We start from the raw sequence: 72,089 nt of genomic DNA on the forward strand, positions 1-72,089 counted from the left end.
GCGAACCGTTAAATTTTGCTTCTTTAATTAAATAGGAAAATACCCATTTAAAAAATAAACTTTAGTTAAATTATAAAATAGAGCCTGTTCTTTTTAAACAATCAATGATCTTTTTAACTCTTTTATTTTGAAATCGTATCCTTCGACGCACCGGGCGCAGCCGTTAATATATAACCAGCGCTCTTTGGCAACTGCATCCTTAGCGACGTCCTGATTGGACCGCCAGACTCAAATTCTATCCAATGAGAGCGAAGCGCAGCAGATTTGATCCTCTGCTGAACCACTTTTGTTTGAGCTCTCGTCTTAGTCACAACACAGTTGAATCGGATTATTAACCCAAACTATATGCATTTTTTCTTCTCTAAAACAAGTCACCGGACTCAAGAAGAAAGTTTTATACCATAAGGTAGGATAAACAAATTTATCTGCGCCCTTTTGGCGTTTTAAAATTTTAGTACACAACCGATTCACCTGAGAAACTCCGCCCTCTTAGCGTAAAGCTTTAATACCAGGGTTTCTGCATGTGATGTTTAGCCATATACGTTATCCCAAAACTATTTTAAATCTGTTTGTTTTTCTTTTACTGCTTCCTTTTAATCATCCCGCTATTTTTGCGTGCTTTTCTTTGCTGTAGCAGAACACGGAGCAGCGGCTGCAGAGCTTTGGTTTTAGGAAGATACCGTCAGGGAGTGAGCCATGCCTTTTCCAAGGGGAAGGAAACCCACAGCGGCCGCTGGCAGCAAAATACCCAAACTGAATGCAACAGCGTCCGAGAACCAGGTAAAATGCACGTGCATTCATGTGTCTTCTGGTGGCTCGCTCTGACGTAAACACAGCAGGTAGTGCTGCACCTGAAGGCTGCATGGGAAGGATGGAGATGATGATGATGATGATGCTTGCTTTGCAATGCAACGCAACGCAACAAGGCTTCTTTTGCACATGCACTGTGCAAAACTTTATATATGTGGTGTGTTTTCTGTTTGTGCATACAGGAGGAAGCCACACAGGCTAAGAGGTCTTCCTCCCCTCCTCGTGGAGCTCCCAAGAAGAGGACTGCTTTCATCGATATCACCAATGTAAGTACTTCTTTCTTATTTTTTTTTAAGGTTGTGACTTGGGCTTTAACAGCAGGATCAGAGCTTCAATAAGCACACAAAGAGACATATTTATCACAAAGGCAGTTCATCAAGAGTCGGGATTGAACTTCCTGACAGTTGATGTCACCTTTTGTAGGATTTCATGGGCTCCTAGTTTGGGTGTTTTTTTTGTATGTGAAAGGTTAAAGTTGTCAACATTTAACCATTTGATTGTGTTGACATATAAGAAAGTTATAAATCCTGCTTCAGTGGGACTGTTTGTTTGTTTTCAGTTTTCACGCTAACGTCAAATATAAAATGATCCTTGACTTCTTTTCCTCTCGACACAAATGTGTGGTATGGCACAACCATTGTGATCAGCTTGTTCAGCATTGATTCCTCCTGTTTCAGTTCTGCCACAGTTTTTGAATTTATCAGTGAGAGAAAAACAGTTTCTCAGTACAAGGAATAATAATCACAGCATCCATATAAAGAGTCACAAATGTCAAACTCACGGAGAGGGAGAGAGACTGAGAAAATTTATTGAGAGTGATGTGAGTGTATGTACAAGAAGATGGAGGGGGAAAAAAACTTGAGGGACAAATATATTACAACCCAAAACATCAGATCACAACGAGCGAGGACTCAGAAGAGGGATGAAACTCCTGGCTAGGGATGGCTACCGGTATCCGGTGCCATTATAGCACCGGTTCTGACATAAACGGTAGTAACCAGACCGAAACGCAGCGCACATTTTGGTGCGATTTCCTGAGATGTGATACACTTCAGATTCTCAGCTGCCTGCAACAAGTGCTTTAAGGTGATACTGTGCAAAGGAGGTGACACCACCTCGAATCTGATGAAACACCTGGCAACGTAGCGTTTTTTTAAACCCGAGAAATGCACCGTACCTACTACGGGCGTGGTGCTTGTTATCGGTCCCGGAGTTAGCAACATCCCCCAAGAACCCGAAGAGGAGAGTCCTGGCCCCTAGCCCTGCCAGTGTAGCAGAAAGGATGACGGATGATGATGGCAGCAACAGCCGTTCTTCTCTGGGCGAGTAGCTTAATGTTGTTCGTGTGAAATTTATGTTGAGTAAGCTAACCACGTTATTACATTAATGCATGTAAGGTGAACTAGCAAACACCGTTGTAGTTACATGAGGCTGTCTTCTTGTTTGATGGCAGATACCCCCTTCACCCTGGCCAAAAAGGCTAAAATGACCAAAGAAAAAGTGGAAAACAGTTAAACATGAGAGGTTTTTAGACAAAATTTGTGTTTTTTCCATTGTTTAAGCACTGCTTCCAACCAAGAGTGATACCATATATCCTCTATAGCTGCAGAAAAGGCTAACATTGTTATCTTTTTACAAAAAACAGCTGAACATGAGAGGTTTTTGGACCAATTTTGTGTTCTCCATTCTTTAAGCACCAGTTCGAGCACCGTTTAAGCACCAGCACCGTTTCAAAAGTACCGGTTTGGCACCGGTATCGGATAAAACCTAAACGATACCCATCCCTACTCCTGGCATTTCCCGCCGTTGGCTGGCACTGCATATAAAACACCATGACAACCATATGGTAACAAACATGTAATGCACCATCGCGAGCATAAATGCAAGCTACGACGTCGACCTCTTAACATTTAAATCGGACTTTATTCTGCTTTTGATGTAAGGCTGACATTACTGCTGCCATCAAAACTTACAGCTGCATCATACGGTCTGCACAAGGTACAGTCGTCAGATACGGATTCCATCAAAGTGTGGTCTGAGCACAGTTAGCACACAGGAGTAGGAGAGGTGGTGTCACTAATTCAAATACTCCATTTCCAGCCTGGCTCGAGTGTTCAGTCTTTGCTTGCTGTATTCTACAGACAGCTACTAGCTCTGTTCTCATGTATGAGGACTTTTTGAATTTATTTTTCTCCACTTATTTAATTCAGGACTTTGGGGGACTGTAGCCTATCCCAGCTTTCACAGGGCGTATTGATACAGTTCCATTTAAAGTTTACGATCACTTGAAAAATGGCAAAAAAAAATCATATTTTGCATCTTATATTTTGGATCTTAATAAGGTTTCAAGTAGAGCTTCAACATGCAACAAGAAGAAATAGGAGTGAGAAAAAACTTTTTTTTGAGCATGCAATTTATTGAAAACGACACTTAAACTGAAACATGCGTAGTTTCTTAAAAATAAAAATTCTTATAAAAAGAAATGGCACACTCTTAAATGAGAAAGTGTGTCACTTAACAAAATATGTTTTAATATAGCTGGCCAATTTGAAGTTTCAAACAAAATCCACTTTAAACATTTTCACCGATCCCACCTCCGTCAGGGTGGTGTCTGAAGCCTGTGCGACACTCTAATCCTACATTTTAGTGCGTCAGTGTGTGATGGATCTGCACTGTGGTGTGAATGTGTCCTCGGCTGCCTGGCGGGGGTGTGAAACAAACATTTTGCTTGTTTTTTCACCTCACAATCACCTGAACGCTTGCTGTCAAATCAGCGGTGTGTCAGAGAACGATTGTGTGGAATATTTGTCTGGACTTGAGTCACATTTTGAAATTGTTTCATGCATAAAAGGACAAATTGTAAGAGTCTGAAGTAAAATGTATCACAAACTGGATCCATGTTTAAAACTAATTCTCATCATGTTCCCAGGCTCATAAGGTACAGATCAGCTTTCCTGGGAAGAAGAAGGAACCAGGGAAGAAGACTGCAAAGAAAACCAGCTCCACCTCAGTGTCTGCAAGCAACCGAGCTAACCTAAAAAAGTAGGTCCATTTAACTGTTCTAATAACCCTCAGGTTAAATTTCTTGTTCCCCTTTCATGCCTTGCTCCAGTCGGTGGCAGACTTCTTTAATTCCCCTCTTCTCTCCCTCCGTGCAGGTCGTCATCTGTGAGCTCAGAGGGAACGATATCCGAGCGAGAGAGGACCGATACGGAGGAGGAGGAGAAGGAAGGGGACACGTCAGCCGATGTGGCAGCTCCTGTAGAAGAGCAGGCTGCTGCTACATCTCCTGCTGCCCGTGAAGTGCCGGCACACCTTCGGAGACAAGAAGTAAGGGAAATTATAGATTTATAAAAAAGCTAGAGACATGTGGAAAGCTTTGACTGAATTGTGTTTCCTTTTCTTTTCACCCATCCATGCAGATCCCAAAGGAGTTTGACATTGACTCTGAGAACTCTGAGGACTGCTACATGTGTCCAGAGTATGCAAAGGATATTTTTGACTACCTTAAAAACAGAGAGGTGAGACAAATTGTAAAGCCTTTATTGCACTGGACTTTTTTTCTTTTCTTTTTTTCTGAGTTAAATAAATTTAAGTGTACACAGGTTTTGTTTACATTTCCTTTCTCTTTAATTTTATCGTCCGCAGGAGAAGTTTGTCCTCTGTAACTACATGCCCACGCAGCCCAGCCTCAACTCAGAGATGAGGGCCATCCTGATTGACTGGCTGGTCGAAGTACAGGTGAGGCGTTAATTAAACGTCGCATTTCTGCTGTGTTAGAAACACTTGCTCTATTTGCTTGCTCTGAGTGACACTTTGTTTCTCCCTTTATTTAGGAGAATTTCGAGCTGTACCATGAGACCCTCTACCTGGCGGTAAAGATGACGGACCACTACTTGGCTAAAACCCCGGTCCACAGGGAGATGCTGCAGCTCGTTGGCTCTACCGCCATGCTCATAGCCTCCAAATTTGAGGTGAGAACCCAACTGTGGCACATGGGAGTCTGAAATTTCTCATAGGATGTCTCACAAGCTATGGTAAGTAATGGTAAAGAAAGGTATTAAACTAGTAAACAAGTCTATTAATGGGAACAGAGCGTAATCATTTGCTTGTAAGGTGAATGTGTTTCTGAAATTTTTTTATTTTTATTTTTTTTAATGGTGAAAAAGTAAAAAAAACAAGGCTGTGAGGATAAAAAGCACACGTGAACGGAAATATTCAGCTCTTAAGTGCTTCTGGGAGGCAAGTCACGGAGTCTCAATCCCAGGTTGATTAACTGCACCTGTCAGGGCTCCTCGAAGTAGCAGAAACACACACTCAGTGCACACTTCTTTACAGCGTGGCTGCAGGTTTTCTAATTCCACTCTGATCCTCGGCTTTGACTCTCAGCAAATCGTCTTGACCATATTTACATGCCATCAGCCATTTACAAAGTTGAGTGCTTTTAAAAAAAAAAACATAAAATGCCATCTAATCAAAAAACATGAGACGGTGATGGATTTCCTTGAAAATGTTATTAAAAAAAAAAGATGCAAACTTCAACGTAGAGCTGGGCGATATAAGATTTTTTTCATATCACGATATGTTTTTTTTTTCATTTCAGGCGATAACGATATATATCACGATATAAGCCAAATAACTATATTTGTAAGATTTAAATGTGCCGTTGCTCACAAGTAAAATGTGAAATAATCAGCAGCTTGTTTTGATTTAAATATTTATTTCTCATAATAAGTTCAACAGGGTAGATGTACTTAAGGAACATGAGACTTTTTCAGATAAATAAAGGCAAATATTCTAAACTACACAAAAGGCAGCCGCTAAAGCGTTTAAGTTTCAAAATAGAACAAAAAACACAGACTACTAAATTGTCAATTCCACTTAGAAACAAAATATTAATTTTAAAAATAAATCTTAGTTTGTTTTACAGAAGAACAGACAAAATTGACTAACTTTTGTCAATATCAAATAAACTGAGAACTAAAAGGAAATTCTCAATCTCTCCTTGTTGTATAGTTTAGCTTTTCAAACAGTTTTAACAGTTACTTTAGTCTGACAAAAGCCGAATGACGAATTTGCGCTTCCAGTCAGAGATTGAGCATGCACCGGTTTATTGTATTTCCAGACTTGCTTTCGGCACAATTTACAGTGCGCGCTACTCTGTTTGACTTGAAATAGCGGAAATACCTTCACACTACGGAACTTCTGTGGCTCTTCCGTTTGACAATCTCTCCGGCATTGGAACCATCATCGGTTTTCTCTTCGGTAACCTTCGGTCACGCTCTCAGTTGATTTTTCTCTAGTCGGCACACTCATTTCCTCCATTACCTGGGCGGCACGGCAGCTGGCTGCTTCCCAAACAAATACACATGTGCGGTAGAGGTGGGAATCACCATACATCCCACGATACGATATTATCACAATACTTAACGCACGATATGATATTATTGCAATTTTTAAAAATATTTTGCGATATTCAGATTCTGTACATAAAGGTAAACTTTATCAATATTCATTTTCTCTAATATCAAAGTCTCACACTCAGTCTTTCTCTCATTTCAGTTTTATTGTTGACAAACTGAACGGTTTGTAATACAGTCTAGTCCAATCATCTGGTACAATTATAGCTATTCTGAACTATGCAGTTTATGAAAACTATGCAGCCCATTCAGCAACTGAAGAATTTGAAAGTAAATTAAAACAAAATATAATTTTACATTAAATAAAAAAGTTTTAAACTTGATTAAAATAAAACATGTCTTAAATTAAAATAAGTAAACTGTCATGTTTATTGCTGCCAAAAAAAAGTTAAACACATTTGGACAGTGAAGGAATGTCAGGATTCTTGCTCAGAAAAAGGATCAACATGCTCTGAAGTCAGAGCATGTTCCAGTCCACAAAAACGTTTTTTGTAACAAGTCACGTGACATGACGCTGCAGCTGTTACCGCTGCTACTTAATTTGGATTGGCTGTTCTTCTTTTTTTTTCTTTTTTTTAAAGAGGACAAGAGAGATGAGGCCTATCGCAATAGTTTAACCTTTCTATCGAGAAAAAGTTATTTTGCAATACATATCGTTATCATTCTATCGCCCAGCTCTACTTCAACGCAAGGGAAGTAAGTTTAGGTCATAATAATGAGTTATCTCTCAAACTAACTATTACCAGTTTAAGTTCCCTTTTTACATAAGAAAATACATCTGTAAAACTATGTAACTGTACACAGTTTTTAATTAATTTTAAACTGCGGCCCCTCTGCAGTATCTTTGCGGCCCACCAGGGGCCCCCCAAGCCCACACTTTAGATATTTGCATTAACAAACAGTTGAACAGGTGCATCTAATGAAGTGGCCAGAGTGTACATATAGAAGACCCAGCCAGAGAAGGAAGGTTGTCAGAGGACGTACTGAATTTAAGGAAAAACATAAACTTTGGACATTCTGTGCTTTCAAGCTCTGTACGTCTTTAGAAATGGGTGAAAAGTGTTATTTATTCTGTCGTAACCGCGGCCAGAGTAAAAAGTTCATCCTCCTCTGATGTCGGGCATAGTTGGCATGAGCTTTTCCAGCTTTAGATCAAGCATGTTAAAGTTCTTACAGCCTAGGGCCTTTATTTTGAAGTGCACGGAGAGAAAACTGAAGGGGAGCATCTATCAAGAGGCTCAAAACATGAAACAGAAATGAGATCAAACGGACTGTGAGACCTGACCTTGTACACGGTGAAATTACTGCAGGACTCGAAAATGTATTAAAGGGGACGGTTGAATTGCACTCAAATCAGGTTTCAACTTCACGCCTAACGCTTATTCGTGTTTTTTAACCATCCCGCAGGAGCACAGCCCGCCTTGCGTCGACGACTTCTTGTACATTTGTGACGACGCATACAAAAGGGAGGAGCTCATCTCCATGGAGGCCAGCATCCTGCAGACGCTGTCTTTTGACATCAACATCCCCATCCCGTATCGGTTCCTCAGACGCTATGCCAAGGTGTGCATGACCAGGAGAGGTTACTGCACCACTGACTGCAGCTCTCTGTTTGTTTTTGTGTGACTCGACCTGCGTTCACATCTCACGAGAATGTTTGTTGTGGCTGTGTCTGCAGTGCGTGAGCGCCAGCATGGACACGCTGACTCTGGCTCGCTACTACTGCGAGATGAGTCTCATGGAGATGGACCTTGTTCCAGAGAGAGGCTCGTTGGTGGCCTCGGCCTGCCTGCTGATGGCGCTGGTCACCAAAGACCTGGGAGGATGGGTAGGTTACCTCCATTTTGTTCCTTGTCTTGCTTGCATTAGACTAACGGACCAGTCTAAAATACTTCCCTAAAATCTGACGCTGATCTTTAGTGTTTTCGCTCTCCCAAGTTGATTTTTGGCAAGTTAGGTTTTCTTTTTTTTCGAGTTTTTATTAAGGCCATTTCTCAATACCCAGATTCTCAAGTTATAAATAGAAGACCACAATCCATAGTTTTCATATGATGTCAGAGCTACTGGGATATACCCACACAGCGCCCTCCAGCCCAGCCCTTGGAAGTCTTTGAGTTTAACTTGGCCAAAGCTTGCTGGACTATCAGATTTCTTTACAGAAATGAGTACAGCACCAACATCTGAACACACCTGTCCTATTCCTGCCTTTCAAGCCAAATTGCACCAATCCCTGCTGTCCACAGCGACTAAGGCTGTCAGTGGCAGCTCATTTACACTGTAAACACTATTTACCCAACATTGGAAAAATTCTGTCAGCTTTACTGTTATGACACCACATTAATGTGACAAATTAATAGTCCCATACTTGCACTACACTGGAAATGTCCAAGTTAACAAAGCGTAGTTGTTGATTTAGACATTAGTTATTAATCTCTGGCTCTCTTCCACGGCCTGTCTCTTGTGCTTTCGTCTTCCCCTCACCCCCACCCACAGATGGCTGCCCGTCCCTGAGGTTGCTTCCTGTTAAAAGGGACTTTTTCTTCTATCACCTTTTGATTGTTCTTAAGGGGTCATTTTGGGGGTGTTTTCTGTTTACTCTGTATTACTGTAGGGTCTTTTTCCTATAATATCAAGCAGCTTGAGGAAACATTTGTTGTGATTTGGTACTAGATTATTAAAATGGAATTGAATAGTTTTTTTTTTTTTAAGCTAGCTATGTAGCGTTTGCCTTTTGTGTAACAATGAAGAATTTCTTGTTCTTCACCTCTCACGTGCCGGCATTATTAACCCATCCAGATCGAAAGCACATACTTTCATCCTGGCAGCAAGGTAAGGTGAGGGAATCTCTAGAAGATGCATGTAGACGTCACTCAACCACTTTCAGGGATTTAAATATAAAAATGGATCCCAAGTCCCCGAAAACCCATAGTTTCACTTCATATATTTGTTTTCCTCCATGGATGGATGATCCAAGTAGTCTTGGCTCCAGACAGGTGGAAAAATAAGCTGAATGCTTTTGTCCTGCAGTACTACAGACTGTCCACTATTGCCCATCATTATGGAGGGAAGTTTTGCCCGTCAGGGCAGTGAGTCGGTCACATGACTGGAAAATATGGATGAAATCTGACATCTGAGCATGTTTTGTCTGCATGTTCTTGGTCACCCAGGTAAAGGTAACTTAAGGCATTTGAAATAAAGACAACTGGACTGCTTTTTTTTGTCAAAGTTTTGAGCAATACAAACAACTTGCATTATTATAGCTGACTATGAAGCAGGGGAAGGGTGTGGTTGTTGGCAACTTTTAACCTTTTTTCTCAGAATGATTTATACAAAGCACTCTCTTTTCTACAATAAACACCATCTAATGACGTTACTTTATCTGTTCTAACATCTGTAATGTTTGCAGCACTGAAGAAGCTTCTCTTCCTCGTGTTATTTCCATCCTTTCCATTAAATGTAGACTTTGTTAAATCTGATGCAGTGTCGGTTCGTGCGACATTACCAACCTCTCATTTGCAGCTCTGTCTCCTGAACAGTCCTCCCAATTTAAATATAAATTGTTTTTTGTATGTAAAATTGAGCCCTCATTGCTTCCATTTTGCTGTTAGGGGTGGTGGGTAATTTCATTTCTTGCCTGCGCCGACTTCCAGAATCATCTACTGTAAGCTTTTGGCAATTTAGAAGTAATATTATCTTTGCGTAATGTTGTATTGGATTTTAATAAATTTAAAGGGGTTCAACATGGCTGGCTTTTCTTTTTTTTAAATGAGTGCTGCTCTTTTTGCCCTGCAGTCTTCCATCCTGCAGTTTCACTCGGGCTATCAGGCGTCAGATTTGGCGCCCGTTGTCAGGAAAATCTACTCGATGCTTTCAGCACCTCCTGATGATAAACTGAGAGCCATCAAGAACAAATACTCACATAAGTAAGTCTCCATGAAAGATTAAAGGTGCTAGAATAATTTGAAAATATGGTTTTTGGGTAACGATCGGTTCTTTTAATGTTTTCAGGGTGTTTTTTGAAGTTGCGTCTCTGCCATTGGTCAGTATCGACATTTTGGAGAAAGCCTTGAGCTCTTAGTGACGTGTCTGGTTCAGAAGTTGGGAAAATGAAGCTTAAGATGAGTGAAAGTATTTGTCAAATTTCCCTCAAGAGAAAACATGTATATAAAATGTGAATATGTTTAATATTTATGTGTTGTGTAGTCTGTCCTTTATACCATAATACTATAATAATTATAATAAGACTATAATTCCCATTTGATGTAAAGGCGTTTTTAATGTGGGCGTTTGTTTGCAAGACGTTAATTACCTTTGAGAAAACTCTAGCATGTATTTTATACATTTTTAAAGATTAGGGGAAAAAACATCCTGATTATTAATTTGTCAACGTGTGCGTGTGCGTGTGCGTGTGTGTGTGTGTGTGTGTGTGTGTGTGTGTGTGTGTGTGTGTGTGTGTGTGTTACTGGATTTAAAATGTGTTTGTAAATCTTACTTTCCAAGACGTATTATGCACAGGCCCACAAGTTCTGTATGTTACCATGTTCTTCAAGTTAAAGTATGCGTGTGTTTGCGTCTTCATGCATTGTACAGTGTTCATCATGTTACTATTGCTATGCAAATTATTTGTATAAAAGATGACCAGACGATGCCGTACTACTTTTAAGTGGCTGTCATGCGTACTCTTAAAATAAAGAAGTGTTTCTGTTTTGCTTTTATGTTTAATAAAAACGCTCTTTACTATATGCAGCTTGTTTCTTCCTTAAACGAAGTGCGACTGTGGGAAAGAAAAACTCCATTTTGACAGGAAGAAACCTCTTTTTACTGATGCTCGTCCGGGACACAAATGTTTGAGGCACTACTGAAAAAGCAATAGGAAGTCAATCAACCAGTCAATTTTGAGGATAGCCAGGGAAGTGACTACCAATGGGAGTGTTACCAAGGCGAAAGAGACTGGAATGTGTGATAGTGATTAACTGTCACAATGCACAATGAGCAAACTGCTGACGCCTTAAAGACACAATCTAATATCCCCGTGTTGAAAGTTAGTGTTGGTCCAGGTTCAGCACCTCAAGTGACTAATCACATTCTGATGTCATCACCTAACCAAAAGTCCCAACCACCCCTGTTTTTGGATTTTTTTTTTTTTTTTTCCCTGAGTGGACATTGGAATTTGTTTTCCACATCAAAAAAAAAATTATGACATCACAATAATTTGATTGGTCACATGCAATATTGAACGTGGGCTGACATTAATTATGGGGATCCAGGAAAAAGAGCAACCCACATTATCACATCCTCTTAAGACCGGAAGGGCCTTCATACAATTATTTCAGTTCTTTGTATAAATAAATAAAAGGATAATTATTAAAAAACCTATAAACACTGAAAATCTTTATGGATCATTTAAAGTACATACTCATACTCCACATGAGTGCATCTATCTGGAAAAAAAGTATAAGTCTCGACAAATTATTCAGCTCATAAACTTCATGTGGAGGTAGAGTTCAGTGTAGATCTGCTCTGATCTGTAATGCTCACAAAATGAGACACACTGTTGAAATTGGGCTTATTTTTATATATCAAATGTTATTTTCCAGCCCACTTGAGATCAAACAGTTTCAAATTCTTGCTGTAAGAGCATCAATGTGCAGGATGTGATTTTGTGTTACTGCCACTAGAGGCCAGTAGTGCACCATGAGGGACCCCACTCTTCCTTCAGGGATGATGCTTCAGACTGTTTATAAATTAAAATAAGAGTTGCTGGGTTTGTGTTCATGAAACAAACATTTGATTTATTGCAAATGTTTCTTTTAGTCCACTGCAACCCTGTTTTGCCCGTGGGCCAAACAGTGACTTTTGGTTGATGCTGTAGTTGTAATATAAACAAATATAATTCATAATTCATCCACTCTAATCTCTAGTGTGATTTAATTCAGCAGACCTTGAGTTAAGGATTAATGTTCAGAAACGGAGAGCAGCAGATGTTTAAAGTCTAGACAGGATGCGTCCAGGCTGACCACAGGGCGCTTTGGTAGCATTTAGAAAAAAAAGTGAAGATTTAGATCGGTAGTTCTCAAAGTTTGGAGTACCGAATGAGAATTTAGGGAGGAGATGGTGGTGGTGTCATAGTCTGAGCCAATATTTATGGACTGATTATATTTAGTGTTTGCATTCTGTCTAGTCAGCCTGTTTCAGAGTGTTTAACGCTGATGGCTGTCATTTTTATGCTTCTTTATAGTTTTGTGAAGTATCTATTGCATGTAATATTGAGAACAGTCGGAACTGAACACAAATACGCCCTTAGTCTGGCTCGGTGCTCCTTTGTCATACATTATGACATCAACTGGAAGAAAATTAAACTAAAGTAGCACATTTTTTCCTTGTTACCACCAGAAGCACTCCAGTCCTTTAGACGCGTGGCTCTGTTTCGGGACCTCCCCATCTAAAGCAACAACAAAAACAGTCTGGGCAGGCATTGAAGATGAGACACGCATGAAAGGAAAAGCTGAAGTGGCCGTGGCGTCAAAGCGGCTGTGAAGCAATCTTTTGAGCAAGTTATCACTTGACGTTGAGATCATCGGAGGAAATTAGGCTTTGTGGTCTGCCTGAACCAGTACTGTGGTCAATTTGTCTTGGTTAGATACACCGTCTTTAGGAACAGCTGGTAAATGTTCAGCTCTGTGTTCGTGCTGATTTGAGCTGAAAGGTCTGCAGACTGAGTATTTCGAACAGAGGTGGGCAATCACCTCATTTTGTTTTCAAGCAAAACTGAATTTGACAATCTGGGGTACTTTTCAAAGATTTTCAAAAATTCTATTCTTAGAAGCATAATCAGTAATTTTTTAAATGTGTCTGTTTCACATCAGAACACTTTTTAAAAAAAATCTTTTATTAGAAATGAACCAGTTGATCTGCAGGGACTGAATTTCTGGTGTTCTTGGACTGCTATAAGCAGCCACTTGTTTGTGTGTTGTTGTGGCTTTGATGAACAAGATGAAAATGTAGCAAAAAACCTGATCATAGGTTCAAACCATCCTTATCCAGCTGAACATAGACAGTTTAAAGAAGCTAACATAAGGACTGTGGCTAAAGCTAAAGCTATCCAAAGTTCGGAGATAACTGCAAGCCGGCAGCCTCGGGATGAGCAAAGCTTTGAAGCAGCTAAAACTCCAACCAGTAAATCTCTGCATAAATATTATTTTATATTATGGGTTTTATATTTTAATAACTTCTAGTTATTTTTGCTTAGGTTCTGGTCAGAAATCAAGCACAACTTTAAATGTGCAAGAGCTACAAAAAACTGAAATAAGAACATAAAAAAAACAATAAAACATGACAGTAAAATATCATCATCTTCTTTTTCCAGCTGCTGCCTTTAGGAGTCACCACTGTGGATCATCTTCCTCTGTATCACCCTCATGCCACAGCAAACCTCTGCATTTTTTACCTTAAGTTTTATTGCATCTGCCTTTTTTATTAAAGGATTTTTATTGAATTAATTGCTAAAACATCAAAACACTACACAATAAAAGAAAAGACAAGAAAAACATTTTGACTAAACATCCATTCGACGCTATCGGACTTACGTCAAATTAAGCTTTTGCTTCGTCTTTAGATAAGACCTCACAGAATCTGTCCCACTGCTCTTCCACCATCTCATGTTTATTATTAAGCCTCTCCAACATCTTCTCACTATCAACAGTGTCCATCAGTTGTTCAGTCCACATTGTCACAGGTCAGAGTTTGAGATTACTTCCAAAACCTAAGGATCTGTGGCCGAAGTCACTAGACCCCGCCATTGTTACTCTTATTACAGACTTCTTCCACTGTGGTAAGGCACTCCTGTCCCTGAGGAGACACATCCTTTGTGACCCGAGCAAAGCACACTTCAGTCATTACCTATGCAATCTCTCTCTCTCCCCCCCCCCCCCAAAAAAAAGTAGTGAGTAAGCGATCGGTGTGAGTAACAGACAGAATAATTGCATTGTCTACCACCAGAGACACAACTACCTGCTCTAATTAAATGGGTTGCCAACTGCCAGTAAAAGAGAAGAAGACAAAAAAGAAATTACATAATAGTCAAGCTGCGAGAAAACGCAGCGTGTAATAGCAATAGATAAATATGGTCCTGGAGAAAATTCTGACCCAGATGAAGGCCCTAGCATGAGTATTGGTCAGAGGAAAGCAAAAAAGATATACTGGGACAAACTGAACCAATTCTGTTATGCCTGGTGCGCAGGGAAAAATGATCAATATGCTTTTTGTGACATTTTTGTTTGGTAGTGTGCCGTGTGATTTTTCTAATGTGAAATATGTGGCTCCAAAAGGTTGGGAAACTCTGCCATAGAGCACACATGGATGGATGGATGGAAATTAGCCTCTGGCTTCCATGTCAAATTTCCCATTTCTGGAAATAAGGGTCACTCCGTGCCACATAATCAAACACACAGCCAGGTTCTCCTTAGGCTTTTGTTTTCCTGTTTATCCAGGTGTACCTTCCGTTCCACAAGCTTGCTTTAGGGAACATTATTGGAAGTTGTAAATAACATAGTGTGGAGTTAGTGCCTCGATTATTGCATCAAACGTGTCATTTCTTGACAGCTTGTTAGCACTGGTTCAATAACATCAGTGTCATCGCCTCACTGTTACAGTTTTCATTAAGAGAAAGTTGGTTGTCACTACTTGGTGGAATTTGTCGATTCTCTCTCTGTCTTGAAGGTCGAGATAAGAAGACTTAGTGTGTTTCAAAATTCTCTTTCTCCACAGAGCGAAACCTTTTTGCACAGTTTGAAAAGTCAAACAGCCTCCTGGAGTTTAAGGGGTTAATTACATATGAATGAGATGCGAGGCACTGGTGAAGAATGCAGCATCTTAACCTTAATTTGAAGTTTGTGTCCCTGACTTCTACTCCCAGAAGCCTCTTGCGGCTTTTCTCCCCTAAAATCCTCAGATGGCGGTCATCAGTGTAGCAGTTGAGCTCTGGAGATTTGTCCAGATCAATAAGTTCAATGCTCTGCTTCTAAAAAAGAAAAATCCTCCTGCTCGGTTTCGTCCTACAGACACCGTCAGTGGCCGAGTGACAGCCTGCAACAGGGGGCAGAGGTGTGGAAATTGATTTTGTGTCTTCAGATGGAGCTGGGACAGACTGAGTGCCACTTTTGACCGTAGCAAAGTGTACTTTTTCATTTTTCTGTTCTCCTGAGAGCAAACATGCTACATGCCTTCATTCTATTTACAGCAGCTCACATGTTGCAGGTTGGCTCTCGAGCTACAGCTCTCCACTTTCAACCATCTGGGCATGTCCTCATTATTCCCTCAACCTGCCTCCTCCTGCTTTACTTCAATTAAGTCTTAACATTTCCCCAAACAACTTTTTAACCACAAGAGTGGGACTCGAGTAGTGCTGCATTCAGATATGGATTTTATGTCTAAGTGGCCACAGTGGAGCGCGTCTACATCATCGCTCAATGACAACAACCCAATGTTGCATTGAATCGCAGTCCCTTAAGGCTGGTGCCACATGCGAAATCGGCAGATCCGCCTCTGAATGGTAAATGGTAAATGGACTGATTCTTATATAGCGCTTTTCTACTCTCTCGGAGCACTCAAAGCGCTCTATACAACATGCCACATTCACCCAATCACACACATTCTCACAAGCACTTTATCTATACTTAGTGCTATATTTAACTACATTCACACACATTCATACTCCGATGGACGCATCGGAGAGCAACTTGGGGTTAGTATCTTGCCCAAGGATACTTGACATGCAGACTGGAGGAGCCAAGGATCGAACCACCAACCTTCCGATCAGTAGGTGACCTGCTCTACCTCCTGAGCTACAGCCAACCCGAATGATGGATTCCTCACTTCATTACTGTCTCTGAAGCACCACTTCCTCAAAATGCATTTGTAGTTCTCCTGGAAATGCAGGTTATTTAAGGTGGAAATGTAAATGCAAGCAGCAAATGGGCCTCATCTGTCTAGATTTGCAGGTAATTTGACTTTTTTTAAGCATGAACACCTGATTGTGGCGATTTAAAAAAAAATGGTAGTTAAGCCTTCTTGTACATCTACACAGATTTGCATCAAACCTGCCACCATCTGGACCACCGAGCACGTGTCTACACCTTAGTTTACTTTCTGTCTACAAGTTAAACTCAGAAACAGATTGATGAGTAAAGAAAAGGGGATAATTACAGGTGGGCTGTGAGTTTTAAGTAACCATGCCCTGAGAATACACATGCTCAGTCATAAGCTTATCCTTTTAGTCTATTATGTACACTGTCACACAGACATACTGTATACAGATCCCTGCCAATTTAATTTCATACAGACACAGAGTCCACTGGAAAACACTGGCATGTGTTTCCAGAATCTTTTTCCTTTGTTATTCACCTGATCAATTGATTGTGTATGTGTTGTGTGTGTGTGGGTAAGTGTGTGCATCCCACAGTTCTATTCACAGTCACAGACCCCAATAACTGAGCCTGATTAAATTGTGCTGGTGCAGATAGTGCCCATTGGGCCGGGTGATATGCAGCTAAACTGGCACTGCCAAACCGTATATGAGCTATTGATCAGTGGAGGGCTGGGAAACAGACTTTCAGTCTGTTGGCTTTGCACAATCAGAGGGAGTTGACTGAGAGCTGGCAGCTTTGCAGTCTTTGGGGCTCACCTCGGAGTTGCAGCTGCAGCACGATTTCTTCAAATGAGAGGAGGAGAGTAAAAAGATAGCTTGGCTTTAATGGGATTTCCCATTTTTCTTTCTCAGCCACAGTCACATTAAATCATTGAAGCACATGAATTTCTCATATTTTCAGTATTGCTGTTAAAGAATGTGAGCAAATATACTTGACTAACTCTGTTCTGGCTGAATTAGTCAATGCTGGCTTCCTACTGAAATGGAAAAACTGGTTAGAAATTTAGTTAGAAACAAATTCAGGTAAAGTGTTTATGCACCCAGACTGGCTGCTTTTGTGATGTGACTTGATTAAAATCATTTTAATATGAGCTTGATGATCTTTATATTGCTGTGATATTTAATGTTAAACCACTAATGTAGCAGATATCTGCATTAAACATTCAATAGAAAATACTAGTTATCACTTTCCCTTATTTAGTTTGAGGCTAGTCACGGTAGGCCTGTAGCATTGTCATGAAAAGTTTAGAAGACACGGGCAGACGTAGACCGGTCACGCATAACATTATGAACACTGACAGATAAAGTGAATAACACTGATTATCTCTCTTTATCATAGCAATTATTAGTGGTTGGGATATATTAGGGAGCAAGTGAACATTTTGTCTTTAAGGTTGATGTGTTAAAAACAGGACAAATGGGCTAACGTAACGATTTGAGCGAATTTGACAAGGGCTGAATTGCAGCTCTTGTTCCCGGTCTGTCAGTGTCTGTCAAGAGTGGTCCAAGGATTGAGTGGTGAACCAGTGACAGGGTGGGGAGCAATGGCCCTTGTTGTTCCATCCAACAGATGAGCTACTGTGGCTCAAATTGACGAAAAAGTTTCGACAACAAAAAGGGGAACAACACCATGATCTATAAATAACGACTCAACTGTAGAGAAACTGAACAAAATCTATTATAAAAGCAGAATCCAGGCTCAATGAGTGACATGTTGCTAAAACATCTGCTTTTACAAATATGAAAAGTAAAATAGCACTACATGAACATAAGGCACTGATTAGTATGGAAATTTGTTTCTGCCACTGAACAAACGAAACAAAATTAAATTAAAAAAACAAAACAAACACTTTTTTTTTGCTTTGTTGATTTGACAAAGACAAGGAAACTCCATGAGTACTAGAATAACAATCAAGCATATGTTTTTTGTACGCCCACTGTTAATTAAAATTTGCAATATGTCTAAGACAACTGATGAATAAAACACGTGCACTTAAACGTATAAGTGTATATGTAAGAATGTGTGAGCTGTGTGCTGTTCAAGCATTTTGAAGAATGTCTCAGACAGATGACTACAGCAAAAATAATTAAACCCCTGAGGCAGCACCCTAGGTTGAGTGATGTGATTCAGTGTTGCAGCAAGATACTCCCACACTCATACTTCCTCTAACTCTGTGTAACTGTACCTGGCCTCAGTAGTTTCCTGGTGGACAGGGATATTAATCTAAACAATAACGAGAGGTTGTGGGATTGTGATTGTGCCAGTTGTTGCTGAAAAGTGAAAATCACTGACATACTTCAAAGGAACATGCCAAATAAATTCGGTTAATTTGCATAGATGTTTGTCTTTCATTCAACATTTGTGTAGTCTTGGTGTTGTCACATCTTGGGTTCCCTGGCAACCACTATGGAAACCTTTGCTCAGCAGCAGAGCCTCTCGTCCACACGAATAACTCTTGTGTTGACACTTCTCACATAGATTTTGGTGTATGATGCTTTTGTTTGTCTGTTATGAACTGGCATGGATTACCTGCCTTTTTTAAGAATTTGACTGGGCAATTCACATCATTCACATATAGTCACAGCACAGGCACTCTTGTCTTGAAGAACAGTCATCTCTTGTTAGCTAGCTCTTGACTCAGGATGGCAACTTTGAGTGCTGTTGAAACAATAAAGTTTAAAGTTACATTCAGTTGTTTATTTACAGCAACATTTACGTTTACATTGGTCGAAGAAAAAGAGAGAATTAAAAAGCATGGACCCAACTGTCAAGAATGAAGCATTCAGCAGCGGTCAATGGATTTTGGTGGAACATATAGATGGACCTTCTCAGTCAAGCTGTATGAAAAACACGGTTGACTAACTGAATGCGGGGTGTGCAATGTCTTTTTTGCTTTCCATGTCTGCCTCAAAGTCCTGGTATCAAAGCGTTGTGGACCACAGTGAATTCCCAAACTGAAAATACTTAACAGAAAAGTAGCCACTTGGAGAATAGCAACCTTATTGACAGGCTTAGCATTGTAGAGCAGCTGGATGAAGGCTATCGAGTTGGCAGAAGAAAGCTTCACATCAATTGTGGATTGTTGACAGCAAAATGTAAAGAACCTGGACTAACCTGGAAGGGAAATGTACCTACAAAAGCAATAGCAAGGACGTAACCCAGAAAGACATCAAAGCACACACAAGTCTTGATTTTGATTGGTGTGTATAGATTTAGAAATGAATCTACCGACAGTTTATGGGATGCAGAATTTAGATGGACAATTATTTGGTCCACAATGTCAGTGCAGAAGTTTTACATGTTGTTATGGCTGATTTGCTTTGACAGCCGTGATACAAGACTAGGTTGTCATCCACAAGACAAGCTGGCATAGATCAGAGAGGTTTGGGACAAGTGTGTGGAGTGCCAGCTACTCATCTATAACCCATGTTCAAACATCACAGTTGATGAGCATCTGATTGGTTTTAGGGGATACTTCCTTTCTGAACAGTATATGCCAAGCAAACAAGCAGTCTAAATTAGAGATGGACCGGTCCGATATTACGTATCGGTCCAATACCGACATAAATTACTGTATCGGATATCGGTCGAGAAATATCCGATATATATATATATATATATATATATATATATATATATATATATATATATATATATATATATATATATATATATATATATATTCTCAGGCAGAAACCAGCCAGCTGTTCACACATCATGCTTAAAGACAAGAGGCAAGCTAGTTTTTGCTGTTAGGGCCTGCCTGAGTAACACCAGCTTGGTTTGTCTCCGTGTGCTTTGAATTCACTGCCAAAGATTTATTTACATACATCAGGGTTTTTTATACATCTTAGCAGTTTTTTTTAAATGTTTTAACATTCTCAGCTTAATACCATGTCATTTTTTAGCTTTTAGAATTTTATTTTTAATTATTTGTAACCATGGATTCTCAGTGTATCTTATTTTTTTTTATCCCTATTCTGATGTTGCACTTGAGTTTTGCATGGGCTATTTAAATTAATATATGATCTATTTTTATCATTTCCTTTTAGTTTGTTTTATAGCTTTGTAACACTTGTTTTGATGATTGCTATATTTGAACTTTTTTCTTTCAGATTAGATTTTAAGATAATTAAGAATATAAGATAATATTTTATGATAATGAAAACATGATTTATTGTCTGCTGCTTAACACAGAGAATACCAACTACTTTTGCAACTTATTATAATCTAAAAGTTAATTTTTTCCCCCAACATTAAAACTGTGAAAAACAGCATTTTGTGGGTTCAAGGGAAGGTGATCAAAGACTCACCCCAGAGCCCTTTAGATCTGCTATTACTCGGTGGGGGATCCCTCTCTCGCTTGGCCTTTAGTGATTTTTTTAGATCACCATAAAGACCACTGAGATGCATTTGTTATAAATCATTAATCGGCTAAGTTTAACAATTATGGGAACACCTAGGGAGATTTTCTGTGCAGTTGAGTTGCTCAGCTGAACATGCTTGTATTTTACCCAGGTTAGTTTTCAACTAATACCCTTAAAAGTGGAGGTTATTAGAAATTAACCCAAAATGCTGACTTTAATTAATTACATGTACATCTTTTCATGTAATTTACTTACATAGTGTAAAATATTACATTTAATGGAATCTGGTCAAATGGAATTTACTTGATTGGTGCACAGTCAGTTTACAGTGTACTGATTTGAGGGAGGCTGTGGAGCTACATGTGCAGCATATGGTGTTGCATGTTCTGTCATGAGCTAACCTGTACAAATCAAATTTGCATTCATTGTGCATGCAGTTAGCACTAGCAAAGTCTATCTGTTTCTTCACATTTCTGTCATTGTGTCTCTACCTCTCGCTTCTATTTTACTGTCCTGGACTGAAGTTCAGAATTGCAGAAACAAAAGCTAGACACTACCAATTGTTTCCTTTTATACATGGGCTTCAGCCTGCAAGTGTGTATTTCCTGTTGTCCATTGAAGCACAACATGTTTGAGTTTTGCTTACGCCATAGTATGTGTGTGTGTTTAGTGGTTAATTTTCTTGGCCTCGTTGCATTGCCATTAGCATTCCCCAGCTGGACAAAAAGGAAAGGGCAACCTCATCCTGTCTGAGAAAAGAGGGATAGAGGGTGGCAAGACAGAGCAGGAGGCGGGAAAATGAATGAGCCAAAACAATGGCACCTTCTTGGTTTAGGCTGTTTTTGAGCCCAGCGATTGTGTTCGTGTGTGTGAGTAAGTGCCAGATGATTGAGAACCGAAACAAGCTGCATGAATATGGATGCAGCGGTCGGAGCTGCAAGGCCAACGGATCTATCATCAGAGACACGACTGATCGAGTGAGTTTAAAAATTCAACAATATCTTTAAAGGTCACTTTAACACTTCTTAGCGGGGAAAACAAAGACTGCAGGGAGGCGAAAGGTGACAGTGAAGGGAATAATAATTTTCTGACTTTTGGAACTCTGATCTTTAGCTTGTAATGAAAACAGTCTGTAAAAAAAAGTCCCCGTGTCAAGATATTAAGTCTTCATATCTTGCCTTGTTATGTTTCGGTTAATTTTAGAGGTTCTATGTTTTGCAAGTGCCTTGTTTAGCATAGGCTCATGATGTACTATGGTATTCTAGCATTTCATAGTTGATTGTCTAATGTTTCATAGAGTGTATAGTTTGTACAATCAAATTAAAAGACTCTCTCTCTCTCTCTCTCTCTCTCTCTCTCTCTCTCTCACACACACACAGAACACTAAACTACAGACTGTCTTAAAGAATTAAAGCATTTTTCGTAAAAACATTTGGTCAGACCTCTGCTCACACATTACGAGGTGCTTTACTATTTGCTGTTCTCCTGCTAAACTCTTTATAGTTCCATGAACACACCAGCCTAAATATGCAGCTCGCTTCTTGATTGTATCCTGCCTCTCTCTGTCTTTGCATTTGGGTCCTCACTCCAACATGGCACGGTTGACAAATTGACAGTTCAAACTAGCATACAACTTCTTATACCATCTTCTCAACTTGGTGACATACACAGAGGAGGCTAACTGAATACATGTTTCAACACTAATACACAAAAGTAACACAAAAGCACATCACAGATGCACAAGTACAAATGGACTTTTTATAATGGCAGAAGCTCTCAAAGAAGGAGCTGTATGAGGGGATGATCCTGAAGAGATCAGTTATTTTTTCATGGGAAGACCTTCATCATATTAGCTTGCAGCATTTTGTTTGCTAATACTTCATATGACCTATCAGGTACACTTCACCTCCATTCCTTTTTTAAAATTTGTAGCTAAAAAAAACTTCTTCTGCTTAAGCACACATTTTACACTTAATGGACTCATGTGTTTAAACTGCTTTTACTGTGCTAATTTCATTCATTGTTCCTGGACTTCTTCAGATCTTGAATCGACCATTACTGTAGAAGGCAAAGATTGTAATTGATCCATATTTCAGCTTTTTAGTCCTTTGACTTCTATTGATTTTTTAAACTTTTTTTTTTCAGAAATTGAATTAATTTTGGAGTACTAACTTGAAATATTTCTTCCATGCAAATCCAAATTTACCAGTCCTGATGATAGAAAATGCAATTTTTCAGGTTATAAACAAAAGGCCATTTGAAGTTGGGTCTATCAGAGAAACAAATACAGAGCAGATTAATATGCAGATTTTAAACATAAGGGCATCAGAAATCTATTCCCCATGTCAACAAATGTTTTTTTGGATGGCATGAAATTAATTTGGGGTTTTTAGCCCTTCATTAGTTTCCCTTAGTCTCATGTTGACAGTCAACAGTTTGTTCCTGTTGAAATAATTAGCATATGTACACTTGGAGATCAGCCACTCCCAAATCATTTGCCTTCCAACTGCATCACCACTGAATAAGAATATTTTAACGGAGGGACCTGATGGGACTCATTAATCAGAGTGCAAAACACTTCTCATTACTGACCTGTCTTTTCTTTTGTTGTTTTCTGCACCAGTTCTATCTGGTCATTTTATAATCTCACCAACTTACATTTTAGTGAAAATGATTAAACGTATGCACATCATCCTGGGAGCGAGGTAATTCATTCTGAGCTCAACATTAATCAAGTCATCTGTTCTTGTCATTCATCTTTACCAAACAGAGTGCTTTGTCTCACTTCTCGCCTCTGTGACTACATCTGCAAGATCATTTTTGCTGTGTACCCAGACATATTCGTTTTACTGCCATTTCTTAGCTTTCTTTGTTAGATGCTACGCTTTCCTCTTCAGTCTTCGTTAAAGTTTTGAACAGACCTGACCCTCTTCATTTTATCGCTGTTCTTATTTACTTAACTCTACGATGTTACATTAGGAAAAATGAAAGTGAAACAGAGGCAGAAGGAGCGAAACCATCACTGCTGGAATGAAAGACTGGATGAAGAAACGGCATTTTTGGAGGACCATGTTTGTCAACACCATTCGGCAAGGGACTTAAGAAGAAGAAGAAGAAGTGCCTCACAGCAGGCATTATTATCTTTGAGATGATTTCATTTAAAATCATCCAAACAAAGAACAAACCTTTATGTGTCACACAATCATACAGAGTACAACATGTAGTAAGATGCTTGAGTCCAAGCGGTGGACGTAGCCGCGCCATTCCAGGGCTTGGTTTTAGCATGGGGGTTCTAACCAGGACCTTTACTGTATACTGGGTGGGAATCAAACTTACAACTCCCTTTCTAAAGGTGTGTAGTCTTACCACTACATTGTCCAACTGCCAACTTTTTGATTTCATTCAAAATCTCTAAATGACACCAATAACAAAGCTCCAAATCAATGCCTTGTCAGCAAGGGATGCTGAGTGCATTTCAGCATCAAAGAGTGGGTTTTATTCAGGCTCAGGTGGGTTAGCTTTCAGGCTTTAAAAAGGTCTGTATGAAACTCTTACTTGCAATCATTAGCAACATCTTTGCAAATAAACTTTATGAGGCAATAATGTGAATTTAATAGTCTTCCACTCTGCCTGCGTTCACGTCATACTCACACATTAATGTGTTTTACATCACATTGGAGCTTTGTCGGTTCCTCAGTTATTCACTGGTGGTTTTGAACTTCAGTGACACTGACCTGTGCGAAGTTCACTGTGTGTGTGTTAATATATCAGTGTGTATGCTGTGCAAATGTGGGATTGTTTTTTTCACTTTAATACCCAGAGGCTATTCTTTTTGTTACTTTATCTTTTACTCTGACACCCACACATACACCTACTGTGTTATAATGAAAATGTTCTCTTTTTCAAACAAAAAGCTTCTCATGCAGATCAATTGATTTTTGTTGCATATCTTTTGTCAGATATTTCAATATGGCACTGTTCACTTCCTCCAAAAGAAAGCTGCTGCTTCTGGTTTTCCTGCGTGGATGTTCACAAATCATTTGGTGAATGAGCATCAAAACCAGAAAGATTAGCCAGAAAACTTGGTGAAGGCTTTAGGAATGTGACACAGAAACAACAACTATAATAATATAATAAAAGAGACTATAAGTCAGTGTAATGTCCTCCACATTGTGCGTGTCAAAGATTATAGGTTGCCTTTTCAAGAAAAACATCTAATTACTATTCCTGTACAGAATAATTTATAATACTTGAATGTATTTGAATAGAGAGTGAACAAAGAGACTCAGAGCAGATCTCTTTTTAGGGGACTTCTTTATAGGGCTGGGTATCGTCACTGATTTCTAGAATCGATTTGATCCACGATTCGATTCAATTCAATTTGATTCGAATCAATTCGATTTGAATCTGGGAAATTTTGCCTCAGACAGTCAGAAATATTATAATTCAGATCAGTACATTTACATATTTTTGTATCTATAAAAAGGAAGCTGACACTTTCCAGACTTTATCAAAGGTGTGAGCATCACAGCAGATGCCTCTGTGTCAAAGTAGCTGAAGATAAAACACAGAAAAACATGAAGGTGATTTTCCTGGCCTGGGATTTTATACAAATATTCTGCAGTAGCTCACAAACGAAAGAAAACCATTAATCAACTTATGAACATTACCTCTGAAGTTACAGCGGTTTTATTAGAGACACGGCTAAGCGTTTTGCATTTTGCATAATTTTAAAAAGTTTAAGTTTGTTCAGTATTGAACGGCAGAAATTAGGTTTTCTTTTCGAAAGTAAGTAAAGGGGGAAAAAACAGCAGCCGACAGCGCTGTAAACAACAGTAGTCTTGTGCATAACAAGCAAGCGAATAATGCAGAAAACAGATTTTTAGATGGGAAACTGTTCTTGAAGTATACAGAGAGAGCAAGAGAGAGAGAGAGAGACAGCGAGCTGTGCATGAAGTGTGATTTTTATCGTGGTGGAAGCAAAACAGCAAAAGTCAGAGGGAATTCATGACGATGTTTATGTGAAGCGTAGTTTGGATCTTCGTTTGCTGCTGGTTCGTCAATATTGTTTGGAGAGAGATCAAACTAACAGCTTTAGAATCAGCGCAAAAAGGGCGTAAACACAAAGCGTGGACCCGCCGAAACATCAGAATCAGCGAGCTGTCGGCTTTCAGCCCCGACCGTGTCCGTGCCGTCGGGTGAGAAAGGCGACATCCCACTGATTCTGATCCGTCGGCGGGTCCGCGCTTTGTGTTTACGTCTTTGTGCAGAATCCGTGTACCTGCTCTCATTTACTGTTTTAAATGTTTGGTGGTTGTCGAAATCTTTGTGAGGTTTCACCAGAGATTCTGGCATTTCGGGCAAAATAAATTTATATTTAAAAATCGATTCAGGATTTTAATGAATCGATATCACATTATCCAAGCCACAATAGATTTTAATCGATAAATCGATTATCAAAACCCACCCCTACTTCTTTATAATTCTTGTCGACAGTCACCGACAGAAAAATGAGATTGCCGATACAAGAATGAGCTGAAATCTGGCTTCTCTGGGTGTCTGGCCTTTTTCTTCATGGGGTGAAGAGCTCACTAATTCCAGATGACCTCTGCTGTCCCTGCACATCAAGTGAGATGGGTCCCAGCTTTCAGGTAATGGTGATGGAAAGTTGGACAAGTGAAAAAAAATCTGAGTGTGTCTGGGAGTGCGATTCCCAGAGAGAGGAGGAAAGACAGGCCTTATGGTTAATAAAAAAATGCCTCAGTCGAAAGAATATGAATCTAAACCGTGATATCTTCTTAACCCAAGGATTTTTTCTGCTTTTTCAAGCAGGCCTAGTTGAGGTTCAGCTTGACACGGGTGCAGCACAAGTGCAGTGGGACAATCATGCCTGGTCACGCTACAAGGCAACTGCATCGAACACTGCTGGTTTTCTTAATGGGAACAAATCCCTGATGATGGTTTAAATTGTGAATGTGCATATATGTAAACTACAGAAGCAGTTTATGTGTGTGCGTGCTATTTATCCCTTTTTTCTTCACTACCTTTGGTCCAGTCTCAGCTTTCTTTCAAAATCTTGCCATCCTGTCCCCATCGCTCGATGCATCATCTCCTGAAGTTTCCATCACCAGCTGTCAGGCCTGCCCAGATTTTGACATAAAAGCCAAAGCATCAAACAGTTTGAGCTCAAGCTTCTTGACTGATGTGGCAGTATGTCATCAAACCTTCAGGGCTCAGTGAGAGACAACGGCTTTAAATCTGACCTACAAAACATTTTTCTCATAAACAATAACAATGTGTACTTTTAGTTGTCATAGATATGCTTTTTTAATTCCTAACTAGACAAGAAATGTCAGGATGAAAAGTGATCATTTGTGCATTTAACAAAACAGACACACAGCAACTGTAGGAATGCAACGCAAACCATTAAAAATTTAATTTCCTGCTAGTATTTTATTTTTTCTCTGACAGTGTCAAAGTGTCTTTGTTCTAACTCTTTTGACTTTGTCTCCTAAGCAAGTCTCACAAGTACAGAGTATCAGCACCAGACTTTTATAAGTCAGAGGTTGTCTCAACCAGCAGGACTTTGACACAGATTTTTTTTTAATATTTCTGAATGCACACAAAATGATATGAATCTGTGGCTCGAAACTGAAAATGAACAGAAAATCGTGAAGATATTCTTAAAGAAAATTATATTTTGATTAGAGTAACTTATCTTAACTGCTACAAATTCATAAATGACCACGAGTCCATATCACTCTGATGCAGTCGGTGACATCCTGCCAGACAAATAATGCAAGAAATGACTGTTTAAGGAAAACTGCTTACATACATTAGTTGACATTACAAGTGCTCGCCTTTGTCTAATGAGCCTCAAACAAAAACAGGAACATGTTGCTATTAGATAAAGCTGAGCATCTGAGAAAATGTGCTTGTGCACAATCTGAAAGTGATAAATGAGTGTGCTGTGTGCACTTTTCTGCTCTCTTATATGCTTCACCCTATGTTTTTCCTTTTTCTTAAAGTACGTGTTCACCACAACCATTTCCATCCTTGTTGCAAAATCCACCACCATCTGTCCTTCTACATTCCTCTCTCTAACACCAGATCTACTCAACTCCTCCTCGTCACCTCTGTTCCCTTCACCTACATGTCCATTGAAATCAGCTCCAATCACCATTCCCTCCTGACATCCAACCTGTGGGGCATGCACAGGGACAGCATTCAACAACACACCTTTTATTTCTAGCTTCAAACTCATGATCCCGTCTCACACTCTTCACACACTTCAAGATTACCTCTACTCAATTTTTCTTCATATCCTACACCATGGTAGAAAAGCTTAAATCTGCCTCAAATGCTTCTGCACACACAATATAGCTACCGTCCTTATTGTTTTCATATTGGCTAAATCTCTCCCTTTACCAATTAGAGTCCCAATTGTCACCTCCTGATCTGGTACAGAAATGTTTCCTAATGATCCGCACATTTGGTTGCCCTTCCTGACACACCCCTCCCCATGTATCTGGAATTGGGACTACACTGAATTTGCTGTGCTGTGATTTTATTTGCTTTTATTAGATATTGGCTTTTCATTTTCATTTTTACACAGGTTGAAATCATCCAAGACATCTGGTCTAAGAAGAGATCAGTGGGGTGACTAATTGGGATGAAATTAAGATTGTGGATGTTCTTCCAAGTGAAATATACACATCGCAGTGTGAAATATGTCAAATATTCATGATTCTATAACATATAGAAGAAAGCATGACAGCATTTACTTTATGACGATCTGTATATATATATATATATATATTCTGTGCTCCAGTTTGAACAGACAAGCGATTCCTTCATTTTAGGTTGTAAGAAGCAGCCTAGGAGCAGGATGGTTTCAGCTGTCTGGGCTTTAAAAGGAGGGAACAAAAGATTACAGGATGAAGATGAGGGATGAATGAGGAGGAAGAAAGGCCTAAATCCTTAATCCAGAATTTAATTTCCCACTTTAGCCGATATTTAAAGAGATACATTCACACATATCATCCGTTTACTGTGAATCTAAGCGGATGTGTCAGGCCTTTGTACTGTGGGATGATGTAAGCAGCCTGTAATGACAGGAAAATCTGCACCAAAGAAGGAATCGAAGAGTGCTCAGGGTAGAAAGTCCTGAAGTAACTGAGAGTCACTGGTTCACAAAAGAAAAGTTAGGGAAAGAAAGGTTTGAGTTAAAGTGTGAAGTTTTGAGTATAAATACAATTAACAGATATTTGAGAGATTACTATATATAATATTTCTATTTTAACAACAGTTCAAGCAACTATGTTGGTCTCCACTTCCTGCTCATCCAGCCTCTTCCTCCTCCTTATTCTTCCTGTCACGGTCAAGGCAGTCCTGTGGGTTTTCCTGCCTCTATTTTACCCAAGCTTCAGCTGTCACACCCTCTCAAGTGCAATGATTGCACATTCTGAATACTCCAGCAGTAGAGCAGTATTTAAAGACTGGCTTGTGTATCCATCCTCTGTAAGACTGTGGTAAATTGGCTTCTGCATGTTAAAAACAAAGCTTTGCTCTGTGCTCCAGGTATCCTTGCTCTCTTGTCTGCTTCCAGTAATTCCTGAAGTTTCCCTTGGTTTGAGACTGAGGCTGAACCTGCTGTAATGCCAACCAGTAGTCACTAACCGGCTAGCTCTTAACCCACTTTCAATTACTCTTTTTTTCTGGTGCAGGAGAGTAATAATGTCTAATATTAGTGTTTTGTCTATGTTTAATGTTTCAGTTTATCCCATGGTCAGCCCCATGGGGGTAGATGAAAAATGGGAAAAATGTGTATTTCCTGACTAGTTTCAAGTGGTTGTTGGCAGTTGTTGTGAAATTTATTGCTAAAGCCTCATTCATAGAGATCTAGAGATTGGTCAGCAACCCTCTGAGCTCCATCAGTCCTTTATGAAAAATAAACCTTAGGGACCGATGTTACTAACCAATAAGGTTATAAAACGTTTAAAATAATATTGAATTCAGCTTATCGGCACGGGTAGTACCAGCTTCTTATGTGGACCCTTGGGAAAACCGATTCCTCGTCAACTTTGTCTCTGTTCAACTGCAAGTTGTTAACCTTACCAAAGGTAAGGCTCAGGTATGTACCAGCTCACTCCCGGTGGCTACTTGGCGGGGCCTGGCTCCTGTTGCTCGGTCAGGCCTCTTCCGGGGCACGGGGGGCCCTCGGGCCTCCGGCCTCTGTGCCTGCGGCTCGGTTCACTCTGGCACAGCTGGCTGCCGGCAGAGCCGGCAGGCACGCCGGTGCAGCCCCCTCTAGCTTCTGCCCGGTGGCTACTGGGTGACCCCTGGGGATCCTCAGCCCTTCCCATGAAGGTGGCACGGATGCCCCTCCGGTGGTCCTCCTTGGGCTCTTGCACTCTGGGGCCTCTGGATGTCTGGGGCCTGGATCTCCTCCATGCCTGCTTCATGCCCTGGGGGACAGGGCTATGGCTCTCTACATCCTCTTGCAGACCACGTTCACGTTCGTACAATATAAATATTATATTGTACGAACGTGATAATTATGTATATTGTAATAACGTGATATTATGTTGTTCAAACGTGAAAGGTATATTGTACAAACATGATAGTATATTGTACAAACGGAAAAAGTATCTTGTTAGAACAATAAACCTTTCACGTTATAACGTGATACACTTGTATTTTTCTTTTGCCTGGGTGGCAGCTCTACGCTTCCGTAGGCAGGGGATTTTCTGAGAAATCAGAAAATCAAGGGCCAAACAGCCCTTTTCTGAAATCTTTTCTACAAAACGGCAGCTGAGGAATGTCAGACATCAAGCAAAATGATGGTGCTGAGCATCTCACTTTACGGCAAAACCAAGGAGGCATTCATCACAGCAGGAGGGTACAAGCGCGAAGGCTCACGGCATCATGTTCACCGTCATTAGGATCCTCATATGGGTTTTGAACACAGGGCATGCCTCCAATGAACATGCCATCAAAGCATAACGGAAATAGTTCTTGCATATCTAAAGGTTTACCGTTGGTGTGCTGACTTACACCAAAATAATACATCATTAGGTTGAAAAATGAAAAAAAGTTCCACAAACAGCACACTAGTTTTGCATTAACAGGAGAAGAGCAGAATATATATACCACAGAAAATAGCTATGGTGCAGATTTATGAAGATTTATTGAAAGATGTGCTTTAGCTGCCACCTGTCTAGGCTGAAACCCATGAGAGGGTGAAATGCATAAAGATCCTTCTAGTGCTCAACTGGTCGGCACACAGTCAATGTTATACACCAGAGTTCCCTCATGGCTCTCCTGACTTTGCCAGCGCAATGTTTGTCAGAGGCTGTTACTCACCAGATGGTGACTTCATTGTACGGGATGTAGAAACTGTCCCCAGTCTCATTTCATCAGTCCCTGTTGTGCAGTGTGTGTTTCAGTGCTATGTGCACTGGGAAAATGTTGGACTTACTTCTTTAACCCCGACTAAACAGGACATCATATTTCATTTTTAAATTCTTGGAAGTCATGGAAAAAGCAAACAATCTGCTTATTTTTCCCATGTAGATGCTTTATTTCTTTTTCACTGTCCCTTTTGAGGGAGGCCAATGTGGACTTGAGCTTTTTTGGACGTGTATTGCGTTGGTTGGGAGACTATGGAAAGCATGGATTCCTTATCACCGTCTACGCCAGGCTGGAGGTGCATTTTTGAAAGCTCTTTATACCAAGAGGATGGGGCTTTAGCTGCAGTCTGTCATTATGCTTTCCAACCACATTCAGGTATTTTCCATTTCCTCAACACTGCTTGTGCCTGTTGTGGGGACTGCTAATATCAACATACATACTGAAAACCTTGATGTTACAGCAACTCTAAATGTTACAGTCTGCTACAGACATTACTTATAACTTGTTGCTTCAAATAATAAATCGTTAATAAAATGTGTAGATAACTAATTAATTCTATATAGGAGGTTTCAGTGGTATGTCTGCTATGCCACTTCTATGTCAAGCCTAACAACCTGAACAGAGTCTGTTTCACTAATTAGTTGGATATTTTAAAATTTCCTCCATCTGGCAAATCTGAGATTTGTATTATTTATTTATTTATTTATTTATTTATTTTTAATTTCAAACTGTTGTTTCATTTTTATCTTGTTAAGGGTTCAATATTGAGGAGAGGTGCAGGAGGTAATCCAGGAATAACAACACTGGTCCAGCCAGGTGCCATCAAACGATGATTTTAATGAAGTACACACGTGGGAAGATCTGTTTTCTCGAGCTTCCCACAGGTTTAACAGATAAATTGCCGCCCACGAAGGCGACCATACCATCCTGTGGCTGTTTTGACTAACTTCAAGCAGGCCTTGAAATAAAAGAAGGCAACGGGTTAAACAGACTTCAAATTCGGATTCCTCTACTACTGCACCCACTGAGAAATTATATACTGTCTCCTCGGTCTCCCCATGACCGACACAATTCACCTGCACTAAATCCCCTACATTTGACACTTCAATCTGACAAGACGCAGAGACAAGCATTTCCTTATTTTATGTGTTGCTATACGTAACCTAAATTTCTCACTTTTCTCCAATAACAGTCTCTTTAAAATCTATTATTATTATTTTATTTATTTCTTTATTTTTTGCTTCCAATTAGACTTACTTTTAATATTAATTGTGTTAAACTGCTCCTAACAAGTCCACTTTATTGCGTGCTTATTGAGTCACTCCTATCAAACTTTTGGACAGGTTTATTTTACACCTGCTCCTTTCTGTCACACTTATTAGTGGCTCATAGTTGTTTAAAGCCTATGTCTGACTTGACCACAGAGTTAGAGCATCATTCAATCCTCACAGGATGACCACTCCAGTTTCTCTGTTTTAAGCCAGCTCATATCTTTTTAACAGTAACTTACTAATAGTCTCCTATTTTGTGCTCTCCTTTGGTAACATACAGTATGTTACAATTCAAACAACTCAAAAGGCTTAAGTAAATTTGAAAACTATTATTTTTTATATTCACAAAGTCCTACACCACCTTAAATTGTCTTAGATAGCCTGCTGGTTTCAGACGTAAAAGTTGTTATACTCTACTTCAGAACGCCATCAGCAATCATCTATTCATCTGCCTTAATCAAAAAATGTATTTACAGCGTTATTCGTGTCAAAACCAACAGCTTAATCACAGACATTTAACCACATATGCAAACAATAGTTATAAAGCTGAACAGCACACGAAACCGAAAGCACAATCCTCTCATGCACTCCGCAGCAGCCGCCTTATTTGCATGTACACACACACAGTCTAAAAATAGCTCCAGCACTGACTCAGACTCCTTTCACACAGAGATCTCCCCTTCTATATTACAAAGACGTCTTATATTTACAAGCACTCTCCGGCCTGACAGATTTAGCACCTAAACAATTTCGACAAATTTAAGTTAACGGTCCAACCGATAAAGTCCAACTTTTTTGTGATCAATTAACCAGTATCTGTCCAACAGTTTCTGGCCTCATCTCTAAAGTCCCTAACTCAATTTAAAAATGTCCAACACCCAAGGTCCAACCTTTGCTGCCCAAAAAAGCGCAGATACCGTTCCAAACGGTCAGGAGACTCAAACTCCTAGCTATTTTGGAGGTTCCCAAGTTCTCCCCGGTTGCCAACCGTACTATCCCTATTCGCCGATAGGTCAAGGCCGAGCGTCCCTGGCCAGGAGGGAGCATCACCTCCGAGAACTGCGCCTCCTAGTGGTCCAACCACCGTCCTCAAACAATTTATAATACTTTGGAACAACAGTAAAACACCCAAAAAAGTGTAAGACTGAAGCAGGTCCAACCTTATAACCAATAAGGGTTTTAACCCACAAATGACCAAATTCCCTACTAAACTAAATTCACTCAGCAGTCCAACTGCTTTAAATCCTTTAGCGGTCCAACCGCATTAAATTCTCATGAAATTTTCACCAAAATCAAAACAGACATTCACCAGTAATTTCAATGAGCAGACTTTTAATTTTCACTGTCCAATTTAGCACATTTTGGAAATATAATTCAACAGGTAGTGTATTACCTCTTTAGATGTGATGCGCCGGCGTACGCCCACTCACTTTCGACCACTGGTTAGGTCTGCCCGTCTGATCACCTTGGACCCCCGGATTTCTCCATCTCCAAACCTCACTCTCCCTCCTCAATAACCGGACGAGCCTCCCAAATTTTAAGGGTTCAATATTGAGGAGAGGTGTAGGAGGTAATCCAGGAATTACAACACTGGTCCAGCCAGGTGCAATCAAACGATGATTTTAATGAAGTACACGCGTGGGAAGATCACCACCATACACAGACAGCAACTGATCTTCAACTTACAGAGCATAAGCAGGTGTTTTATACCTTTGAGGGCTTAAATTTAATGACGCCCCAAAAACGTCACAGACATACAGTTTATACATAGATAGAATTCATAATCACAATGACTTTTAACACAATTAAAGATAACACTGTCTCCATCTCCACGACAGATGTTTCCTGTCAGCGGTCTGACTTTCACTTCTCGTCTGGCAAACTGTTCTTCTATTTGCAGAGACAGCAAGAAACCATTCCTCTTTTACAGAGACAATTTTAGAGTTACAGGCAAACATGATTAACCTCTCACCTATAAATGACTCTATCTACTGTGTGTTCGCGTGTGTGTGTGTCAGCCTGAGATGCACTCAATTTCACCTTTCACCTCACGCACTAACACTCACAGTCAAACAGAGGCCACTCTCTAATGTGTTAACAGTTTACTAAAACTATATGTGTACTATGTTGAGTAAATGTCTTAATCAAATGATACTACTTAAAACCTCATAAAAGAATATGAACCAATAAAGATAATAAAGAATAACCAGATATATGTGTTTTGTAAGCATGCGCCCCCTTTCTGCTCCAAGTCTCCCCCAATATATCAACTGAGACGTCGCGCTCGATGAAGCTTATAACCCTCAATAGACTGAGCCACAACTCTTAATAAGCACAAAATGCAATGTGTAAAAATAGTTAGAACTGTACCTGGAATACAAGGTTAGTAGGATAATCATATGCATAAACATTTTAAGGCCATCTTAAAGCTATCTGTTACATTGTTAAGGCAATGATTATACTGCCGATTATATTGTGCTGGTAAAATACTTTTGTTCAACCCCACAATCTCAAATATGAAAAAAAGTTTATGATAGGTTTGTAGCTTAAACCTATCCGCTGGAACGTTCAAGATAATTTAATTACACAGCAAAGCAAGACACGAGTAGGCAAAGTTCGTTATGTTTCTCGTGCACGGGAGAGAACTGGACAAATGCCGTTCCTTTGCTCGACTCCAGTTGCTCTCGTCCGCTCCCCCGTAACACTGCTCTTTTATTGAGGTTACATGAATATACATGGGTTCATTAACATATGACGTCTAAATACAAACAAAGAGTACCTTGCCTGTGCGTTGTGTAAGTATGTGTGTGTGTGTGTGTGTGTAAGTGTGTGTGTGTGTGGTCAGAGTGTGACCCCATAAACGACTTCCCTAACCCTGCTGGTTTGGAAGTCCAACAGTTTGCAGTTTTCCCTTTGCAGACTGCTAAAGATCACACATCCTATCACTACACAATCTATCTATACTTGATAAAAAGCTATGTATTGTAAGTGTATATGGTCCAAATGTTGATGATCCCTCATTCTTTCACGTTTTTTTAGTGCACTCTCTGAACACATAGATGGCACACTTGTTCTTGGAGGCGACCTCAACCTTGGACTAAATGAAGAAATGGATAGGCTCAACACAGCAGGAACTCAGCGCAACTGGCAATCCACAAATATAATCAAACAGTATATGAGCGACTATGGCCTTTGCGATGCATGGCGCTCCCTTCACCCCAAAGTAAGGAATATACTTTTTTCTCACATGTTCATCACTCCTACTCTTGTCTGGATTATTTTTTGGTCAGCAGCTCACTGCTGAGTGACATTTCAGACACTGAGATTCACCCTGTAGCTGTCAGCGATCATGCTCCTGTATCTTTAACACAAATGAACAAGAATAATACTACACCAAGTAAAAACTGGAGATTTAATACATCACTACTTAAAGATGAAGACTTTATTAAATATTTAAAAAAAGAATGGACTCTATATTTAGACTATAATGACACTCCCGGATAGGGATGGGTATTGATAAGATTTTCACGATTCCGATTTCATTTTTGATTCTGTTTAACGATTCAATTCTTTATCGATTCTCTTATCGATCCTTTTTAAAAAAGGAGAACACTAAGGTCGATTAGCTTAGAACTTTGTTTTATATCTTCTCTTTGAACAAGATAGAAATTTAGGAGTAACATGGCCTTACAAACCCAACAGTGAGATCTTAAGAGATCCAGCCTACGGCTCTTCAATGGGGTGTCACAGGGTCCCCAGGAAAAAAAATATGTAAATGTAAAATAATAAAATAAATATTCTTCTGTAGCAATAACAAAGTATAACATAAATTATTCTGTAGCAATTATTCCAAAATATCCAGTAATGTCCCTGCCTACAATTAAACACATTCACTTACCGAAAATTGGGGGCATTTGCTGTGGCAGCCTTTGACCACAAACTTAGTCACTGCTCGGTGACATTCGTCTATCCTGGCCTGAAAGGAGACACTACCGGTAGACTGCAGCGAGAACTGCCAGCATCTGAGCCAGCCAGACTCTGTCTCTCTCATCATGGTCACCTAAATGCACAGTAATGACAGGTTTTGTAATAAGGCAGATCACGCTAACATAATATGCACTGTTAGTTGATTATTTACTCCCACTTTTAAAGAAGGTAGAAGGCAATCTGGCTAGATGGAAATATCTACCCATATCACTCATGGGAAGGGTTGCCGCTATAAAAATGATGGGCTTACCAAAAATAAATTATTTATTCTCAATGATCCCAACTAAACCGCCACAAGATTGGTTCAGATCTCTAGATTCATATATGTCCAAATTCCTTTGGAAAAAATAAACCCCCATGTATAAGCTTAAAAACACTACAAAAGACCAAGGTTAAAGGAGGATTAGAACTACCTAACTTTCAGCACTACTTCTTAGCCAACAGGCTTCAATTTATCTCAGGATGGCTAAAACATACCTTCTTAGACGAACCTTGGCTGGATGTAGAACAAGTACTTTGCAATAATCTAGAGGTTTCAGAACTATCATTTATCAGCTCAAACATCCAATGACATGAATGCTTCAAAAGTGTCAGCATCAGCTCTTCTCTGACAGCATGGTGGGAGTTTCTAAAGTCTTCATTAATCTCATGCAAACGTACACCTATCTGGAACAACCCTGACATATTACAAAACAATAATATGATAAACTTTTCAGATTGGAGTGGTAAAGGAATCAAATACTTAGAACATATATTAGAAGGAACAGAATTTATTCCATTTGACAGACTAGTTACACAATATGGGATCAACAAGAAAAGATTTTTAGAATATCAACAAATTAAATCCATAGTAAAAAAAGAAATTTAAACCGGGTCAAGCTGAACTAGTGATGGTAAATTTGATTATTTTTACAGAATCGAGTTTTAATGAGTCACTCACCAAAGTGAATCTGATTTTTTGAGTCATTTGATTCACTGAGTCAGTCGACCATAGAGTGCAAAAAAATGTACATTTTCACTCAAACTTAATTTGTTTCTCTTTTCATGTAAATCCTACTGCTAAGATGAATGATTCTAAAAGAAAACAACTATTTTATAGAGCAAAAAAGAGCAAAAGCATTTCTAAAATTAAGCAATTTCCTATCAAAATTGCTTAATAAACATTTATTTATTTTATTTTATTTTAATATATTTTTATTTTTTATTTTATTAGTATTTTCCTTAAATGTGTTAAATATATATTTTCTCATCTAAATGTCCACTGAGCTGTGAGCCAGGGGGCGGTAATGCGCCTTAACATTGGTTGCCAACCAAGAAGAAGAAGAGGCTGTGAGCCAGGAGGGAGGGGGTGAGTGAGTGAGTAAGTGATTTGTTTGCTCTATGATTCAGCACAGGAGGGAGGGGGTGAGTGAGTGAGTGAGTGAGTGAGTGATTCGTTTGCTCTATGATTCAGCACAGGAGGGAGGGGTGAGCGAGTCCTGAGTAATTCGCTTACGCTTACGATTCAGCACAGGAGGGAGGGGTGAGCAAGTCCTGAGTGATTCGCTTACGATTCAGCACAGGAGGGAGGGGGTTAGTGAGTCCTGAGTGATTTGTTCGCTCTATGATTCAGCACAGGAGGGAGGGGTGAGCGAGTCCTGAGTAATTCGCTTACGCTTACGATTCAGCACAGGAGGGAGGGGTGAGCAAGTCCTGAGTGATTCGCTTACGATTCAGCACAGGAGGAAGGGGGTTAGTGAGTCCTGATTGATTCGCTTAGGCTTACAATTCAGCACAGGAAGGAGGGGGTTAGTTTGATTGGGCTTGTGAATCATGATTCATGAGTCAGTAAAGTGATTCTCGAGTATTGAACGATTTGTTCATGATTCGCACATCACTAAGCTGAACTACAAACACCACCAAGTGTGGTACAATTTCTTACCGTTAAAACCCCAAAATTACTTTCCAAAATATACAGAATGCTTTCTAAAACAGATGAATCAATATCACTTCCTATCGCAAAGTGGATTTATCAGTTAACTTAGACCAAAACTTCTGGTCTCAGATATGCTTAAAAACCTTTCATTTAATTAGAAATCCCAGTCTTCAATTAACCCTCTCATAGTTTAGTCCCACCTTCGCTGTTGTGATTGGTGTAGGGGTAGGGACAGGCTTGGGGCGTCGGGGGATTCCCCAGGAGCATCTTCCTTGGAGGGCTCAACCCGGGGTTGCGGTCATGGCCTATTAAGGGCTCTGTTGGCTCTTAGGTGACAATTTCCTCATGGCTGCGTGCAGCGGGGCTAGGGGCGGGTCTGTGCTGATAGATGTGGGTTACTGACCTGGTAGCCTGGCTGCCCCTGGGTGGGTCCGGGACGGGCATGGGGTTCTGGGGGTGCTCCGTCTCTGGGCTGGGGCCCTGGCTGGGCCTTGGGGGCTTGGGTCCTGGTTGGTGTGTCACTGGGGTTGTGGGCGGGTGGGTGTATGGGGGCCCAGCGCTGGCGCAGGGTGCCACCAATGCATTGAGCCACCTGGTGGGCTCTTCAACTGGTGGGTGAGGCTGTTACATCTTGCAGGAGGTCTCCTCTCTTCAGGAACTCACTCTGCGGGAGGGCGAGATATAGGAGAGTTGGAGGAAGAGCTCAGCCTGGGAGTCTATTGTCTTGTGTAGTCTGGGAGATGAGTGGATGATGGGGTGGGTGCAGTTTTCTCTGTGGTGGGGTCGGGTGGGCTGTCCCCGGTCCTGTGGAGCCGGGCGGCGCTGCTGAACTGGGCCCCGGTCCGGATGGGCCTGCAGAGTATGGGGGTGCCTACTGAGGTCAGCGGGGGAGCTCGCCCCAGGGAGGGGTCACTTGCTCCTCCCTTCCTTCCCTCCCCATCTCCAGCTGCATCCCTCTTCCCGCTCCACCACAATCACCCACACATGCAGGGCCTTGGGGTAAAGGTGTGTCACCAGGGTGCAGGGGAGGCATCCCCCCCTCTGTCCCCTTCTGGCTGCCTGTGCGTCAATTTTATCCCACAACTTAGACATTCACATTACTCACACTCTCATAACACATACATATAGGATCTTGGCATCGTTGCCCACCTCTCAATTTTAAAAACACGTAGACATTGAGGGCTATCAGGAGGGGCTATGCGCTTACCTGCTGCTCTCTGGCAGGTAGCTCCATGCCCTCCTGGTTTTTAAATGCACCTTAGAACACACATGCATCAACACTACATATGACCGGGCGGAGGGAGGTTTGGAGTCTCCACACACCCCCGTTCTCTGCTGCCTGTTGGAGCAGGGGGGCTAGGAGGAGCAGTTGGCCGTCCGACTGGGGTCTTAAATGTTGGGCCTCCCTGCTGCTGCGGGGTCGGGGCGGTCTGCTTCTCTCCACCCCAGGGAAAAGGGTAACACTACCTGGGTCTGGGTGCAGTTTCCCCCCCAGGGGCAAGGGTACCTAGACCTGGGGTTTAGAGCACACTTGGGGAGTGTGATTGTGTGTACAGTGTCTCTTTATGTCTGTCTCCACGTTGGGTGAGTGTTGAGTGATTGCATATGAGAGCATGAGGGTGGGAATGGATGTTTGTATCCCTGTGTGTCTGTTTGTCTGTGTCTATATGTCAGGTTGGGTATCAGACGTCACCTCTCTAGGGACATCTCAGGCCCTCCAAGGTATGGAGGCCTATCCCCCCCACCACTTCCCCAGCCAGATTTTACTACAATAATACAAAGCTAATAGTTTAACAAAGTGTAGAAAGTTACATTCACTGGACACTTTATGAGGTACACCTTGCTGGTACCAGGGTAGACCCCATTTCCCCTTCAGAACTCTTTGTGGCACACGGAAAGTGCTGGAAACATTTATCAGATATTTTGGCCCATATTGACATGACAGCAGCACATAGTGGCTGCAGGATCTTTAGCTGGATATCCATGGTGTGAATCTCCATATCACAAAGGCGCTCTATTGAAATGAGAGCTTGTGACAGTTGAGGTCATTTGAGTACAGTGAATTCATTGTCATGTTCAAGAAACCAGGTTGAGATGATTTGAGCTTTGTGACATGGTGCGTTATCCTGCTGGAAACAGTCATCAGAAGATGGGTGCATCTTCTCATGGGTTGCTAAAAAAATGCAACACCAGCAGCTACTTTAACTGTTGATACAAGGCAGGATGGACCTGTGCTGTTGGTTAATACTGTCTTAATGTCACAGCCGAAATCGAGAATCATTAGACCAGACATTTTTTGCAATATTCTTTTAACTTTGGTGACCATGTGTGAATTGTAGTCTCTGTTTTCTGTTCTTAGCTGACAAGAATAGTACCTGATGTGATCTTCAGATAATGTCGTACATCTGCTTCATGTTTTGATATGTTCTGCATTTAGAGATGCTCTTCTTCTTATATTTTTGTAGTAATGAGCATTTGAGTTTCTGCCTTTATATCAGCTTTCTGATATAAAGGCAGTCTGACCATTGTCTGACCATTGTCCTCTAATCACCAACTTCAACAAGACTCTTTCATCCAGAGAGCTACCACTCACTGGATATGTTATCTTTTTCTGACTATTCTCTGTAAACACTAGAGATAGTACATGGTACATGGACATTGGTAGTTTCTAGAATACTAAGACCAGCCTGTCATACACCATACCACTCAAATAATACCACATTCAAAGTCACTTAAATTACCTTTCTTCTCCATTCTGATGTTCAGTTTGAAGTTCATCTTTCCATGTATAGATGCCTAAATGCACTGAGTTTCTGCCAAGGGATTGGATGATGAGATATTTGACTTGATGGAAGCTGAACAGGTGTTCCCATCAAAGTGGTGTCCATATATATCTATGTGTTTGTTGCCTTAAACACTGCTGCCCAAAGGAGATGTGGGATAGCATTATTTCATTTTCTTTCTCAAGGAAGGGTCTAGGGTATTCTGCTAAGTGAGATTTAGAAAAAACAAGCACACAAACACATTTCTTCAGCATTTAAAGTATTTAGTCAGCATTTGCTATGGGTGATACTTGTTAAAAACTGTTACAGCGAGCAAACTCAAACACAGGGCACAAACAGGAGTAGGTTTAAAGGGTCTATATTTTAGAGGATAGTAATGAAGATCGAGTGGTTGGCAGGGCCGTGAGGGGGGCTGGAGGTGAGGCAGAGGGAATTGTGGCAAAGAGTGAAGCTGGCAGGTGAGTGATGCTTGCAAGTGGATGAACTGGCAGGCCAAGAAGTAGAGAGCTGCTGGCAGGTAGCAAAAACAGCAGAAAGATGGAAAAAAGGAGGTAAGCACAAGACGCTAAACTTATGTTGGCCCAACAATGTTTTCTGACACTTGAGGTGGCGAGGGGTGGTTTCACAAGCCGGGCTTGATATATTGCAAATGATGAGCTGTAGGTGTGCCAGCAGGAGCCTTGATGGAAACCAGATGGAAGACAGAAACAATGAAGGGTATAGCACTGGTTACACAGAGCACAGTGACATTTCACTCAGTTAAGAACATTCAAAAACAAAAAATAAAAAACAAAAATAAAAACAAAGACAGTTCAACAAAAAGATGGGATTTTATCCTATGAAGTAATACTTGTTCTTTGCATTGTACTGAAACAAATCCAATGAGCATATGTTTGTTTTCCACGGTCACTTCGCTCCACCTTCCTTCTGCTCTTCCACTCCCCATCGTGAAGACTAAAGGAAATCCTAAAATTACGTCTTTTGCACAATATCACCTCCAGTGCACTCACTTTATCAGCAAGAAGACAAGACACTCATCTTAAATAGAAAAGCTGTAGAATTACAAACTAAGGACCATTATTGTGATATTAAGATAAAAGTGAATACATAAGAAATAGTTTATGAGCATATTAAACAAAACTTTCCTGCCTCCTGTTCCAAACTGGCAGGAAAAATGTTCCGACAAAAATATAGCTTTTTTCTTGGCTAGCACTTTCAGGAAATGAACTATGCTTTGGATCCCATTAATCAATCAGTCACAGAGGCATCATGGCAGACAGTAATCAGCACAGTCTGCTCAGAAGAAAGTTAAGAGCAGTCGGGGCGGAAGGGTAACACTTTTCCTTAGTGACATGACTCTGTGCATACAAATATCCAAAGCTAATTAATGAACCTGCCAATCACTCGGGATGGAGGAGTACCGAGAATAGCAGTGAAATGGAAACTAGGGGGGAAAAACATATGGGAAGTAGGAGCCACATGCAAAACTATATAATTCAGTTAAAAGGACTAGATGTTACTGTCCCTGATAATGCATTGCTTTAGATTGAGAGACTCTTGAGGGATGGCTGTTATGAGGAAAGGCAGCCCAGAAACTTTGCCTGCAGCAGACGTCGTTGTGTGTCTCAACTTTCGGTCTTTTACCCAGGCTAATCTGCCATTTTCCTTCCTTGGTTAGGTTTAGGGATTAGAGATCGATCTAGATGATCATTTTAAATTTGGGACACATCATCAGTAGTGGACCTTGGATTCATCAGGTGTTTCGGCTATTATCACTAGACACCCTCATCCAAGGAGGCCCTACCAGGGTTGATTAGGCCCTGGAGTGTGTCACTGGTTTACGTTATTTCTCTTCTTCTTTCTTCTGTTTAGTTTCCTACAGTTTATTTTCTATCTATTCACTGATAGAACTATATTTGTAACAAATGTGTAAAACAAAACCTAATGAATTAGGCCAATCTAGATATTTGTAGTAAGCACTCAGATATAGAAATGAAAGGTGTAAATATCTGGACTTTTAATCTGAAGTCATGTTATCAGATTTTTGGTTTTAACCACCATGTTTTGCAGGTGATGAAAAATGGTTCCAAACAATGACTTGCTCACAAAAATAAAGTCAGTAACATCCTCGTTGTTGTATAATGTGAGTTGTGGCACTTACTAGTTATACCAAAGCCAGTGACCCAGGTGTTAGTCCCAGCATAGAAAGTGCTGTTTTCTGCAGCTAAGCAGATTGGCTGAATGTAGTCTGTGAAATTCACAGGAGTCGACAGCTTCAGCAGACAAATGTCGTTTTTGAGGGTCAAGTGGCTGTAGTCAGGATGGCAGATGATTTTATCAACTCTTAGACCCACTACAGGTGGAAATGGACCTGTCAGATTCTGGAGGCCCAGAAACACAGCTGTGTCACTGATGTCTTGACTTAAAACAAAAAAAGAAAGAGAGGCAGTTCTTTCTTTTAAACCACTTCATTTGATAACTGAAAAAAGTGATCTTCATGTTTTTTTTTAACCCCCCCCCACACACACAGTGTTTTAACCTTTTGTGACCATGGGGGGGGGGTTAACAATGGGTGGTGCTTGTGTGTACTGTAACTGTTTTCAATAAAAGGCGGCAAGGATGGCTGTTTATTTGAAGCTAGCTAGGAGACAGGTGAGGAGCGTTTAGCTCCAAGAGCTTGGTTCCGACCAGCCTCCCTTGCTAGCAAGTAAAAACCGGTTAAAGCTGTTTGTCTTGCTTCCTTGCTTTGTTAGCGCAGACCCAACACTCATCATCATTGGTCCCACATTGTTATCCATCATAAGCAGTACACTGAGGCAAGGTTGTGTTCCATCTTATTTTAAACATGCTGAGGTAACACCACTCTTAAAAAAACTGAATCTAGATCCTAGCTCTACTAGTAATTATTGGCCTATTTCAAAATTGCCATTTATAAGTAAATTACTGAAAAGAATTGTAGAAATCAGTTTAGGTCCTTACTATGTAGATTCCAGATTTTTGGCCCTTTTCAGTCTGGCTTTCAAAACCAGCACTCCACTGAGAACGCTCTCTTAAGGGTCTATAACAATTTGTTAATGGCTTCTGATGCAGGAAATTGTTCTGTGATCATTTTGCTTGATCTTAGCGCAGCCTTCGATGCCATTGACCACAAAATCCTACTCACAGGCTGATGGTTTTGGCTGGTATATCTAGATCCACCCTAAACTGGTTTTCCTCCTACTTATCAGATAGGACCTTTTCTGTTAGGACTGACTGGTTTACCTCTAACATTGCCCCCCTAAGCTGCGGAGTTCCACGGGGTTCAGTTTAGGTCCATGATTATTTTATTTTTACATGCTTCCTTTAGCTAGCATTATTCAATCATTTAGTAACATTTCTTATCATTTCTATGCCGATTCAGCTGCATATGTCCTTTAAGCCTCATCAGCTGGATAGGCTGTCCACCCTAGTCCAGTGCTTAACTCAGGTTTCTGATTGGCTTTCTAGCAACTATCTTGTATTAAACACGAATAGGACAGAGACCATGATCATTACTCCTCCTGAACTACATTGTAAAATCAATCAGGTTCTTGCCGCTTTCTGTTCCTCTCCTTCGTGAAATATTACAAATCTTGGAGCAATATTTGATTTTTCTCTGGGCCTGGACTCACATGTAAAATCTCTGTTTCGTTCCTGTTTCTTTCATTTAAGGAACATTTCTAAACTGAGACATATTGTCTCATTACCTGAACTGGAAAAAATTGTTCATGCATTTGTGTCATCGTGTTTAGATTATTGTAATGCCCTTTTTACCAGCTTGGATAAATGATCTCTTTCTCGCCTCAAAGCTATACAAAATGCAGCAGCCAGGCTACTACTAATAATAATAATAATAATGGATTGGATTTATATAGCGCTTTTCAAGGCACCCAAAGCGCTTTACAATGCCACTATTCATTCACTCTCACATTCACACACTGGTGGAGGCAAGCTACGGTTGTAGCCACAGCTGCCCTGGGGCAGACTGACAGAAGCGAGGCTGCCATATCGCGCCTAACACATTCTAGCAAGCGAGCTCACATTACTCTTATTTTATGTTCTTTACATTGGCTCCCAATTGATTTTAGAATTTGTTTTATAATTCTTCTTTTAACATACAGAGCACTAAATCGCCAGGCCCCAGATTATTTATCCAAGCTTCTTACAAAATACACTGTTGCTCGTTTTCTCCGCTCACAGACTCAGTCTGTTGGTTGTTCCCCGTACACGTCTGAAGACCAAAGGGGACAGAGCCTTTCAGTCTGTGGCACCAAGGCTGTGGGACAGTTTACCACCACAACTACGTTTGGCTGACTCTGTGGAATCATTTAAAAAGCCGTTAAAAACGTATCTTTTTAAACAAGACTGTTCTGTTGATCAACATTTTTTAAATTTTACATATTTATTTACTTTTAACCTTTTATATTGTGTATATTGTCTATTCTGTGACTTAACTTTCTATTTAGCTTGAGGAGGGACGCCATTATGGGATTATTGAGTGCTAGGACCAATGATTTTATGGTTCTTTTGCGTTTGGTTTTACCCAACTGTTCTTGTTTTTTTTTGGGGGTTTTTTTTGCTGTTTGTTTCTATGTTGTGATGCCTACTGTTACGTACGGACCTATTTTTCTGGACCAGTGAGTTGTTTCATGTAACTGGCTTTAAGGATTGCTGTATGGGTAAATGGGATTTTCTTCTGGGTGAATCTGTACAATAATTTGGCTCGCGTGGCTTCATGGAGTTATGTAAAATAGTGTCGTGGAATATAGCGGGTTGTCATAATGCTATTAAAAGGAAGAAAATCCTCTCATATTTGAAGCAGAGAAAGACAGATATTGATACTGATTCAGGAGACCCATCTTGATGAGGTGGAATCATTAAATTTCAAAAGAGATTGGGTGTCTCAAGTCTACTTTAGTGCAGAGGGGTGGTCATATTGATCAGAAGAAATCAGAAGAAATTTGGATTTTCAGGTACTCAAGCATTATACAGATCAGGAGGGTAGATGGGTGGTCTTGGATGCATGTCTACAGGGGCAGAAAGCTACATTGGTCAACATATATGCCCCCAATTCTCCTCAACCACAATTTTTTTCACAAAGTCTGTAACACTGTGCAGAATATTGGTAATACAAATATTGCAATTGGGGGGGATTTTAACCAGGTCGGGGATGTGTTTATGGATAAATCCTCCCATCCTGGACCAAGTAAGGACCCTGTAAGTGCTGCAGTGAATGTTATGTCAGAGGAACTGAGCCTGGTAGATATATGGAGACTTCTTCATCCTCAAGAAAGAGACTATACTTTCTTTTCGCATCCACACTCAACCTACTCTAGGATAGATTACTTTCTGGTGTCTCGCTCTCTGGTGAGTCCATTGGCAATATTGCTGTAACGGATCATGCTCCCATTGACCTTGTTCTTTCTAGTAATGATAATGATAAACCGTCACCTAGGTGGTGTCTGAACAACTCACTATTGAAGAATAAGGGTCATTGCGAATGTATAAGGGAAATGATGAAGGAGTTTTGGGTGTGTAACGAGGGCTCTATTGACGATGTTGGAATGACCTGGGATGCTTTTAAGGCCTACCTGAGGTGGCGCCTTATCTAGTATAGCTCCATAAATGGTAAATGGCCTGTATTTGTATAGCGCTTTATTTGTCCCTAAGGACCCCAAAGCGCTTTACACAACCAGTCATCCACCCATTCACACTCACATTCACACACTGGTGATGGCAAGCTACATTGTAGCCAAGGCCACCCTGGGGTGCACTGACAGATTAAAAAAGAGGGACAATCTGATGAAGCTGGAACAGGATATCAAGGAGCTCAAAAACAGCACATGCTGCACCCAGAGAGGGAATTGTGGAACAAATGAATTAAACTTAAATTTGAGATGAATAGCATACTGCAGAAAAAAGCTGAATATGCAATGTTTTGCCTAAATCAAAAGTATTTTGAACAAGGTGCGAGAACTGGTAAAATCTTGGCACACAGGGTTAAGCAGATAAAATCTAGCAACCTTATACCATCTATTTTTGATAATAATAATAATAATAAGTTGACCACCAGTAAAAAAGAAATTAATGATGCTTTTACTAAATTCTATCAGGAGCTGTACAATGGATTGGTGGAGGAACAGAGGCTGTCAGATTTCTTTTCTTCTATTAAAATTCCCAGCTTGTCCGAAGACCAAAGAACTGTATTAGAAGGTAAGGTCACACTAGCTGAAGTTAAGCAGGCAATTGGTAGTCTTAGATTGGGCAAATCTCCGGGTAATGACCGATTTCCTTCAGATTTTTATAAGGTGTTTGTGGACGAATTAGCTCCAAGACTACTGTCAGTGTATCAAGATGCACTTCAAAAGGGGAGATTACCACTTAGTATGCAATCGGCAGTGATCACGTTATTACACAAAAAAGGAAAAGACCCACAGCATTGTGGGAATTACCGCCCAATTTCATTACTCAACGTGGACAAAAAGATTATCTCCAAGATACTAGCTTTGAGGCATGAGAAGGTACTTCCTTGCTTGGTCCATAGGGATCAGGTTGGTTTCGTGAAAAACAGATGTTCTGCAGATACTTTACGTAGGATATTGCATATATTCTGGAAGAGCAGGAATAATTTAGATCCCGTCGTCGCCTTCTCCTTAGATGCAGAGAAGGCCTTCGATAAAGTTGAGTATCCCTTTCTGTTATATACATTGAAGAAATTTGGTTTTTGTCCCATTTTCAGGCAGTGGATTCAGATGGTGTACACAGATCCAATGGCTACAGTCACTACCAATGGGATAATGTCACCCTCCTTTTCGTTAAGTTGGGGCACTAGACAAGGTTCACCCTTATCACCTCTCATTTTTGCCCTGTTTTTGGAGCCTCTGGCTATTGCACTACGTGAATGTAAGCAGATCAGAGGGGTGGATATGGGTCAAGAAGAACATAAAACTTTTTTGTATGCAGATGACATTTTATAGATTTCAAGTAACCCAGAACAGGCGGTTCCTGCAATCTCCTCAATTATTGATTCTTTCTCTGCAATTTCTGGCTACACCATAAATTGGTCCAAGTCTGAAGTTATTTCCATTTCTAAACTGTGTCCTCCAGCCATTAGGAGCTCATGGCAGTTCAAGTGGATGCCCGAGGGTTTGACCTACTTAGGGATTAAATTGACCCCTGGTTTAGATAACATAATGCAAGTAAATATCTCCCCAGTGACTCAAAACATTCGTCCGCTTTTGCAGAATTGGGCCAAAACGAATCTGTCCATTCTAGGCAGAATTAACCTGGTGAAGATGATTATTGCTCCTAAATTCCAATACTTTCCCCATATGTTACCTATAGCAGTCCCACATAACTTGCTAAAGCTTTATAATACATGTGTGGAGGATTTTGTGTGGGCAGGCAAAAAGCCATCCTTTAATCGGTCCAAATTATATGCTGCAAAAGATAATGGTATCATTATGCTTTCTCTCTCTCTCAGGTAGTTAAGATAAATAACTCCCCTACGGAGAAGACATCATGGGTTGCGATTGAGGAAAGTCTTGTGGCTCCCTCATCTTTAGAGGCCTTCCTCACTCAGAGGGGAAGACCAGTACTGTTTAAAGATCCAGTATTGGCTTTTATACAAACCTGGTTTAGAGCTCACCAATTTATCCGCGCTAGCCCCTATCTTACCTCTAGAACCTCTATCTGGTATAATAAGAAAATATTAATTGGTAAGAAACCGTTCAGGTGGGAGGCTTGAGTGAGGGCAGGTATCAAGCGGGTGGGGGATTTATTTGGGGAGAGTGGCATGAAACCATTTGCGGAAATCAAACAAGAATTTAATCTGGATCCAAGAGAAATTTGGAGGTTTATATGAAGGTTAATAACCCAGATCCTCCATCTAGTATTCAGGAGGTGTTTGCAGCTCATGGTATTCTATGGGATCTTCAGAGAGGCACACTCTCCCAATTTGGAGGGGCTGTATGGGCTCATATTGTGGTCATAAATATTTTGTACTTGTAAATCAGGATTTGTATGTGTAAAAATAATTTGTGCGTGGAAATGACAGTCTTCACTAGTGGGGATACTCAGTAGCGGTTTTTGATACGGGCGACACGGGCGGTTGCCCGGGGTGGCAACGTGGTGGGGGCGGCATCACGGGCATCGGCAAAAAAAATAAGAATAAAAATTGCTCGTACTCATGCTGCCCCGCCTGCTGCTTGCGGCACAGGGAGGAGAGGGTGGGGCAGCGGGGGATTCTCTGGCTGGCTGGAGCAGCGTCTAATAATCAACTCGCAAAATAACACAAAATAAAATCAAAACAACAAACACGAAAACACCAGACATTATGATACAGACTTATAATTTGCACCGATGTTTTCTCGAAACGTAAAAAGTGAGCATGAGTAACAATTTAAAACAATTTAAAATTTATAATTTACAGTTTAATGATTTAAAGTCTCACACACAACCCATCGAAAGGGGGCTTCCAAACAGAGCACATTTCATTCATAATGATGTAAATTATGTATTCATGATCTGAATCCTGGGTTGCGCAAAATCCTAGAAATACACCTTAGACAAAGTGAATCTGTGAACTAAGGTGTAGGTCTGTTAGGTTATCTTGTGGTGATCCTCGAGTTGGGGGATTTGTGTTCATACTGGAGTGCAAAATTAAAACCAATCGAAGATGGACAAGAAAGGTTCAAACCCATCAGGTGCTCAGTTTAGAAAAAAGAGAAAAGTAGGAGAAATGAGCAACAGATACAGGTAAGCAGATGTGTCATTGGATAATGGCAGGTCATCCTGAAACAATCAGAATCAGAATACTTTATTAATCCCTAAGGAAATTATGTGGGTTACAGTTGCTCCAAAAAGAAATGGTAAAAATAGTAACAGTAACAGACTAAACTCCAAAAAAAAAAAACATTAGGTTACAGATTTTAATATTAATTAGTCATTGTTAATTGTTGATTTGTGTTGTTCTCATTGTATGATGAATTATGATGGCTGTTTGGTAGCTGTTTGCATACAATGCATACTCTCTACTACTCTCTCTCTTCATATGTGTGTGTGTGTGTGTGTGTGGGCGGGGCGCCAGAGGGAGTGTTCGCCCGGGGCGCCAAACAGGCTAGGACCACCACTGGGGATACTTACAAAGCTTTCTTCTTTATGAATTAGCATACATGTTTTTATTGAGCATTTGAAGAACCAGCAAAAAAAACATAAACTCTTGTAGAGGACATAAAGTCAGAGATGGACAAGGAGCAGGTGCATCTAGTACAGGTAGAGCTGCTGCAAAAACCCACAGAGCTCAGCAGCCAGCGCAACCTTTCAGCAGGGGGGGAAGAACAGAGACTGTGACATAAGACTGTCCACTAAGAACATTAATGGCTTGCTCATAAGGCTTGAGCACCTCCTTCAATTCATCCAGAAGAATCCACTGATCATTTTTTCAGATCTAGGTACTGTTTCCCACGCTGTGTGACTTCTGGATCTGAAAGCATCGCAACCACTGGCCATCTCTGTTCCAACAGACGTTCAATCATGTAGTATGAACTGTTCCATCTGACAGTGACATCCTGGATTAGCCGGTATGCCCGGCACACCGATAGGACACCACTCCAAACTTCTCTTTCAGGATGTGCTGCAACTATGTTACTTGCATTATCATGCACAATGGCAAGGACATTATTCAAGGAAATGTGGAATTTTTCTGCCACCTTCTCCACCCAGGAGGCAAGGTTTTCTGCAGTGTGGCGCTCTTCAACTGGCAGTGTTGCTAAATTGAAGGAGAGAAGATTCCAATTGTCATTAATGAAATGACAAGTTACCCCTAAGTAGGACTCTGACTCTACCCCTAAGTAGGACCAGACTTATCCAAGCATCAGTGGTAAGGGAGATTTTGTATGTGGCCTTTTTTAGTTCATTCCTTAGATTCTCCACAGAAATTTCATACTTTCTCTCTATCATGCTTGTAAAATGACGCCTAGACGGCAGAGTGTAACCTGGTTGGAAAGTGGTCAGCATTTCTTTGAATTCCTCACCTTCAACCACAGCAAGTGGTCTCATGTCTTTTAAAATCATAGATAAGACGCTCTTGGTAAGTACAGCCACCTCCTGGGGGGTGCATAGTGTACTTCTTCTCTGACAGTAGTCCTCCAGACGTTTCTGTTTGTTCCTGAAATCATAAATCACACACAGCACACAGATGAATTAAAATAATTACAAAATAATTATATGGAAAGCATAATATCAAAATAATTTGATAAGGATCTGGTTGTTATCTATTGTCAGATTATAATATTATTTTATGCCATGTTAGACCCCTAATTAAAGATTGTGAATTATTATGTAGTTTTAGTTTGCATTATGCTCCTGAATTAGAAGAAGGTGATAACTATTACATTTGGTAAACTGATTTGCATTATATTAGACTGTTGATTTATTGTGAATGAATGATATTGTTTTATAATGCATTATACTGCTGAGTTATAAGAAATACTGTTCCAGAAAGTCATCGCCTTATTTGTCTGGTTAGAAGAGAACAGAGCATACTGCCCCATCTCAGCAGGAGCAGATAAACAGGGAGCCAAGGTCGTAGTTTAGGCGCTGTGTGAGAAAGAATGTGAATGTTTAGGCTTTTATGATTAGGTGGGGGCCACTAGAGGCTATAAGAGTTTGATCAAGGCTCCACCATTTTGAGATCTGATGCTGTCTGCTGTATGGTGTCCATCTCCCACGCGTGTGTTCATTAAATCATCGTTTGACTTGACCCGGCCGGACCAGTGTGGTTATTTTTGGTTTTCCTCCTGTATCCATCCTCAATATTTGAATCCGTAACACTATCTATCTATCTATCTATTAGGGGTGCAACAATACTCGTATCGATATTGAACCGTTCGATACAGTGCTTTCGGTTCGGTATGCCTATGTATCAAACAATACAACATTTTTTATTTATTTTATTAACTTTTCTTCTGACGATGCTGTCTGTGTTGAGTGCTCAGTGGATCTGCATTCGACTACTCCGCCTACGCAAAAAATAACATCAAAAAATAACATCAAAAAATAAAGTTTAAACAGCCATAGCTGATGGCACCTTGCGGTCCATGTTCTAATCAATACTTTTATGGTGTGACAACAGTCCTTAGCTCATGTACATATTACCATCAAAAAATTTCCACATTATTGTCAGGCTCCAAAAAAGTTAAGCATATGCAGTTAAGCATGTATGCAAAGTACCCAGGTTAATAAAACCTGGGATTTCAAAGTGTCCTTGAATAAAACTACTACTAATAAATTTGTCCCATGAAATATAGTCCATACATTTTTAATTAAATTTAAAATGTGATAGGCAGAGAAATGAATACAAAAGCTAATAATGTGGGGCTGCTTTCACAAGCTCTGCCTCCCATTCTACTTTTAAATATCCTAACCCTGCACTCTCGGGGTGAAGTACTCTAACGAGGTGATACGGTAGTATGAGGTCTTTGACATAAGATGGAGCCTGATTATTCAAGATCTTGCATGTAAGGAGAAAGATTTTTGTTTGTTAACAGTCTGAACGGCCTAGGGGAATCTGTTAGTGTTAGTGAATCTGGAGGTGACCTGAGCTGCTGACTAGAGGGCAGAGGGTCAAACAGGTGGTGGGATGGGTGCAAGGGGCCACCTGTGATAGCCCTGTTTTTTCTGAGACACGAGGATCTTGCGATGGCCTCCAGGGGTGTCAGAGGGCTGCCAAGGATTTTTTTAGTTACCCTCTGGGCAGCATTCCTGTTTTCAGTTGTGGCCCCTATGTACCAAACGCCCAGGCAGGAGGAGAGCACGCTCCCCACTGAGAAGCAGTTTCACATGGTGTTGTGTGTCCAGGTGAGATCAGTGGAGATGTAGGTGCCCAGAAACCTGAAGGTGGAGACAGATTCCACCTTTTCTCCATTTATAATCAGAGGGAAGTGGACCTGTCTGTGCCTCATGAACAGAGGGTGTCACATGTTAAGAAGCTGAAACTATTAACCCTTAATCCAATTTGACTGTAGATAACCTCAAATGAAAACTGATAGTCTACATATTGAATATGTTTCAACAAGCTAAAAAAAAACAAAACTTGTGTCAGTGCCCAAATATATATATATACTAAATTCTGTATTATCATACCATTCCTGTGTCATAATGTCTGTGAGTCTGTGAGGGTTTTTTTTTTCATGTCACACTTGTTGACTGATGTTTTTCTTCTTGTGTTAATGGAAAATGTCATGTGATTCTGACTGAATGACCGCATCATGTTTTAAGAGTTATGATGTCAAAAACAATATTGACCAGTTGTAAAAATTGCCATAGGCACACTGATGCTCAGAAGTTATTTATAAATCTCTTTGGCAGACTTGGGACATGTTTTTCTGCTTCCGAAGTATGAAAAAATAAAACATTGTAAAAAAAAAGAAAAGAAAACGAAAACAAAAGAGTTGAGTTGACAGCTTTCATTCATTTGCATGATTGTCATCTTGTTTCAAATCCATGTGAACATTTTCAAAAGGGTGCTCACAGACACAAACTATATCTTTCTTGGCTACTACTTCAAAGCAGATTGTGCGCTGTTGGTCTTGCGTGCTGCACAATAACATTCAATATTTAGTATTTACCGTTAGTTACAGTTATCTAGGCTATTTCTGTTGTGTCGTGTTTATTGTGTTGTTCTAAAGTAAATCCATTGGGCATTTTTCTTGGCCTTCAGACTATAATTATGATGGCTTAAGAACCAAATGGGACAGGCAAAAAAACAAACAAACCCTAAAAAACAGAGATTTGAGATGGGAAACTGTTCTTGAAGTAGACAGGAAGTGTGATTTTTATCGCAGTGGAAGCAAAACAGCAAAAGAATTATCTTATCAAATGTGAAGGGTAGTTTTGATCTTCTTTTGCTGCTGGATCAGTCAACTTTGATTGGAGAGAGACAAAATCTGCAGCATTAGAATCTAGTGCAAAAAAAGATGTAAACATAGAGCGCACACCCGATGCCCGATCTGTCAGCTTTCAGTCCCGACAGCGTTTCTGTGTATGTGCCGTCGGGTGAGAAAGCCGAGTCTACACAAACGCAAAGCAGGAGATGAAGCCTCACTGAACATGTTTCCAAACCAACTTCATTCTAAGACAAAGACTAGAAAATAGGGTGAAGCATGTCTGCCCTTTGGTTTCACAAGTGCCAAGGTAGGTCTCCCCTGCAGAATTGCTTTTCCCTTCGTCGGGAGCAGCGCTGGGCTGTTTAAATCACAGACAAACAGTATCCCACATTCTTGATTTTTAGTTCACAAACACTTCTCATAATGACTAACTACTCCTGACATTTTGGAGATGTTTGCTCTTTATACAATAAAGTTACAGCGGGATACAAATAATATCAGGCTGATCCTGCCACATTTTGTTCCCCCTGTCTAAATCACAGACAAACAGTATCCCACAGCTGTTTATGTTTTTGAACCCATTTTGCGCAGAGAGGCATTTTTTGAAAAATGTATTGATATTATTACACATGAAAAAACACAACTACAGTAAAATAATTACACCGTGACGCCTCTGCCTTTCTAAATGGAGGGACAGTAACTGCGTGTTTATATGTAAGCCTGTAAAAACTGAAGATAGTCAGATTAACAGTATTTTGTCTCTATCTGCCATTCTGAAATTCATCTCATGTAAACAATAACCTGGCACACAGCGTGACGTGAAAAAAAGGCACATACCTTTGATGTTGCACGACGAACTCTGTATTCCTCGTCCACACGTAAACGCAAAAAATGAGTTTTAAAAAATCTCAGTTTTCGTTGATTCCAAACGCCGTTTACGTGTGGACGAAACAGCTGCGTTTTCAAAAATACCTGTGTAGGTGTGGACATAGCGTAAAAGAGTTAGTAGTTTATTTTATTACTACCTGTCATTTATTGCAGATTACTTGTATTTGCTTAATTGTTTACTAAATGTTTGAGGTGTGAATGAAACCGCAATGGAGCAAAATGTGGGTGTGTGTGGTTGGAGGATGTGTTAGTGTGTGCGCGTGCGCATGCGAGAAGGGTGTGTGTGTGTGTGGGGGGGGGGAACATTTTTCTTGTAAAACAAAGGGGAGCCTAGCAAAAAAAGTTTGGGAACCACTGCTTTAATCATTAAAATGTCTTAAATGATTAAAATGAAGTAAGACAGAGTAAAGCAATTCACAATATTTTAGACAGTAGAGATAGGTAAACATGTTACATTTTCAGATAAAAGTTATTCTGTGTTATAATGTCTAATATGCTCACTGACTCAACTATTTTTTAATATTTACCATTACTTTCATACCTAGTGCTTCATTTATAAAAAAAATTAAATTGTGTATTCTCAAATACTCAAATCCTAAATTGGGTAAGTTGAAACTGAAGCTCCCCCATAAATCTATTAGAATAAAAAGCATAGCCTTCACCTCTAGGTTATAAAGTTTCATAAAGAAAAATTATTTCAAGCTTCAATGCTGGACTTGAGTAAATGTGATGAGTTAAATTCCACCACTTCCAACAAACACTTGGAGCAACACAACAAGAACACAGAGAGAGGTGAAGTGAGTGAAGTGGATCAGGTTTTCACCACTGTCAAACACACTGTCATCTATCGGACAAGTGAAGTCTAAATCACTATCAGTGCCTGGCGAGGTGAAGGTAACAAAGCCTGGTGATTTGCCAGTGACGGTGTCGCTGATCCATTTCTGGTACTGGGACACACGAGTGTAGATCCCAGGTCTCATAGGCTTAGCACAGCCATCACCAAAGCTCACAACTCCACTTTGGACCCAGACTGATTCTTTCTTTGTCATAAGTGGTCCCCCGGAGTCTCCCTGTAAAAAGAAAAAGTTCAGACAGATAGGCGTCCTGTAGAGGTCCTGACTTGTCTCAGTAAGATCAATCCTGGTGAAGTATGGATCGTGTCAACATGAAACAGATTATTTGCATGTCTGAGTAAGAGGCCATGATGCAGTAATGTAACAAGTAGTGTAACAAATGATTTCTACATGAATTAATGAAGTAACATGATGCGTTACTTCCTTAAAAAGTAACTAGCAGCATTTGTTGAATTAACATCCCACTCTATCTTGAAAACAAACAGTGGGTGTTACCTGACATGAATCCTTCCCTCCAGCTTTTAACCCAGCACAGATCATGTTCTCTGTGATCTCACTGAAGTCTTGATAGTAGCATTTGCACTCGTTGTTTCCCACTATTGGTACATTCACCTCCTGCAGGATGTTGGAAAGTGAACCATTACCTAATTGGAAAAAATTCAAATGCAAGAGCTTTTATTAAAGAAGCCAGCACCATCTTCTTCTCCCTCCACTGTGGATCATCTGCCTCAGTCTCATGCTATTCTTAGCATTCTTTCTTGCTATGTCCTCCTCTACACCCATGAAGCTCTTTTGTGGTCTTGCTCTTTTCTCTCCTGCGTGGCAGCTCCATATTCAATACCCTTTGTCCAACATGTTCCCTCTTGTGCACCTCTTCTCCAATGTATAAACCATATGTCTAACTATGTCTCCAAACCGCTCAACCTGAGCTGTCCCTCTGATGGTCTCATGAATGAAATTCGAAACATCTTTAGCTCAGTATGTCTATGAAGGTTCTCAGTCATCCAGGTCATCATAGTCTAAGGAACGTGGAAAGACAAGCGTCTGGACTTCTTTAAGTTGCTTGAAGAGGTTTCACCTCTCATCTGAGAAGCTTCTTCGGTTCATGGGTCAAATGATTGAGAGTCCCAGATTTAAGCCTTGTGGGAGTAACCCCCCAAGAGTGTCCCCCCTTGGCTCATGTGATTAGATAGAGGATCATTAGGGGGTCCATTGTCCCTCTTGGGGGGACACTGCCACAGGGCTTAAATTTGGGAATCTCCACCATTTGACCCTAGAACTGAAGAAGCTTTTCGGATGAGAGTTGAAACGTCTTCAAGCCACTTAAAGGAGTCCAGATGCTTTTCTTTCCAAGCTCCTTAGACATCTTTAGCTCAACTTCATGCCTTCTTGTTAAAGCCACCATCTCCAAACCGTACATCATACTAAGCGTCACTATTTCTTTTGAACCTTGATAAAGTAAGTAAAGTAAAATAAACAAAATTTTTTGTAACTTACTTTCCGTAGTACCAAAACCAGTGACCCAGCTGCTGGTCCCATTGTAGAAAGTGCTGTTTTCTGAGGCTAAACAGATGGGTTGAATGTAGTCTGTGAAATTCACCGGAGCTGACAGCTTCAGGAGGCATATGTCGTTCTCAATTGTTAAAAGGTTGTAGTCGGGATGGCAAACAATGTTTTTAAGTGTCCGTGTCACCTCATTTGGGTTTAAACCTGACTGGCTGTGGCGACCCAGATGGACCTTTGTGAAGGAGAGTTCAAGACTTGACAAAACGGAAAAAAATATATAGTTATTTTCATAGCGTCTTATGTTGACCATTATAACAGTCACCTTAGTAACAATCGCAGTAATATATATATATATTTCCAGTTGATGGAAAGTTTCTCATCTCGCTGTGATTTAATGTGCTATTTATTTAGAGTCAAATCAAAGCAACAGCAACAGTTTCTTCAAGGCCTTTTATACATGTTAGTATTAGCCATCAGTCATTAGAACCAAAAAAATAGCTTAAAAAAAGGGACCACATGATAACCAGACAAGTGCAACATTATCCATTTTCTTACAAATCACAAGTCTAAAACCCCCCCCCCCCCCCCCCCCCCCAGAACTTTCTGAAGTCAGGAAACAGTGCTAACTCCTGCAACACCATGCAGAAACATTATTATTACTAAAAATGGAAACTTACAATGGTGACTTACAATGAACTGCAGTGAGCGGCCGTCAACACCCACTGGTCGGTGATGAGGGACCCTCCACAGGTTAAACTGCCAAAAATGGATAAAGCTACTTGCCAGGGCCAACTTCCTGGGGGTGCATCTTGACCTCCTACAATTCTGCTATTTTTTGCAGCCATGCCGCATGCTGATAAATAAAAATGGATGCAAGTTAAATGGTGAGTACGCTGATAAGCCACAATAAAAACCACTTACTGGTAAAGCAAAGAGCATTCCTTATTGTTTTAGGTGTAATGTTTGGCAATTTATCTGCCATGTTGTTTTTGATTGTGTCTGCCTGCAAGGGCCTTTACTAAGAAAGATGCAAAGATTCTTAAAACATGCTGATTATACAACAAACTCCACTGACTGTAAGTCAACTTTCAAACCTCCCCCCAAAATATGTTGCCATTGTACCCTGTCCTTGCCGTAAAACCAATATGTTTAGTCATTGTTCATAGTTTCATAACTTTGGCATTTAATATTTAACTTAACAAAAAGTGTATTCAAGGGTGTGGACTGTAGGATTAATGTCAAATGAAAAAGACTCAGAGCACTCCTTTGTTGCTGAAACAAATGGTAGGAGTATCGTCTATCGTCTATTATAGAGGAGGAAATAATCATTTTGAAACCTGAAGCTTGCAGAATGTGTAAAATTGTTCTTGGATGCTTACCGGGCTGCTGTGAATGAGCATCTGAAAATTGAAACAGCGATAACTAGTTAAAACAGTGTATTGCACATCACGATTTACTTTTGTCAGCATGGATCAGAGAGAGGGGAAACAAATATGTAAAAACTGAAATTGAACCTGCTCACAGAATTTTAGGAAAAGTGAGTGATTTAAAACATAACTAAACTAAAACTGTCCTTCCAGGAAATTTAAAAGTATTTTTTCCAATAGCAAATTAAATTTATTATCTTATACTATATTATGTTATATTACATCTTATGATATTGCCCATGTATTTTAAAAATTCAATTTCTAATATCATTGTCTGCTAACAATTCACTTTTATTTATTTATTCAACAGCAAATAAATCAAAGATTTTTTCATTTGCACCTGTGCCAGTATCGTCTCTTCCCTTATAAACATTGGTTTTTATTAGGTTACTGAATTTAGCTCTGCTGAACACGTGCTAAACACATAGTTGCCAGTTTATTGATGAATAAATTGGAAATATCTATGTAAAATAACACAATGTGACTTTCCTGTCCTACAGCAATTTACAGGGAATATGCCAAGTGAGCCCTTTAATAGTAACCTGGCAGAAAAAAATGTGACTAATGTTTAATGTTTTGTATCTCTGTATTAATCTTTCCGCTCTTCTTATAAGCTATAGCCCATAAGAAAATAGTGTAGTACTGCAAATAAAATCAATTTCTCACCTTTGCACAAGAGAGCGACGATCACAGAGAAACAGCACACAAACTGTTGGAGAGACATTGTTAAGTACACCGGTTTTAATTTGACTTCAAGTATTAAATATGGAAATCCTGGTGAGCTCCACCCACAAGCTCATGCCTCCACACTTGTCCTTGCCCTCACTGACCACTGGACCTACATAAGCAACAAAAGACAAGGAACCAGGTCAAACAAGTTGGGCTTGATGCTGTTGTGGAAGTATCCATTTAACAAAGCCTGCAGACAAACGGTGAGTGGAAGCTAACCTCCTTTAATCAAAAAAGAACAAAAATCCAAGCTTGGTGAGAGGAGCCATTGCGGGAAGAATGACTAGCAGAGTCTCTCCTGAAACCAGCAAAGCCCTGGGTTTAGATGCCTTCTACAGAAACAAAAGGCAGTACAGTTCTGTTTTCACACATTTAGTCTTTCCCCAAAGAAAAGTTCACACTCTCTTGTTACCTAACACAGTGTTGAAGAGACAAAAGACTCTTGCTGTGGAATTGTCTGCTTCCCTCCAACTTGAGATAAAATCACCCAGCTGTTTAAAGGCATGAATAAGGTGTGAGACATTGAGACATGCTAAAACCCAGTGGCACCAAAGCATTATACAATAAATAATAAGGCGTTTACATGAGAACAAAGTTCATATTCAAAAGATGAATGGATGAGTGAACATGAATGAAAAAATGACCCAGATTATTTTCCTGAGAAACACTTCCATCAACCATCAGGTGTGAATATGAGACCGTATCTATGTCACGACATGGAAAATCTATGGAGATAAAACATTAACTAAACTATAAAACCAAGGTAATGTTTTAATTATGACATTATTATTAAATACTTTGATTATTTTTAGGTATGATTATTTCATTTTCTCATTTGAAAAGCTGCATATTGTAGATACATGATCAATAAAATGAACTATTTCTTCTGTCAAAAGGAAGGACTTACTGTAACATACGACTGTTGTTATGACGTGCTTTTTCAGGACTTAAGAAATGGCCTTGGATTTAGTCTAAATATTTGATGTTACATTATATAACCACTTTGATGCAAACTAATTTGTCTATTCTTGTGTGATGTCATGAATAGACTTTCTGAAAAAAATAATCTCAAATGCATTGCCATTCTGCAAAAGGAAAAACAAATAATATGATGTATGTTTGAAATGTCACGCCCATTTAAAGAGTAGATGTATTGAGTCTTCATTCGTCCACAGCTGGCCCTGAACAGAATGTAATGTCTGTGAAGGTTCTCAGTCATCCAGGTCATTGTAGTCAAAGGAGCTTGCAAAGAAAAGCGTCTGGACTTCTTTAAGTTGCTTGAAGATGTTTCACCTCTCATCAGAGAAGCTTCTTCAGTTCTAAGGTCAAATGATGGGGAGTCCCAGATTTAAACCTAGTGGGAGTATCCCAGTCACATCCTGGGCCATCTGACCTCAGGAATTCACATGATAAGGTGGGGCTAGGTTTCACAATGAGCGCACCCGAAACTCTGGCTGATTGGGACCCACACCCAGTTTCACACCTTGGCTCAGGCGATTAGAGGATCATCAGGGGGTCCTTTTGTCCCTCTGTGGGGGGAAACTCCCACTGCAAGCTCCTTTGACAACAGAATGTAATCAGTTATTAGATCACATCCAAAAATCTTCATTGGTATTGGGTTGGGAAGGCAGTGATGAGCTGATGTTGGTGATATATAGACTTCAGTTATATAGTTTCTCCCATCTTTAAGCTGACCACTCAAAAGTTCAAAACACCTGACTTTCTGGATGACCTCTAATTTTCTTCTTCTAAATTCAGATCAAACTGAGGTTATTGTATTTGATCCTAAAAATCGTAGAAATATGGTATCTAACCAGATTCTTACTGTAGATGACCAAGACATGTCCTTCATCGCACATATTAAACAAATATGTAAGACTGCGTTCTTCCATTTGCGCAACATCTCTAAAATTAGAAATATCCTGTCTCAGAGTGACGCTGAAAAACTAGTTTATGCATTTATTACTTCCAGGCTGGACTACTGTAATTCATTGTTATCAGGATGTCCTAAAACTCACTGAAAAGCCTTCAGTTAATCCAAAATGCTGCAGCAAGAGTAGTGACAGGGACTAGACAGAGAGAGCAGATTTCCCGTTTTGGCTTCCCTTCATTGAATTAAAAATTCTGCTCCTCACATACAAGGTCTTAAATAATCAGGCCCCATCTTATCTCAATGACCTTGTAGTACCATATCACTCTATTAGAGCACCTCCTGTTTCTGGTCAGTGACAACTCATACTTTTCAACTATCCTTTTTCTCCCTCTCTCGCGCTTACAGACACATAACGGGTATGGGAGTAAGTCACTTTCATCAGCCCTTGCTGACCATTATAAAGAATGCAGATATTTGCCATTTGCCACACTGACTTCACTTTTCAGACCTGGAAAACGTTTTCCATCTTTAGATAATCTCTCCGGTTGGTGCCTGTCTGCTGGATGTCTCATTTGCAATTTTTCTGCTAACTTAATCACCAGGTTTTGTTCTGTGAAAGTGCTGTATGTCAAAAAATAAGAAAGAATATAAAAGAATACGGCAGAAATAAATTGTATTTTAAAATTGCATGTTTTAATCATCAAAAGTATCAAGATACCAAAACAAGATTTGAATAGAATTTAACCAAATTGGGAACATACCACTTATATGCCCATATGTAACATGATAACATTTATAGGGAATTACAAAATTACATTTTAAATGTATTAATTCAAATTGGCCAGACTTTTAAATCATTACTGAAGTCATGAAAATACATCTGATAAAGATTAGCAAACCACTATTCTTAACTGATGTATTTCCTGTTTCTTAACCACCATTGAGAAACAGGAAATAAGAAATTGTTGCTATTTTCAGATTTTTAAAGAAATATTTCATTTCTGAATATTTAAACCGTCCACTTCTTCTCTTATGGTATCAACAGTTAGTCTAATTTCTACTAATAACTGTTTCTCTTCTATTTGTGAAGTGCCCAGAAACTTAAGCTGTCCCATAGATCTATTGGAGTAATAGTAATTGTTTCAAGTTAGTACTTAAGTACAGGACTTGTAAATGTGTTGAGTTACATTCCACCACTTCCAACAAACACTTGGAGCAACACAACAAGAAAACAGAGAGAGGTGAAGTGAGTGAAGTGGATCAGGTTTTCAACACTGCAAAACAAACTGTCACTGTCACATGGGGTGGGGGAGGGTGGAAAATCGGTAGGAGCAGTGGTTGAGATTGATGTGGGGCAGGTGAAGAATAAGTCATAGTCAAAGCCCGGAGAGGTGTAGGTAATAAAGCCTGGTGGTGTTCCGGTCACGGTGGCACTGATCCAGTTTTGGTACTGGGACACACGAGCGTAGACTCCTGTTCTACTAGGTAGGGTGCAGCCATCACCAAAACTCAGAACTCCACTCTGGATCCAGATACCCATATTATTTTTTGTCACAAGTGGTACCCCCGAGTCTTCCTGTGAAAAATGTGTAAGTTCTTAAAACAGACTTAGATCAGTTGAACATCTCATGAAACTTAATTTCTACTAAATGCATAAAATGGTTCTGGAGCTGTTCGTGTTAACCGTCAATCAGACACACTTAACTTTTACTGATTAGTTATAGTATCATCCAACACTCTCACCTTCACATGATTAAATCGTTTTTAGTCACTGACAGAGAGTATCACAAAATTTTTTCAAGGTATTTGGTTTATAAAAGAAATTAAATAAATCTAAGTGAAATGATGTATGAATAAATGAACTTTGTACTCACTCACTCGTGCTCAGTGTGGACTCGACTCTACTCAGTTTTGGTCATTTTGTCGTACAGTTGAGCACTACCTGCATTGGGTCATTATAGCAATGGGGCCAAAAGTCCAGTGACATCATTTGTATACATCACGACCAAAAAACAACCAAAACACAACAATGGAGTATGGGAAGCTCATCTTGCAACCGGAAAGTTGGCAGTTCGATCCCCTGCTCTGTTTGTCTCGGTCGTTGTGCCCTTGGGCAAGAGACTTCACCTATCGCCTACTGGTGTTGGCCAGAGGGGCCGATGGCGCGATATGGCAGCCTCGCTTCTGTCAGTCAGCCTGCTGTGGCTACAACTGTAGCTTGCCTTCACCAGTGTGTGAATGAATAGTGGAATTGTAAAGCGCTTTGAGGGTCTCGAAAAGCGCTATATAAATGCAATCCATTATTATTATTATTATTATTATTATTATTATTATTATTACTACTACTACTTTGAGGTGATAGTATACCTGCTGCTCAGTCTATGGCATTTTGGGACCAATCAATCAATCAATCAATCAATCAAAGCTTTATTCGCCACATGCAGGTTGCCCTGCAGTGAAATGGGAGCCAATAGAGCTCCCCCCCCCCCCCGACCTTACACACATAACACAGACATTACATGGGGATACAAGTCGGAGACCGGTAGCGTTACAGAAAAAAAAACACTGAATGTACACAACATCGGGAAAGTACTAGAGGAAAAAAACAGACCTCTACTCATGCTGTGCTTCCATGGTAGGACAGCACGAGAACAGGAAACAAAAAAACTCCTCTGCACAAAAAAGCACACAAATGTCCACAGTACAACATTGTGAAGACATAACAAGCCACAGGGTTGGGTGGGGGGTGAGGAGTAATACAAATCGAACACAGCAGCCGCCCTGCACAGCACTATCACCCCAGCGCGGCACAAAGACCCACCGTGTTCCCTCACAGGAAACAAGCTTCGAAGGCGTTGGAAAGGGAGGGGGGATGAGTGAGTGCTTATCAGTGTAAGTGTGTGTGTGTGCGTGTCCATAGTTCAGCTGAGACAGTGTCCTTCTCCCTATCAGGCTAAGTAAACAGTCCTCCAGCCAATCCAGGTGGCCTTGCATGGGATGGGAGAATAGTCATCACACAGTCGTTATCAGGGAGTGTTTGTCCGGCTTCAGCCTTGGGCCTTCAGCTTTGGGCCTGCAGCTGGCGCCGTGGTGGTGTCTGCATTATGATTCCGAATTTGTTGATTTGTTTTCATGCGAGCAGCTCATGAGAATTTAAAGCTGTTCATTTAACACTCAGATGCTGGTCTCTCGATCTCCCGTTGGAGAGCCGCGAGCCTCCCCATGATGGTATCAAACTTCTGTTCCGTGGTGTTGTCATTCTTTTGATTCTGAGACCCCACAACTGCAGTGAGCCGTTCTGTGATGTGATCCAACTTCCGCTCAAGGGTCTCATTTTGAGCAGGGCCCTCTCTGATGTATCCCACCATACGCTCAATGGTGTTGTTTTGAGCCTTCACAGCAGCTGTAAGCGTCTCCAAGGTGTTAACCATGCTGAGTTCATTGTGAGAGGTCGCGCCTCGTCCCGTCGCTTCGATTCCAGCGGGCAGCCTTGGGGGGGTTTGAACAGCCGGTTCCGCTCTCTCAATTCTCCGATAAGTCAGGGCCATGCCAGCTCCGATCAGCAAGAACCCTGTTATCATGGTTCCGAATAGGTAGATATCTTCAGCTTCCTCGATCGACAGTCCCGCCAGGCACATGACCCTCCAGTTCTGCCACCCGTCCATCGTGTATCCGGCAGGGAAAGTCCCTCCAGGGCACTCGGGCTCTCCCAAGCCTAGACTTCTCGTTGAGAAAAGGGTGTCAATAGCATTCAGAGACCAGTTGATCAAATCCATAATTCTCTTTTAGGTTTTAGAGAACGACAGTGAGAGACTGTTCGAGGAAAATAATGCACATGAGACAAGACAAGGACACAAGAGGCTAAGCAGGGAAGATAAGGGGAAGGAGGAGAGGAGAAAAGTGCGACCGCCTTCGCTGAGAGCCAAAGAGAAAGTCACTGGTTTCTGTTTAGCTTTTTCTCTTTCTCTTTCAAAAATGGCGGTTTTCATTACTGTTAAGGAGTCACTCTCATGACTCATCGACCTACACCACTGACTGGCCTATCAGTGACACGCAGTCTGTTGACATCACATTTACGTATCGATTTCCCTTGGAAATCAGCTTCAAAAAATCAGTTCAAAAAAGCGCCCCTCTGACAGCCAAACCCATCTGTTCTCTGATTGGATTGTTACATTTGTGATTGACATGACATTGACCAATCAGATGAACGGAAGAAAAATAGGGTCAAAATTGGTACTTGTAACTTGCAGGGTTTTTTTTTGGCTAAGTCCACACACAAATTCTTTTTACACATACAAAACTAATTTACAAGTACAAAATATTTATGACCACATTTTGAGCCCATACTCCTTTCCTGTGCTGAATCGTAAGCATAGGCGAATCACTCAGGACTCACTCACCCCCTCCCTCCTGGCGCACAGCTTCTTCTTCTTCTTGGTTGGCAACCAATGTTAAGGCGCATTACCGCCCCCTGGCTCACAGCTCAGTGGACATTTAGATGAGAAAATATATATTTAACACATTTAAGGAAAATACTAATAAAATAAAAATAAACAAAATAAATGTTTATTCAGCAATTTTGATAGGAAATTGCTTAATTTTAGAAATGCTTTTGCTCTTTTTTGCTCTATAAAATAGTTGTTTTCTTTTAGAATCATTCATCTTAGCAGTAGGATTTACATGAAAAGAGAAACAAATTAAGTTTGAGTGAAAATTTACATTTTTTGCACTCTATGGTCAACTGACTCAGTGAATCAAATGACTCAAAAAACCCGATTCACTTTGGTGAGTGACTCATTAAAACTCAATTCAGTAAAAATAATCAAATTTACCATCACTAGATTCCGGTCACACTCACAGAAGGCCTTCAAAATAAAGGTAAGCAGAGCCTGTTTTCTATCAACGAAATCTGCAAAATTGGGCATATAACAAATTAAATGTGAGCGGTGAGTGGTTGAAGTTCTCTCAGTCAAAATTGAATAGAAGTTGAATCAAAATTAATAAAGTGTTCACGTGATAAAATACATGTACAAAGTTGGAACAAGTTTTTCTAAGGGTTAAAAGATATCAAAGGGTAAAAGAAAAAGGCAATTAGTTCCCGGTACAAGCAACTTTAAAACATCTCCAAGATGAGGCTAGAAGTTGCAGTATGTTGCACCTAAATTCCACATTTAATTCAAAAGAACCTATGCAGCGTGGTACGGAAGAGGATTAGGGCCACTGGAAAAAGTGGGCACCTCTTTTTTTTTCCTCAGATTTTTTTTCTAGTGGCTAAGAGAGCTTCTCTCTAACTAATCCTAAGTGTTAGGATGTGTGAAACTGGCAGTTGTCACTTTTGTAAAGGCAATTTGAGTGCCAAAAGGTTCCGAAAGGCAACACATGTGATGTGATATCATCCAGATGATATTGATATTGATTGATGTTGACGCTAAATCACATACTGTATCTGAACAGCATGGCTTCATAACAGGAGAATCCAGCAGCTTAACTAGCCTGATGGGAATTCAGGCTCTTTTAAGAAAGTCAGTTCTTATGGCTTGACTCACGAAAAAGAGCTCTATTGGCTCCCAAGCAGCTTTTCAAATTTTTGGATTCTTGATGTAAAATTACAGTGGGGCAAAAAAGTATTTAGTCAGCCACCGATTGTGCAAGTTCCCCCACTTAAAATGATGACAGAGGTCAGTAATTTGCACCAGAGGTACACTTCAACTGTGAGAGACAGAATGTGAAAAAAAAATCCATGAATTCACATGGTAGGATTTGTAAAGAATTTATTCGTAAATCAGGGTGGAAAATAAGTATTTGGTCACCTCAAACAAGGAAAATCCCTGGCTCTCACAGACCTGTAACGTCTTCTGTAAGAAGCTTTTCTGTCCCCCACTCGTTACCTGTATGAATGGCACCTGTTTGACCTCATCACCTGTATAAAAGACACCTGTCCACAGCCTCAACCAGTCAGACTCCAAACTCCGCCATGGCCAAGACCAAAGAGCTTTCGAAGGACACCAGGAAAAGAATTGTAGACCTGCACCAGACTGGGAAGAGTGAATCTACAATAGGCAAGCAGCTTGGTGTGAAAAAATCAACTGTGGGAGCAATCATCAGAAAATGGAAGACATACAAGACCACTGATAATCTCCCTCGATCTGGGGCTCCACGCAAGATCTCATCCCGTGGGGTCAAAATGATCATGAGAACGGTGAGCAAAGATCCCAGAACCACACGGGGGGACCTGGTGAATGACCTGCAGAGAGCTGGGACCAAAGTAACAAAGGTCACCATCAGTAACACACTACAACGGCAGGGAATCAAATCCCGCAGTGCCAGACGTGTTCCGCTGCTGAAGCCAGTGCATGTCCAGGCCCGTCTGAAGTTTGCCAGAGAGCACATGGATGATACAGCAGAGGATTGGGAGAATGTCATGTGGTCAGATGAAACCAAAGTAGAACTTTTTTGGTATAAACTCAACTCGTCGTGTTTGGAGGAAGAAGAATACTGAGTTGCATCCCAAGAACACCATACCTACTGTGAAGCATGGGGGTGGAAACATCATGCTATGGGGCTGTTTTTCTGCCAAGGGGACAGGACGACTGATCCGTGTTAAGGACAGAATGAATGGGGCCAAGTATCGTGAGATTTTGAGCCAAAACCTCCTTCCATCAGTGAGAACTTTGAAGATGAAACGAGGCTGGGTCTTCCAACATGACAATGATCCAAAACACACCGCCCGGGCAACAAAGGAGTGGCTCCGTAAGAAGCATTTGAAAGTCCTGGAGTGGCCTAGCCAGTCTCCAGACCTCAACCCCATAGAAAATCTGTGGCGGGAGTTGAAAGTCCGTGTTGCTCGGCGACAGCCCCAAAACATCACTGCTCTTGAGAAGATCTGCATGGAGGAATGGGCCAAAATACCAGCTACTGTGTGTGCAAACCTGGTAAAGACCTATAGTAAACGTTTGACCTCTGTTATTGGCAACAAAGGTTATGTTACAAAGTATTGAGTTGTATTTTTGTTATTGACCAAATACTTATTTTCCACCCTGATTGACGAATAAATTCTTTAAAAACCCTACCATGTGAATTCATGGATTTTTTTTTCACATTCTGTCTCTCACAGTTGAAGTGTACCTCTGGTGCAAATTACTGACCTCTGTCATCATTTTAAGTGGGGGAACTTGCACAATCGGGTGAAGCATGTCTGCCCTTTGGTTTCACAAGTGCCGAGGTAGGTCTCCCCTGCAGAATTGCTTTTCCCTTCGTCGGGAGCAGCGCTGGGCTGTTTAAATCACAGACAAACAGTATCCCACATTCTTGATTTTTAGTTCACAAACACTTGTTGTAATGACTAACTACTCCTGACATTTTGGAGATGTTTGCTCTTTATACAATAAAGTTACAGTGGGATATAAATAATATCAGGCTGATCCTGCCGCAATTTGTTCCCCCAGTTCAAGTCACAGACAAACAGCATCCTACAGTTGCTTATGTTTTTAAACCCATTTTGCACAGAGAGGCATTTTTTGAAAAATGTATTGACAGCAATGTTGAATATTATTACACAGGAAAAAAAACAACTACATGTAAAATAATTACACCGTGACGCCTCTGCCTTTCTAAATGGAGGGACATTAACTGCGTGTGTATGTAAGCGTGTAAAAACTGAAGATACTCAGATTAACAGTATTTTGTCTCTATCTGCCATTCTGCAATTCATCTCATGTAAACAATAACCTGGCGCACAGCGTGACGTGAAAAAAAGGCACATACCTTTGATGTTGCGTGACTCCTCGTCCACACGTAAACGCAAAAAATGAGTTTTAAAAAATCTCAGTTTTCGTTGATTCCAAACGCCGTTTACGTGTGGACGAAACAGCTGCGTTTTCAAAAATACCTGTGTAGGTGTGGACATAGCGTAAAAGAGTTAGTAGTTTATTTTATTACTACCTGTCATTTATTGCAGATTACTTGTATTTGCTTAATTGTTTACTAAATGTTTGAGGTGTGAATGAAACCGCAATGGAGCAAAATGTGGGTGTGTGTGGTTGGAGGATGTGTTTGTGCGTGCGCATGCGAGAAGGGTGTGTGTGTGTGTGTGGGGGGGGGGGGGGCGCGGGGGGGGGGGGCGCGAACATTTTTCTTGTAAAACAAAGGGGAGCCTAGCAAAAAAAGTTTGGGAACCACTGCTTTAATCATTAAAATGTCTTAAATGATTAAAATGAAGTAAGACAAAGTAAAGCAATTCACAATATTTTAGACAGTAGAGATAGGTAAACATGTTACATTTTCAGATAAAAGTTATTCTGTGTTATAATGTCTAATATGCTCACTGACTCAACTATTTTTTAGTATTTACCATTACTTTCATACCTAGTGCTTCATTTATAAAAAAAATTAAATTGTGTATTCTCAAATACTCAAATCCTAAATTGGGTAAGTTGAAACTGAAGCTTCCCCATAAATCTATTAGAATAAAAAGCGTAGCCTTCACCTCTAGGTTATAAAGTTTCATAAAGAAAAATTATTTCAAGCTTCAATGCTGGACTTGAGTAAATGTGATGAGTTAAATTCCACCACTTCCAACAAACACTTGGAGCAACACAACAAGAACACAGAGAGAGGTGAAGTGAGTGAAGTGGATCAGGTTTTCACCACTGTCAAACACACTGTCATCTATCGGACAAGTGAAGTCTAAATCACTATCAGTGCCTGGCGAGGTGAAGGTAACAAAGCCTGGTGATTTGCCGGTGACGGTGTCGCTGATCCATTTCTGGTACTGGGACACACGAGTGTAGATCCCAGGTCTCATAGGCTTAGCACAGCCATCACCAAAGCTCACAACTCCACTTTGGACCCAGACTGATTCTTTCTTTGTCATAAGTGGTCCCCCGGAGTCTCCCTGTAAAAAGAAATTGATAAAAGTTCAGACAGATAGGCGTCCTGTAGAGGTCCTGACTTGTCTCAGTAAGATCAATCCTGGTGAAGTATGGATCGTGTCAACATGAAACAGATTATTTGCATGTCTGAGTAAGAGGCCATGATGCAGTAATGTAACAACAGTGTTGGGGAGTAACGGAATACATGTACCGCCGTTACGTATTTAAAATACAAAATATGAGTAACTGTATTCCGTTACAGTTACCGTTTAAAAAGGTGGTATTTAGAATACAGTTACTTTGTTGGAATAAATGGATTACACGGTACTTCCCTGTTTCATATTGTGGCGGGTCAGGCCTGTTTGGGTTTTGTTTGACAGCTACGTTCCGTTGTTCCAGGTGGCAGCGTTACGGTTGCCATGGTTACAGGGTGACGCTCTCTCTCTGCGTGTTTCCTGGGTGAGAGAGGCCTTTTTGTTGTTGTTGTGCTAAGCTAATAGGCAGAATGCTACAGGTATAGCTCTAACGAATGTAGCATCATAGGCAGTCTAGTCCGTGCTGCAGGGAGAATGGACTGCCATACGTTATGTGTCTGTGAGCGAGGGAGGGAGAAAAAGGAAAAGTACGAGCTGGAAGCATGCAAATATAATAATAACCACTGCAGCCAAGAAGAGTGCCTGACCAGCCCAGTTGTAAGTAAGCTATTAAGACATAACTGTACACCGTGTTCGTGTTTTCCTCCAAAAACACGAACACGAATCTCTCGCTAGCAAAGTTGACCCAGACAACAAAGTAAAGCTAGTTTTCGGCTACAACACGAACCCACCGTATTAGTCAGAGGTCCGGTTACTACGGTTTGGAGCCGCGGACCTTCAGTAACAGTAATAAATCACAGCAATAGTACATTCACATAGTTGTAAACAGCATGATAATATATTAAGTAATCCAAAGTATTCAGAATACGTTACTCTCATTGAGTAACGTAACGGAATACGTTACAGAATACATTTTGGGGCATGTATTCTGTATTCTGTAATGGAATACATTTTAAAAGTAACCTTCCCAACACTGTGTAACAAGTAGTGTAACAAATGATTTCTACATGAATTAATGAAGTAACATGATGCATTACTTCCTTAAAAAGTAACTAGCAGCATTTGTTGAATTAACATCCCACTCTATCTTGAAAACAAACAGTGGGTGTTACCTGACATGAATCCTTCCCTCCAGCTTTTAACCCAGCACAGATCATGTTCTCTGTGATCTCACTGAAGTCTTGATAGTAGCATTTGCACTCGTTGTTTCCCACTATTGGTACATTCACCTCCTGCAGGATGTTGGAAAGTGAACCATTACCTAATTGGAAAAAATTCAAATGCAAGAGCTTTTATTAAAGAAGCCAGCACCATCTTCTTCTCCCTCCACTGTGGATCATCTGCCTCAGTCTCATGCTATTCTTAGCATTCTTTCTTGCTATGTCCTCCTCTACACCCATGAGGCTCTTTTGTGGTCTTGCTCTTTTCTCTCCTGCGTGGCAGCTCCATATTCAATACCCTTTGTCCAACATGTTCCCTCTTGTGCACCTCTTCTCCACTGCATAAACCATATGTCTAACTATGTCTCCAAACTGCTCAACCTGAGCTGTCCCTCTGATGGTCTCATGAATGAAATTCAAAACATCTTTAGCTCAGTATGTCTATGAAGGTTCTCAGTCATCCAGGTCATCATAGTCTAAGGAACGTGGAAAGACAAGCGTCTGGACTTCTTTAAGTTGCTTGAAGAGGTTTCACCTCTCATCTGAGAAGCTTCTTCGGTTCATGGGTCAAATGATTGAGAGTCCCAGATTTAAGCCTTGTGGGAGTAACCCCCCAAGAGTGTCCCCCCTTGGCTCATGTGATTAGATAGAGGATCATTAGGGGGTCCATTGTCCCTCTTGGGGGGACACTGCCACAGGGCTTAAATTTGGGAATCTCCACCATTTGACCCTAGAACTGAAGAAGCTTTTCGGATGAGAGTTGAAACGTCTTCAAGCCACTTAAAGGAGTCCAGATGCTTTTCTTTCCAAGCTCCTTAGACATCTTTAGCTCAACTTCATGCCTTCTTGTTAAAGCCACCATCTCCAAACCGTACATCATACTAAGCGTC

General features: G+C 40.4%; 4 protein-coding genes across 6 annotated transcripts in view; 1 reads left to right on the forward strand and 3 right to left on the reverse strand.

Moving 5' to 3' along the window:
* Nucleotides 1–251: 251 nt before the first annotated feature.
* On the forward strand, nucleotides 252–10,972 carry ccnb3 (cyclin B3). Of its 3 annotated transcripts, none has more exons than XM_006806895.3 (12): nucleotides 252–406; nucleotides 635–780; nucleotides 993–1,076; nucleotides 3,740–3,852; nucleotides 3,969–4,140; nucleotides 4,233–4,331; nucleotides 4,459–4,551; nucleotides 4,647–4,784; nucleotides 7,638–7,793; nucleotides 7,909–8,058; nucleotides 10,023–10,153; nucleotides 10,239–10,972. In XM_006806895.3, the coding sequence occupies exons 2-12, from the start codon at nucleotides 697–699 to the stop codon at nucleotides 10,306–10,308; spliced, it is 1,290 nt and encodes a 429-aa protein (XP_006806958.2). In that variant the 5' UTR covers nucleotides 252–406; nucleotides 635–696; the 3' UTR covers nucleotides 10,309–10,972. The 3 variants fall into 3 exon arrangements, with proteins under 3 accessions (XP_006806958.2, XP_006806959.2, XP_035770766.2); XM_006806896.3 differs by having other exon boundaries at nucleotides 638–780; XM_035914873.2 differs by lacking the exon at nucleotides 7,638–7,793.
* A 44,237-nt stretch (nucleotides 10,973–55,209) lies between these two features.
* LOC148104089 (serine protease 27-like) lies at nucleotides 55,210–59,196 on the reverse strand. The gene is made up of 6 exons (XM_087835457.1): nucleotides 59,139–59,196; nucleotides 58,425–58,445; nucleotides 57,736–57,898; nucleotides 57,037–57,299; nucleotides 56,035–56,183; nucleotides 55,210–55,755 (listed from the first exon to the last, which is right to left on the reverse strand). Exons 1-6 carry the CDS (start codon nucleotides 59,194–59,196, stop codon nucleotides 55,420–55,422), a joined length of 990 nt encoding a protein of 329 aa, XP_087691583.1. The 3' UTR covers nucleotides 55,210–55,419.
* A 5,045-nt stretch (nucleotides 59,197–64,241) lies between these two features.
* Nucleotides 64,242–64,906, reverse strand: LOC148104090 (uncharacterized). The gene has a single exon (XM_087835464.1). It carries the CDS (start codon nucleotides 64,848–64,850, stop codon nucleotides 64,242–64,244), a length of 609 nt encoding a protein of 202 aa, XP_087691590.1. The 5' UTR covers nucleotides 64,851–64,906.
* A 4,471-nt stretch (nucleotides 64,907–69,377) lies between these two features.
* Nucleotides 69,378–72,089, reverse strand: part of LOC102782630 (serine protease 27-like) — a 4,920-nt gene continuing 2,208 nt past the window's right edge. Inside the window, exons 5-6 of the mRNA XM_087835469.1 lie at nucleotides 71,152–71,300; nucleotides 69,378–69,967 (exon numbers count right to left, since the gene is read on the reverse strand). Coding sequence (XP_087691595.1) covers nucleotides 69,632–69,967; nucleotides 71,152–71,300 — 485 coding nt within the window. The 3' untranslated portion in view covers nucleotides 69,378–69,631. The remainder of the gene's footprint in view (nucleotides 69,968–71,151; nucleotides 71,301–72,089) is intronic.

Source organism: Neolamprologus brichardi, chromosome 3 (assembly GCF_056152115.1).
Source record: "Neolamprologus brichardi isolate AB-2024 chromosome 3, ASM5615211v1, whole genome shotgun sequence".
In the NCBI taxonomy this organism is placed as follows: Eukaryota; Metazoa; Chordata; class Actinopteri; order Cichliformes; family Cichlidae; genus Neolamprologus; species Neolamprologus brichardi.

Coding starts and splice junctions, on each gene's coding strand:
- ccnb3 (XM_006806895.3), top strand. CDS start 697: ATGCCTTTTCCAAGGGGAAGGAAACCCACAGCGGCCGCTGGCAGCAAA. Junction 781..992: donor CAACAGCGTCCGAGAACCAG/GTAAAATGCACG, acceptor TTGTGCATACAG/GAGGAAGCCACACAGGCTAA. Junction 4,552..4,646: donor ACTGGCTGGTCGAAGTACAG/GTGAGGCGTTAA, acceptor CCCTTTATTTAG/GAGAATTTCGAGCTGTACCA.
- LOC148104089 (XM_087835457.1), bottom strand. CDS start 59,196: ATGTCTCTCCAACAGTTTGTGTGCTGTTTCTCTGTGATCGTCGCTCTC. Junction 56,184..57,036: donor TGGTTTTGGTACTACGGAAA/GTAAGTTACAAA, acceptor TTTTCCAATTAG/GTAATGGTTCACTTTCCAAC. Junction 55,756..56,034: donor GAGGGAAGGATTCATGTCAG/GTAACACCCACT, acceptor TTCTTTTTACAG/GGAGACTCCGGGGGACCACT.
- LOC148104090 (XM_087835464.1), bottom strand. CDS start 64,850: ATGGATTTGATCAACTGGTCTCTGAATGCTATTGACACCCTTTTCTCA.